The sequence below is a fragment of the Zosterops lateralis genome (genome assembly GCF_965231275.1).
Source record: "Zosterops lateralis genome assembly, chromosome: 17".
NCBI lineage: Eukaryota > Metazoa > Chordata > Aves > Passeriformes > Zosteropidae > Zosterops > Zosterops lateralis.
This window is the reverse complement of record NC_139777.1, coordinates 12,133,773-12,200,705: the sequence shown is the minus strand read 5'-3', so window position 1 is coordinate 12,200,705 and position 66,933 is coordinate 12,133,773. Positions and strand designations below refer to the sequence as shown.

The 66,933-nt window shown below is 46.4% G+C and overlaps 8 protein-coding genes and 1 long non-coding RNA gene across 13 annotated transcripts in view; 5 read left to right on the top strand and 4 right to left on the bottom strand.

Moving 5' to 3' along the window:
* Positions 1-3,320, bottom strand: part of LOC310916457 — a 9,911-nt gene extending 6,591 nt beyond the window's left edge. Inside the window, exon 1 of the long non-coding RNA XR_014591301.1 lies at positions 2,967-3,320. This is a non-coding gene — a long non-coding RNA (uncharacterized lncRNA). The remainder of the gene's footprint in view (positions 1-2,966) is intronic.
* Positions 3,321-3,533: 213 nt separating this feature from the next.
* Positions 3,534-5,101, top strand: COX6A1 (cytochrome c oxidase subunit 6A1). The gene is made up of 3 exons (XM_083874175.1): positions 3,534-3,674; positions 3,934-4,073; positions 4,831-5,101. Exons 1-3 carry the CDS (start codon positions 3,569-3,571, stop codon positions 4,909-4,911), a joined length of 327 nt encoding a protein of 108 aa, XP_083730301.1. The 5' UTR covers positions 3,534-3,568; the 3' UTR covers positions 4,912-5,101.
* Positions 5,102-5,413: 312 nt separating this feature from the next.
* TRIAP1 (TP53 regulated inhibitor of apoptosis 1) lies at positions 5,414-8,233 on the bottom strand. Its single transcript, XM_083873803.1, has 2 exons — positions 8,030-8,233; positions 5,414-7,444 (listed from the first exon to the last, which is right to left on the bottom strand). The coding sequence occupies exons 1-2, from the start codon at positions 8,174-8,176 to the stop codon at positions 7,361-7,363; spliced, it is 231 nt and encodes a 76-aa protein (XP_083729929.1). The 5' UTR covers positions 8,177-8,233; the 3' UTR covers positions 5,414-7,360.
* On the top strand, positions 8,191-10,176 carry GATC (glutamyl-tRNA amidotransferase subunit C). Of its 3 annotated transcripts, none has more exons than XM_083873802.1 (4): positions 8,191-8,410; positions 8,700-8,895; positions 9,239-9,342; positions 9,716-10,176. In XM_083873802.1, the coding sequence occupies exons 1-3, from the start codon at positions 8,291-8,293 to the stop codon at positions 9,316-9,318; spliced, it is 396 nt and encodes a 131-aa protein (XP_083729928.1). In that variant the 5' UTR covers positions 8,191-8,290; the 3' UTR covers positions 9,319-9,342; positions 9,716-10,176. The 3 variants fall into 3 exon arrangements, with proteins under 3 accessions (XP_083729928.1, XP_083729927.1, XP_083729926.1); XM_083873801.1 differs by having other exon boundaries at positions 8,267-8,410; positions 8,703-8,866; XM_083873800.1 differs by having other exon boundaries at positions 8,276-8,410; positions 8,700-8,866.
* Positions 10,177-13,821: 3,645 nt separating this feature from the next.
* LOC310916228 (dynein light chain 1, cytoplasmic) lies at positions 13,822-16,058 on the top strand. Of its 2 annotated transcripts, none has more exons than XM_083873607.1 (3): positions 13,822-13,895; positions 14,462-14,599; positions 15,678-16,058. In XM_083873607.1, the coding sequence occupies exons 2-3, from the start codon at positions 14,468-14,470 to the stop codon at positions 15,813-15,815; spliced, it is 270 nt and encodes an 89-aa protein (XP_083729733.1). In that variant the 5' UTR covers positions 13,822-13,895; positions 14,462-14,467; the 3' UTR covers positions 15,816-16,058. The 2 variants fall into 2 exon arrangements, with proteins under 2 accessions (XP_083729733.1, XP_083729734.1); XM_083873608.1 differs by having other exon boundaries at positions 13,868-13,953; positions 14,463-14,599.
* A 118-nt stretch (positions 16,059-16,176) lies between these two features.
* On the bottom strand, positions 16,177-21,106 carry COQ5 (coenzyme Q5, methyltransferase; the record flags this gene model as incomplete). Its single annotated transcript, XM_083874303.1, has 7 exons — positions 16,177-16,778; positions 16,886-16,997; positions 17,218-17,306; positions 18,913-19,019; positions 19,724-19,948; positions 20,430-20,579; positions 20,950-21,106. The coding sequence occupies 7 exons, from the start codon at positions 21,104-21,106 to the stop codon at positions 16,677-16,679; spliced, it is 942 nt and encodes a 313-aa protein (XP_083730429.1). The 3' UTR covers positions 16,177-16,676.
* Positions 21,107-23,075: 1,969 nt separating this feature from the next.
* LOC310916346 (dynein light chain 1, cytoplasmic-like) lies at positions 23,076-26,312 on the top strand. The gene is made up of 3 exons (XM_083873823.1): positions 23,076-23,210; positions 23,787-23,924; positions 25,704-26,312. The coding sequence occupies exons 2-3, from the start codon at positions 23,793-23,795 to the stop codon at positions 25,839-25,841; spliced, it is 270 nt and encodes an 89-aa protein (XP_083729949.1). The 5' UTR covers positions 23,076-23,210; positions 23,787-23,792; the 3' UTR covers positions 25,842-26,312.
* Positions 26,313-29,995: 3,683 nt separating this feature from the next.
* Positions 29,996-50,467, top strand: RNF10 (ring finger protein 10). 2 transcript variants are annotated; one of them, XM_083874286.1, is made up of 18 exons: positions 29,996-30,255; positions 33,779-33,838; positions 35,849-36,051; positions 38,545-38,744; positions 39,733-39,823; positions 40,839-41,023; positions 41,101-41,237; positions 42,732-42,892; positions 43,228-43,356; positions 43,512-43,770; positions 44,001-44,134; positions 44,666-44,783; positions 45,108-45,209; positions 45,706-45,840; positions 46,659-46,756; positions 46,979-47,039; positions 47,190-47,348; positions 48,213-50,467. In XM_083874286.1, the coding sequence occupies exons 1-18, from the start codon at positions 30,096-30,098 to the stop codon at positions 48,287-48,289; spliced, it is 2,469 nt and encodes an 822-aa protein (XP_083730412.1). In that variant the 5' UTR covers positions 29,996-30,095; the 3' UTR covers positions 48,290-50,467. The 2 variants fall into 2 exon arrangements, with proteins under 2 accessions (XP_083730412.1, XP_083730413.1); XM_083874287.1 differs by lacking the exon at positions 33,779-33,838 and having other exon boundaries at positions 29,998-30,255.
* Positions 50,468-50,579: 112 nt separating this feature from the next.
* On the bottom strand, positions 50,580-52,581 carry POP5 (POP5 homolog, ribonuclease P/MRP subunit). The gene is made up of 5 exons (XM_083874288.1): positions 52,242-52,581; positions 52,018-52,160; positions 51,795-51,944; positions 51,203-51,286; positions 50,580-51,060 (listed from the first exon to the last, which is right to left on the bottom strand). Exons 1-5 carry the CDS (start codon positions 52,394-52,396, stop codon positions 50,957-50,959), a joined length of 636 nt encoding a protein of 211 aa, XP_083730414.1. The 5' UTR covers positions 52,397-52,581; the 3' UTR covers positions 50,580-50,956.
* Positions 52,582-66,933: the final 14,352 nt, after the last annotated feature.

Below are 66,933 nucleotides of genomic sequence, written 5' to 3'. Positions count from 1 at the left end.
TTGCTATTCGAGAGGGATGAGCAGGGCCCTGAAAACGAGAAAAAAAAATGCACGGGGATGAGATTACAGCCTGCGATCCCAGAGAAGGCGTTTGTTGTTCGCAGATCTGCTGAGCGGAGAGGCAGCTCCGGTGAAGGCAGTTTGCCACCAGGCGGGCCGGGCCGGCATTGCTCCGCTCACCGCTGTGTCCTGCCCTCCCTCTGCCGCCCGCCGCTGCGGCTGCCAAAGGGAACAGAGAGGAGCCTGGAAGACTAGCCTTTGATTCGGAATCAGGGTGGAATGGATCTTCTCAAAACTCGCTAAATTTCGGGCCGTTACCTGAAAGGCAGAGCTTTCTGCTCCCACAGGCATTTCTGTGCACAGTCTGTGTAATCCCGAGCTTGTTTTTGCACTATAAACATCCCTTTTCACTGCGGTGCATCAACTCTCCTGAACTCCGGGTCCACCAGCTCGCTGCAATCGCTCAAATCGTGCTGGACAGAGCAGCGACACGAGCCAAAGTGTCACCTGCCACTGCTGCACGCCCAGCAGGACACGGGCACTGGGCAGCCAAGGGAGGGTACAGGAGTCGTGGCCTGACCTCCTCCTGGCCCACACCCTGAAACAGAGTCACCTTCTCTCAGTGACTGGCTAATGCCACTTTACAGACAGACATATATATGTATTTCCTTTTCCATCCCTTTTCAGGGCTAACTCTGTAGCATTTCTACACTCAGAAAGTTCCTGGGATGCTGGATCTTCTGTAAAAATGTACCTGGGAAAGTCCTCAAAATGCTGGATTTAGGTCTGCATTTTTTAAAGGTGATAAGCTATTTTCTAAATCAAGCTCCAGGCCCTCAGACAGGTCAGCTGGGGGAAAAGCCACCTGAAAGCCTTTCTGCAAGGACATTAGTGAGTACAAGAGGGTTTCCCATGCCATGGGTCAATCATTCAGACAGAGCTGCAGAGCCAGAGCTGACTGATCCCTCATTTTCCACACACCTTTGTAAAAACACTGCGATCATCATAGCTATAATAACCATCACATACTGTAGAGTTGAACACATTTCATACAACTACATCAAAACATTACTCACAATACTCTTAAAATATCTAGGTTTCTTTCCATACCTGCCTGTCTTCCCTCAGCTAAAATAAAATATTCTTATGGAATCTTTTGTGTCTCCCACAGCAGTCACTCCTAGTTTCCATGTGAAGATGTGAATCAGACCCACCAGACTCCTGACACACCTCATACAGAGATTCACCACAGCTTTGGGATGGTGAAGGCCAAGACAGACCCATTTAAAACCAGTGTGACTGTAATGAACTCAGACTGTAATGAACCTGCTGCCACACTCGGGTTCAGGACAGACCCAATCCCCATTTTCAGTCGCTCTCCACAAGCCCCTTGGAGCTACATGGGTGAGATAAGGAGCACTTGGGGCAGCTGTGCCGAGAGCTGCCACTGCTGCCTCCTCCAAAGAGTGTTTTCCAGACTCTCAGAGGAGTCAAGGTGTCAGGGAGAACTCGGGAGAAGCAAACCTTGGCTGCTCCCACCTCCTGCTGAACACTTGCATGGTGTGCATTGAGACTGCAGCAGCAGCAGCAGAGCTCACAAATCTGTTTTATTTTTGAGAGAATTTCTCCTCATCCTAGACAGATGTTTGCTTGTTTTACTGATACTTTGTTTTCTCTGGTTCATAAACATTAGTGTCTGTGGCTCACTTAAATTCCTTTTTGCTACAAACAAGAACAGTTTTGTTTATGTAGCTCCTGATACAAATTTGCTTTAGGATACAGAACTTAATCTGAGTTTCATCGCTGAAATATTGTACCAAACAATCCTCAGATCTTCTGTTTTCCCTCTAAAAAACACATGCAAACTCTTTTTAAATTAAAACTCTGATATGTTAGACACCTCATAAGCCTGAATCCAAAGGATGAAGGTTTGGAAAGGCAAAATCTACCTCCAAAGGGGATTTAGCAAAGCAGGTGTGTGCACATGGTGGTTTGAGGGCTGTTTTATACAAAATGCATCATGTTCATGATGCCAGAACACTTGTGCAGGTACACACTGCACCACCTGGGAATAACTTCTCTCAGTATGGGAGCAAAGCTGTCCCTAAAATTATTTACTAAATAAAATAATACAAAAGCAAAGTACTGAGAGAGGTAATTGTAATTTTAAAAAGTAAGAGAAGAACAAAGAAACCAAAGCACTTCTAACAGTTTACAGTGTCCAGATAAAGTGAATAACTGAGCAATATTTTTATGCCAAGGTGTTTCACAACAGCCTTCCAAGGTTGTGGCCACCTCACCATTCCTTTCTGCTACACAGTAAATTGGACACAAGCCCTGCTCCAAGTGGAAATGGGGAGAGGAATCCTGCCCCAGCACAAACACACCCTACAGCCATGACACACTGCGTGCCTTGGCCTTGGCAACAGAGGAGTGACCAATTCCATGGGACCAAGGTGTGCCCGTGGCCAACAAACCTCCTCCTTCAGCACCAGCCTTGTCTGGAGTAAAACATGATTCCTTCATGTCATTCCTCTCACACCAGCCCCTACCACAGACCTTCCCAAAGCTCAGTTTCTTTGCTTTTTTACTGTTACAAAATGTACTGTCCACCTACACAGCTTCTGCCAAAAGTCAAACAGCCAACCATCAGGCTCCAATAAAGAACCAAGAGAACCTTGATATTTGTTTTTTGGGTGGGTTTGTTGGGTGGTTTTTTTTGTTTGTTTGTTTGGTTTTTTTTTTTTTCTCCTTTTTCTAGGGATCTTTTGTTCATTCAAGGGACGTTATTATTTCAGTAGAATCATCCCAGGAATCCATGTAATTAAAAACACATTAGTGGTAACAGAACTGCACCATTTGAAGAGCCCTTTGATCCCCTCATGCCTGGGACGTGCCCAGCTCTGTCCCTGACCCCACAGCCCCAGGATTTTTCATTCTAATCTTAACTACTTATCACTCTCTACCTGGCAGGAGGCTGTAGGCAGGTGAGGATCGGCCTCTTCTCCCAGGCAATAGCAACAGGACAAGAGGAAAGGGCCTCCAGCTGCACCAGGGGAGCTTTAGGTTGGACATCGGGAGTAATTTCTCCACAGAAAGTCTGATCAAACATTGGAACGGGAGGATCAGACCCTGGAATTTCACCTGTTCAGGGGGGTGGCGGAATCACCGTCCCCGGAAGTGTTTAAGGAACGGCTGGGCAGGGCACGGAGTGCCATGGTCTGGCTGACAGACGGTAACGTTCCCTCAGAGCATGGGCGCGATGCTCTGCGAGGTCACCTCCAGCCTGCTCCAATCCGTGTCCCCGTCACTCTGTGGCTGTGTCAAGCTATTTCTCTGTCACCGCCCCCGGCCGAGCCCCCGCCCCGCCGGGCCCGCTCCGCCCTCAGCCCAAGATGGCGCCGGGCCGACCTCGGGCCGCTCCGCGCGTGACGTCACGGCCCCGCCCCTCCTGGCCAGGGCGCGTGCGCGCGAGGCCCGGCTCAAGGTCAGCGCGGCCGCTCCGCCGCCGGTTCCGCCCGGGCCCGGGTTCTGCTTCCGGTTCCGGCCCGCGCTGCGGACAGAGGACATGGCGGCGCTCGGACGGGTGTCCCGCCTGCTGCTCCGCGCCGCCGCCCCGCGCTCCCCTCAAGCGCGCGGCATCGCGGCGGCCGCGGCACACGAGGAAGGCGGAGGTAACGGGGCTCCGCGGGGCGAGGGCGGAGCCGGGGCGGGCGCGGCGCTGCCCTTGAGAGCCGGTGCCCTTCGCCGTGGGGACGGGGCATGGCAGGCGCTCGGTGCGAGCCCCCGCCGGGGCAGCGGGGCTGGAACAGTGAGCCCGGAGCCCTGTTACACCGGGGAGCGCGGGGTTCATTAGCGCCTCAGTAATGTCGGGTCATTAACGCTAATGAAAGTCCGCTCGTTCCAATTAATCGCTGTCCCGCCCCCGCCCAGCCCGCACGTGGAAGATCCTGACGTTCGTGGTGGCGCTGCCCGGCGTGGCCGTGTGCATGCTCAACTGCTACCTGAAGGCGCAGCACGAGCACGAGCGGCCCGAGTTCGTGCCCTACTCGCACCTCCGCATCAGGACCAAGGTACTTCTGCCCGGCCCTCCTCTCCTCCACGCCTTCCCCCGAGACGGCCACAGCGTCCTCTCCTCTCCTCTCTCCATTTTTATGTGAGATGGCTGTGATCAGCTCTGTTTCTGAGGCTGTAAGAGTTTGTCACAGCTCTGATGAAGTAACCGTGATATTCACAGCCCTTCCCACCCCACAGGGATCCTCCTGATGTCTTGCTGAAAAATGTTTCAGTCCTAGAGCTGCTGTACTTAAACTAATACAGATCTAAAAGGTAGCAGTGGAGATTCCAAATACTCAAAATTGAGGTCCTCATAATACAGCACAGTATTGTGCTGTTTAGAGACTGTAGCTCCCATCTAAGGGAGAGTTTTCCAGCTCCTGCATCCTGGGAGCCAGCTTGCTTAATTCACCAGCCTGTCCAGCTGTGTGATCATAGAATCATTTAGGTTGGAAGAGTCCTCTGAGATGGAGTCCAACCTTTGGCTCATCTCCACCCTCCCAACCAGATCATGGCACTAATACATCCAGTCTGTACCTAAACACCTCCAGCAGCCTGGGCAATTTATCCCATTGTTTAGCGACACTTTTTGTTCAGAAATTCCTCCTGATGTCCAGCCGGAACCTCCCCGGCACAGCTTGAGGCTGTTTCCTCCTGTTCTGTCACTAACTGCCTGGAAGAACTGATGTTTAAGTTGGTCTGTTCTTGGTTTCAGGTGCTTGTAGGGATTGTCCAGGAGCTGCCACTGGCTCATTTTCTTTTTTCTTCCAACAGCGTTTCCCGTGGGGTGATGGCAATAAAACTCTGTTCCACAACCCCCACGTTAACGCTCTCCCAGCTGGGTATGAAGATTAAAACCAAGGTCCTCACAGCAGCCAGAACTTTGGCTCTCCCCATCTTGAACCAGAATGTTGAGTGGGAACCATCATTTCTGGGGTCATGGTTTCAGAAACTCTGTGTTTCTCCTGCAATGAAGCCGAGTGGTTTTGTGGCCCCCATGTGTACCTGTGGTGGGGTCCTTTAAATAAACAACTCTGAACCTGAATTGGGGGTTTGACTTGTTTGCCTGAATCCTTAGAGTTTTTTTAGTTCAGTGTTTGCACAAAGCATTAAGGTTTCCCACAGGACAGAGTGCAGCAGCAAAGGGGTTTGACTGCCTGAATGGGAACACACGTTCCTGTGACTGAGAACACAAACAACAGGAATGCAAAGGCACAGGACACAAGTCAATGTCATATTCTTCATGTCTGGTTTAACTGATGACTCTGAACTCACAGCCAGAAGAACAGAAATGTAGATTAAAATTCAGTATATACTGAAGCACATTCTCCGTTACTAGCTTTTGCAATATTTATTAACAGTCATGAAGGTGATTTTCTCTTGGTCCCTTCTGGCAGAGGGAGTGGCAGCAAAGGTGTTGAGCTAAGCTCTGCCTTCACACTGTTCACCTTCAGCTCTCAAATTTTCAGGTACATCAGCCCATATCTTGCTCACCACTCTGCTCTCCATAAAGCTGCAGTCTGCACAAAGTCTCTCTCACAGGTTTTTCAGAAAAAACACAATTTTAGCTCTACTGCTTATATCTGTATAATGTATACTGTGTCATGCAGAAGCTGCTTGAAGTAGAAGGGATCAGTGAGCCAAGAGCCTGCGCCTCTGCCAGTACAAGCTTCATTTTCAAGTTTTTGCTCACTACAAGTCAACCATTTTCCAGTTCTTGCTGTAACTTCTATATTGTTTGCACAATGTAAAACAGAGCTCTATCTCAGCTAACATTTTGTCCCAAAAGGTAGAACACAGCAGCTGCTTTGGCATTGTGCTGTTGAAAGGAGTGATGGATGGCAAGAGAGAACCTCAAAGTGGGTACTGCAGGATGCCCTTCCCCATATTTCCATGTGATTTTTGTTTATCAGTAAAAGATGGCTGAGACAAGTTTTCCTGTATTGAAATTACAAGGCACTGATGGGCACAGCTGTTTTAAAGCTGACCAAGTCACAGCAGATTTAGCCCTACATGAAGATGACAGAAAAGCAAACTGGTTTTGTGTGTTACTCCTTAAAAAAGAAAAGCTACACAGTTGACTGTCTCCAGAACGATATTTCTAGATCCTTCCCTTAGACCTGTTTTTATTTACACCTGAGTGACACTTTGCCAACAGCCTGTTTTATCAATGCTGTATTTAACCCCTGTGCTGACACTGCAGGAGCTCTCTGCACCTGAGGACAAGAGTGTGGTTCACCTGGGGATGGGACTGCACAGAAAAACAGCCTCAGGCTGCAGCAGTTCCTGACCCCTTGCACAAGGCCCACAGGACTCATGTCTGGGGTCTGTGAGGGGCTCTGGTGTGGAGAGGCAGCTCTAATGTTTGAGAACTGCACCATTTCGGGTTTTTTTCTTTAAGTAAAACCTTTAAATCATTAGCAGCAATTAAAGGCAGAGAGTGAAGCTGTCTTTTTTCCTCACTGTAATTCTAGAACTATGAACTTATCTTTTGTCCCCAGGCCATAATATCTTTTAGTCTTTCACCTGTGTTGGTGTAAGGAGAGGGGCAAGCTTTGCCCCATCCCTGTGTGAGGATCAAACCATAGAAATGTGTAATGCCAAAGGAGAGAGAATTCAAGCTCAGGGATGTGTTGGTACCTCAGAAAAGGTTGAAGGTGAGCAGGGCATTTCCATCCCTCCTAGGGGTCACAATCACACTGAATTGCACAGTTACCTACTTGAACAAAATATAACCTGGTTATATTTATTTTAGCCAAGCTGTTGCAGGTCCACCAGTGCTTTTAAACCATCTCTGTAGCTGACACAAAACAGTGCTTAAGCCCTTCACCATTCAAGATGACATGAAACCAACTTCTTCCCCAAAATTCATCAGCATAGAGATGATAGAAAGTACATTACCCCCTTCATATGCTTTTTAAACAGTTCCAAGTGTTATATAAATAAGCAAAAGAAATCAGTCACAAAGAAACCATCTCAGCCCACTCCAACCAGCATTCCCCCTTTACAGAGTACATTCAGTGGGAAGTTAGTTCACATGGATTTTTAAGCTGTTACATGCTGAACCACCACCAACTTTCACTGGAAAGGAGGCAGCAGTTACCACATGATCCAGTCTTTTTTCTTTCTTTCTTTTTTTTTTTTCTTTTTTTGCTTTTAGCTGTTTGTTTTCACAAGCAGAGAACATTTGTCCCTTCCTAGAGAGCAGGTAACAAAGGCCTTGTCCAGGTGGCAGCTGTGGTGCACCTGGTGATGGTGCTTAGTCCAAAGGTTGCTATTAGTGACTCCACCCATACAGCCAACATCAAGAGGAGTTTTCAGTTTTTCCTTTACTTGGGCCCATGAACTCCAGGCCCTCAATGGGTATGTCCTTCTCCTTGATTGCTTTCTGAAAAGAAGAAGAAGAAAACCAAAGAATTAAACTCTGCACTTCATATGGCTACAAGATGTTACCTTTGGTACAAAACACACAATCACAGAATCAGGTTGTAAAACACGGCTGAGATCATCGAGTCAAACCCAACAGCACCACGGCCGTGCCCAGGCACTCCTTAAACACTGACACCACCTCCCTGGGCAGCCCATTCCAGCGTCTGATCACCCTTCCTGTGAACAAAATCCCTCCTAAAATCCCACCTAAACCTCCCTGCTGCAGCTCAAGTCTATAACCTCTTGTCCTGTCGCTTGCTGCCTGAATAGAAATCATCTTTAAAAAAAGTGATCTAGAAAAAGTAGCCTTAAAGGCTGATTTGAATAAAGCTCCGATGTTAGAGCTGCTGAAAGACGTACTGAAAACTCCCTGAACTGCAGCTCGTCCAACAGAAAGGTGCTGCAGCCTTAAGAAGTCACGTACAATAAAACCAGGAGACGCCTGTAAAATATTCCATGGCATGACCGACGGACGCCGGGCGAGATAAAGCCGGAGCTGCGTGTGGGTGAGCACCGGGAGGGTGAGCGCGGGGGAAGAACGAACCTGCACGCAGAGCTGGTAGCGCTTGAAGAGCTGCCCGCAGGGGTCGCCGGCGCTGTCGCCCTTGAGGAACTTCTCGGCGAACCAGCGGTTGAAGCACTGGTCGTACTCGCGCTTCAGCTCCGTGCACGCCTCGCCCACGCTGTTCATCGCGGCGGCCGCGCCGGGACGGAACGGGCCGGGCGCGCCGCACAGTGACGCGTATCCGGCGCGCGGGTGACGTCACAACGCGGAGCTGTGACGTCAGGCGGCGGGGAGCGCGAGATGCGCGCGCTGTCCCTCGTGCGGTGGCTCCGCGCCGGGCGGGCCCCCCCGCGGGGCCCCGGGAGCCGCGGGAACGCCGGGAACAGCGAGTACAGCGGGTACAGCGAGCACCGGCCCCAGGTACCGCCCCGCGCCCGCTCCGCCCGCGCCCAGCGGGACAGCGATGGGACCACCATAAAACACGAATTAATTTCCCAATAAAGTGACAGCGATCAGCGCGTCCCGACCAGCTTGGCTTGCATTTGATGATCTTAAAGGTCTTTTCCAGCCTTAACGATTTTAGGATTCTTTGTAAAACTCCGGGTTTGACGTGTGACAAGTTTGTAATTAAGAGAAAGTAGCGCTGTTAAAACTTGTTAATTTTTGAATTTTTTTTTTTTTTTTTGTCCGTATTGATGGTTTTGTACAGCAGAAAGTGTCGGTGGAAGTGCTGGACCACTTGGAGCACCTGGCGCTGGTGGATTTCCGGGACTCGGAGGGTGTGGAGCGGCTGCAGAAGGCGATCCAGTTCGCTGATCAGCTGCAGGAAGTGAACACCGATGGCGTGGAACCGATGGATTCAGTGCTGGAGGACAGGTGGTCAATCACAGCAGCCTCTTTTATCTGTTAGTGCATCAAACTCTTGGCTTCTGTGACATTTTTTCCTTGGGAATCATGATGCATGTGGCCCCTTTGCTCAAAATGACGAAATGTGGTTTTGTGTGGGACAAAGTTGTCATTGGTACGTGAAATTTTTATGTGTGAGCAAAGCAAAGGTGAACTTCAGTTCTTTAATCTGTCTTAATTGTCACGCTGCTCCCCAAATGCCTGCCAGTGGTGCTTCAAAACATTCCACTGCTTCTCTCAGTGTTTATTTAAGAGACTAAAACCAGATTTAGAAATAAGCCACCCTTCCTACTTCATATTCACAGAATAGCTCAGAGACCATCAATGATCTTTGTCCTTCAGGTGTCTGTATCTCAGAGAAGATGATGTTACAGAAGGCAACTGCACCAAAGAGCTGCTGGAAAATGCCAGAGAGAAACTAGAGGAGTATTTTGTAGCTCCACCAGGTATTGCCTTGTTTACAAAATCTCCTAATCTCGCCTGAATTAACCAGAAGAAAATAACCTGCCATAGCTGCACTGACTTTCAGAAATACTAGTCAATAATAGGGAGTACTGAAATAAATTACTGTAGCCATCTGTGCAAAACAGTGTGCAATTTATTGGTCCAGAAGCAGTACAGAGGCTGCTCTGACTCTGAAGTTACTGCACATGTTGAGGAAATTCCTCACAGGAAGTCAGACAGGACTTTCCTGACTCTCAGGATATTTAGGCAGCCTGTACATAGAGGAAACCGGAGAAACACTTCCATGCCAGGTTGTCCTGCCCACAAGGTAACTTCCAGCTGGTCTCACACAACTTGTTTTTTGTTTTCTCTCAGGTAACATCCCTCTACCAAAGCTGGAAGAACGAGAGACTTTTCTGCAGGGCTCTTAGTGACAGCCCAGAGCCCAAATGGCCTCACAGTATTTTATTTGGGAAAACAAAGCTTTGTGCAGTCACAGCTGAAACACCCTGGCATGTATTTTGGTCAAAAGAAGAGCACTTGCAAGACAGAAGAAAGAAGGTGTAAAAGCTTAGCAGTGCTGCTGAAATACTCAATGTCTCTGAGGCTGGACAGCAGCAGGGCAGGTCACCTTGGTGCTTTGATTTGGCAAAGGGAATTTGCTGTCTGGAGGTGAGAGCAAACCCTTGTCCCACTCTTAATTGTGCAATTACTTCATTATTTGTTTAAGCATCCATAATATACTCACAGAGATGCATAAAACATATATTTACTATGATACTTGAATTCTTTCAAGTGTATTGAAATAAAACCTGTGTTTAACACCACTAATCCAATCCTCTGCAAAGCTGGAACACTGTTATTATTTTAGTCTCAGACTTGTCAAGATTCAAGCCCTGCAAATGCTGAAGTTTTACAAATATACAAGTTCAGCCTGTAAGTTATTTATAATGTTTATATAAATCATAACAAGGAAAGACTTCAAAGTATCAATCAATCAATATGATTAATACCACAATCACAATATCAGGTAATTCCCACTTTGAGAAGTCCCCTCTTGATCTATCCATTTTGGCCTCCTCGTTTGGCCATCAGAGAGAATGGGGACAATATTATTTACACAGAAAAAGAAGGAATTTGAGAGGGAACTGCATGGCTGAAGGAGCCTTTAACTCAAAATAGCATAAAGTAACTATTTAAAGGCAACAACTAAACCAACAATTTGGACAAGATGATCCCACATTCCCAATGCAGCACAGGCTAAACTTAAAAATGCGAGTTCAGTGCTGCTCCCACACACTCCACTGAGGGAACAGACTGCCTGATGCTTGTTCCCTGCAACCCAAACTGCATTTAAAGTGGAAAACACACATCTCCCTAATGAAGGGGTTTGATACAACTTCACCACAAATCAGAGAATTACAGCCTTGGCTCAGACACCTGCAACCACCAAAAAGAAAAGCTCACAGAGGGCAGATGAGCTGCCTGTGGGGCAGGGCATGACAGTGCCTCAGTGGGTCTAACACTGAGCCCCAGGGGATGGTGCTGAGCCCCACGGGATGGTGCTGGGCCCCAGGGGATGGTGCTGACCCCCACGGGATGGTGCTGAGCCCCACGGGATGGTGCTGGGCCCCGGGGGATGGTGCTGGGCCCCGGGGGATGGTGCTGGGCCCCAGGGGATGGTGCTGAGTCCCAAGGGGATGGTGCTGAACCCCAAGGGATGGGGCTGAGCCCCAGGGGATAATGCTGGGCCCCAAGGGATAGTGCTGAGCCCCGGGGGATGGTGCTGGGCCCCAGGGGATGGTGCTGAGCCCCGGGGGATGGTGCTGAGCCCCACTGGGCCCTGGCTGCACTCTGACAGAGGGACAGACCCCTGGTGTGGTGGCTCACCTGCATTCACTGCAGGACTCAGGAAATGGATCCAGGTTCTCTGGAGACCATGGAGATAACCTCACTTAGACCTGCTGATGTTTTTTCACCACCACAAACCTGTAGATATAAAATTGGATTGGAATTGTATATAAATCCCGGGTTTGCAGGGAAATTTTCAATGTGGAGATTTCTTCACTTTTGTGGAAAGCAGAAGAAAATGGGAGTTGTTTTATTGCTAATAATGATTATTTTATGTTTTGGTATTAATTAGGAGCCCCAGGAAAAATCTCTATTAATACAGTAATGTGTTGTGCAACACAGTAAAAAAACACCCCATGAAAAGTGCTTACAGCCTAAGCTCCATCTGGGAGAAGAATCTCATGAGATGCCTTATCCATTACCCAGTTTTCTTCAGCCCCTCCTCTACCCCAGCTATTATCTCCTGTGTTTATTTGTTCTGCCTTTCCCCGCAGCTCTGTCTTGAGGGAAAATGTCTTTTTATATTCTTGATTAACAAGTAGGACTCCAATGTATCTCAGGCTTTAATGTTTCTCGTTAGTGACGTGTATCTCACCCACACTGACATTTCCTGCAGTCGTCATCACAATTGTTCCTTCAGCAAACCATTTCTTAATAAATGCAGAGAAATTTGCCTGCAGCTACCAAACACAGCCACCTCCTCAGAGATTCATGGCTGGTTTTGAAGTTCAGTTGGAATCATGAAGATTGTTAAATGGTTCCTTTCTGTCAGCACAAAACTGCCCAGAACTCAAAGAACAACTGCAAGTGCTGCAGATACTGAACACAGTTCTGGAAATTAATTACTTACTGTGGCCCCAAGACCACTCAAAACTTCTTCATGTTTCTAGCACACAAGCAAAGTTGTGAACTGTATCTCTAACTGGAATGCCGAAACCTGGAGTTATTCCTGAGATATTCTAGAGAGACAAAAGTATTACATTATGCAGTTTCAATATTTCTGGGGGCAGTATATTCTTTTGAGGTTGCCTTAGAGTTTGCAAAAGCAAAGAGTTGCTTGCTGTTACACTGCTTTTGCTCTGAGTGACACTGAGCAGGTAACTACACTGGATGAATAAGCAAAATATTTACGTTTCAAGTGAGGTGAATGACTCCTTTTGAGGTGGTTTGTTTTTTTTTTTTTTTTTTTTTAAATTTCTACAAGGAAATGGGAGTCCTACCAACCAGCATTTAAAAACTTCCTTTAAGTCATCCTGTGCTGTTTGCTGCAGACATGGTTCAGAGTCCTGTTATTAACAGATCACCAACTGTGGAAGACTCAACAGGAGTGTTCTATCTGCTGACAAGAGTGTAAGCAGAAAGTGCCCCAGGGAGAGTGAAACTAAGAAAACAGAGCACTGAGGATCTACCAAAACATCTTACTTCATTTAAACAAAAAAACCCCACAAAACAAAACCAACCCAACTTAACCAACCAAAATAACCTCCAAACCAAACACACACACACACACACAAAACAAAACAAAACAACAAACAAACAAACAAACAAACAAACAAAAAAAAAAAAAAAAAAAAAAAACAAAAAAAAAAAAAAAAAAAAAACAACCAAAAAAAGGCAAGAGTTGCAGAAATAGTGAGGTCTGCAAAAGACGGTGGAAAAGCCCAGTAAACATGGGTCAGAGATTTCTGTCAGAGGTCACTTGGTGTGACTTGAAAAGACACAACTGAAACCAGACAAGTGAAGAGGACAAGTGATCAAGTGCCATTCAAAGTTATGGAACTCCTTCCTTTGACATGGGTGGGCTTCACTCTCAGTAAAGGGCATGTTACTGAAACACCTGCCCCAGATAATATCCCAGTATTCTTCAGTAATATCACGTACTATTGAAAGGGCTATTGCCAACAAGAGCTTGTTCCAAAGAGATTATTGGTCAAACTCAGCATCTCTGTGGTCCAGGCTGGGGCAAGTAATAAAATGACTCATATCAACTATGGAAAGATATTTTACAGAAGCTGGTGGACACATTATGATGCCTTGGAGACTGAGCATATTTTAAGGAATAGCTTTTTACCCAAGATCACCTGATAAAGCCACACAGAATCACGGAATTAGATTGGAAAAGACCTCTGAGATCATCGAGTCCAGTCAGTGACCGAACACCACCGTGTCACCCAGACCACGGCACTCAGTGTCATGTCCAGTCTTTCCTTAAACACCTCCGGGGACGGTGACGCCACCACCTCCCTGGGCAGCCCCTTCCAGTCTCTAATCGCCCTTTCTGTGGAGAAATTGCTACTCATGCCCAACCTAAAGCTCCCCTGCAGAGGAGCAGCCGAGCAGTAGCACGGCAGTCGGGCCTGGAAGCTTTTCCCGCACAGCCCAAATGTTCGGCCATCCCCAGACACGGGCCCTGCGCTCCCGTTAACGCCCCGGAGCCCGCCGGTCGCCATGGCAACGGACGCGGCGCGGGGCATTCCGGGCCGCAACACAACGCTGCAGTAAAACCCGGCCGGACGCCGCGCCGCAGCCAATGGGCGCTCGGGGATCGGCAGCGCTGGCCAATGGGTGCTCGGGAGGCGGTGCCGGTGACCAATGAGGGTGTGGCCGGGGCGCAGGGGGCGGAGCAGAGGCGCTGTGAGGCGCGCACGGACCAGAGCGCAGCGCTGTCCGCTCTGCACCGCGCCAGTCCCGCAGCGCCCCAGCGGTGAGGGACGGGACGGGACGGGACGGGACGGGAGAGACTCGGCCATCCCGATACCCGGGAACCTCGCGTGTGCCGCCGGCTCCCCCGTGCCTGGGCTCCTTCCCGGCCGCCGCCTCCGGTGTTCCCGCATCCCCGGCGGCTGCCGGCGGCACCTGTAGCCGGGCGGGGCTCCGGGCCCTCGGCCGCACCTGCCGGGCTTTCCCCGCCGCCCTCGGCAGAGGGAAGGGCGGTGGGGCCGGGCGATGACGGAGCGGCCGCGCTCTCTGGCGGAGCTCCCGGGCGGCGTCGGGCCGGAGCGGGGCCGGGCAGGGCCGGGAGGGCGGCGGGGCCCGTGTGGTGCCGGTGGAGCGAAGAGCGGGGGCCCAGCGTGGGGCGGCGTTGGAGCCGCCGCTGCTCGGGCTGTGCCCGGTGTCCGGACCCGGCCGGGGCTGCCCGGGCTGTGCCCGGTGCCCGAGCCCGGGAGCGCGCCGGGAACGGCGATACCTGCGGGGCGGCTTTGGCAGCGGGTGGTTCCGGCAGCTGCTCCTGCAACTTGGAATTTCCTTCTTTTTTTCCCCCCCGAGCAGGCAATCATGAGTGATCGAAAGGCAGTGATCAAAAATGCGGACATGTCAGAAGAGATGCAGCAGGACTCGGTGGAATGTGCAACTCAAGCTTTGGAGAAATACAACATTGAGAAGGACATCGCTGCTCACATAAAGAAGGTACATGTTGCCTTGTAATGTGCTCATGAAAAATCAATTGGGGAGAATGCTGCTAGGCAAGTAGCTCTAGAGGAACGAGTTCTAGAGGCACTAGATTATCAAGTTAGACTTTTCTCTCTTTCTGTTCCTTTCCCCACCCTTTTATGTGGACCTTTCTAGGTCCTTCTGCTTTCTCTTGTAGTGCCTTGCACCTTTCCTGGCTCTGTCCCGTTGTCCATGTGAGGATAGGGTGGCACCTGACTGTCCCTGTGACTGATGAGCTGGTACAAGACACGGGCTCTGTGCAGCCTATTTAAAGAGTGGTGGTTTGCCATGTAATAAGTGGGTTTGGTTTTTTCCCTTTCCCACCACATGTAAGACAAGCTGTTCGTGCTAATGCTGAACAGATGGTTCATAGCTCACAGTTCGTCACATTTTCTTTCTTGACTCCTACTGGGAATCTGACTGAGCTGCAAGGAGCTGAAGGGTTTGGCTGAGCAGAACAGAAACTTCATGTCCTCACAAAAATCTCTTCAGCTGACAGCTATTAGGTGCTGCAGTATAAATCCACTGACTGCATGGGTTTGCTCACTGTAGAGCTGTACACAGGAGTTTATTTGTAGTAGGCTCCTGACAGCAGCGTGTCACATCATCATCTCATGACCAGGTGTCAGGGATGTGGCAGAGAATTTTCCATCAAGTGTCCTTTCAGCATCCTTATTGCAGAAAACACCTAATGAAGTAAAAATACTAGTTTCATTGGAGATTCAGAACAAGCAAATTCTTAGAAGTTACAGTTTGAGATCTTGGCATGACTTTAGGGGAGAAGTTACCTCCACAAACACACGTTTTAAACTTATTTCTACTCTGCTTGGAAGTTTGTTTTTTTTTTTTTGTGGTATGACTAAGAAGCAGATGAGTTATAAAGTGACAGATGATCCTTGTGCTTAAGAGCATATGCTGCTCTTTAATTGCCTTTTTCCAAAAGTGATACTTGTTAACAAGTGACAAATGATTGCCAAAAAAACCTCCCCAACTGTTAGACAATATTAGTATAATTACCATGAAAATGCTGACTTTCTAATTCTCTGTTCTGTAGGAATTTGACAAGAAATACAATCCCACGTGGCACTGCATTGTGGGAAGGAATTTTGGCAGCTACGTGACTCATGAGACCAAGCACTTCATCTACTTCTACCTCGGCCAAGTCGCTATTCTTCTTTTCAAGTCTGGTTAGAACCTTGGACTGTTACTGAAACTTGCACCTGGGTACAGGACTGCACAGATTCCCACCTTCAGCCTTCCTGGGGAAACACATCTTGATCTTCAGGTCTTTTGTTGTATTGTTAATGGTCAGGGATTTTGCTGTAGCGGCTGGTATTTTCATTGTGGCTATATAGACAAGCAAAAATGTCTTCCTTGTATTTATTTTCTTTCAAAAGATGGCTTCTTTGCTAATAAAACCGTTGGAACAAGTTTATCCCTTTGCCCTCTTGCATTACCCTCTTTATTGCCATGGGAATGAAGGATGAACATCCCCACCTCTATTCCCACACCCCAAATCCATCCTTTCTTATGAAACCTTCTTACAAGACTGATTTAAGTGGAAAAAAGTTGATGCAGAGCCCTTTTATTTCATAAGCCTTCCATCTGCCTTTGAAAGAAGTAAAGGAGTCATGGGAAAAAATCCTTAAACTCCACATGACAAAGATAATAACAGCTTCATTAAAGTCCATAGTTACTTCATAAATCCAAGTTACTTCTCACAAGTTAAGATCCTCCTGAAGGCTTAGTAAAAAGAAAGGCATCTTATTTGGAGACTAATCAGTCTGTTTCTGTATCCACACCCATGCCAACTTGTTCCACTTGTTAGCATTCCTCGGTTCTGGCCATATCCTTTACACTGCACTTGAAGGGAAATGCAAGTGTAAGAAACACCACTGGAGTCACTCCTCAGGTTTCTTGGTGTGGAGAGTAACTTGTGTTCTTCTGCAGTATCTGCTGCACAAGTTCTTAGGACTCCTCTTGATACCATTAAAATTCCACAGCTTTCACATCCCTCGTGAAAATTGTATTTTTGGTGTTTTGCCACACAGACTCAGAGTTTGAAACCTGAGTGAATAGCAACAATGCCAAAGTTTAAATTCTCATAATCCACTTTGAAAAAGCCTGCATCTTCTATCATTGCCTTCAGCTCCTCCTGAAAAATAAGTGCCATAATTATTAAAAACCTGAAGGCTTGTAGGCCAGCTGGCCACAGGATTATGCTGGAATTGTGTTTTGTGTGTTAGTGAAATCCTGCCTTACCTGAGGGGGGAACTGTCGGATGCTCTCCACAAGATACTGGTAAGACCTCCAGTCACCAGCAATAACCTCGCCCAGAACAGGGATAACCTGGAAACTGTAGAGATCATAGAGCCTGCAGAGAGAGACAGTAAATACAGATTAACAAACAAATTCAAACCCTCTCCAGCACGAGCTGGTCTCCGTGCCACTATGCTGTGCTGACTATAGTCAGTAGCTGACTAAAAAGGTGCACCAAGATACGGTCTCAAAGTGTCTCCACCTCTTACTCTGTCTGAATACAAACACAAGAGCTTTGTGACATGGCATAAATGAACACGTCACCATGTTCCTACCTGGAAAGAAGAGGGTTGCTGACACGACTAAATTCAAGGCAGAGAAATCTTCCTCCTGGTTTCAGCACACGATAGGCCTCTTGAAGTGCCTGAGACAAAGCGGATGTGATGAGTTTGCTTCTGTAGAACTTCACCTGCCTGTTATCATGCCATGTGATATTATCATGCAACTCTGATGAACTGAGGGGAATGAAGAGAATTCTGACTGGCAATCTGCAATATTTACTGTAGAGAAGCATCCCAAGACAAGTAAAAAAAACCCAAATGTGCCACAATCCCAAAGCACAAATACTCTTTCTGTTACATAAATAGATTTTTACAAGGCTTTGTGTCAAAACTGTGATGTCGGGTTTGCAATTTTCTTTCCCTACTCGCAGTTAATGAAAGTTTGTTGGCAGAGCTCTTGTAATTACAGACCAAACACAAAAGGGAGAAGGTGACTCAGCTACAAGAAACTGAAAATCAAAAATGAGCATGATAATTTTTTTTTTTGAATCAAAGAAAAGATTTTACTGTGAGGCACACCCAAAGGTTCAAAGAAGGAAGGATACTGGGTTTCGGATGAGCAATGTGTAAGAACAGGAAGGAAAGAGAAAGAAGAAGAAAATCTTTGGCTACTTTGAAAATTCCATCCTGCATCAAAATAGAATATCTAACAAGAATCTAGACAAAATCCTGTTTAAAACTGTATGTTCTTTCATACAAGAGCAGAGTTGTATTCCAGAACCTCTGAAGGTTGTACATCTGCCTGACTTCAACTGTCCTGTTCCTATGGGATAAAATATAAACACTGCACAGGAGCTCTGCAAGGGAGTTGGCAGCTTGGGTGTGTTTTGTATCAGGTCTCCAGGGAGCTCTGCTACCAGACTGCTCTATGCATGAAGGCAAAGATCCTGTGCTTTGGGAGGGTGCAGACAAAGCACCAGGAAAACCCATGCACATTAAGTTCAAAGGCATAGGGTTCCAAGGTGGTTTGGATCCAAATGCTTCACCTTCCACAGGAGATCTGCCAAGGTTGTAACACACTCCTCCAAAACAGACAACTAGAGCACCCAGACAGGTGTCACCCCCTCAACAGCCAGTCCTTATCAAAGGACTGAGATAATTTAGAACAAAGAGCACTACTTATCCTAATTTAAATCATACTTGTTCTTTATAGGGAGCCCTGCCACCAGCCAGTGTAAAGACAGAAGTGAGCTGAACAGGCTGGTGTGACAGCAGTGGGGCAGCAGCCTCCTCCCCACCCTGCTCTGGCAGTTCTGTTGGCTCAGGCAGGGAAATACACGGGGACAGAAGCACTGGACCCTCTGTTGGTGGGATACAGACCAGGTGCTGCAGGAGGATTGGAGATACGCAGACAGACTGCACTGTGCATGTGCATATCCAGCCATGCCATGGGTCAGGAGAAGGTGGGAATGACTGCAGCATCCAGCCCTTTGCCTTAGGAAGAGACAGTGTGGCTTGCCAAGCTGGAAGGATTGGGTGCAACTGGTATAAATCTATCTTTTTATGACAAAGGTGGGGCACTTAACTGCATTTTCCATTCAAACTAGCTGCATACTACATGTCACTTATTTTAAATGTTTCAGGAGTAGACTAGGACCTTCCTTTATCCAAAGGAGTTCCTACTTTGCTTCCTTTGTAGAACAAAAAAATCGTAAGGGCCCCATGTCAGGCTACACTATAGTAACTTACCAAATCAATACGAGTTACATTTCGGATTCCAAAGGCAATTGTGTAAACATCAAACTTATCATCATCAAAGGGCAACTCTTCAGCATTCCCAAGTACCCAGGACAAGCCTGTAGTGAAAGACAAGTCACAGAACTGAACTCAGACTGCTCTAGAAAGGCTAGAATTTACCCATACTAGAAGGAATTTATTATTTTTAAATTATTTCAAAACAAATGTTTCCATTTTGCAGTTTTGCTGGAGGAAATGCACCTTGGCCTATACTCACAAATCTTGCAAGACAGAATAGTTAATTTTGCACATCAACCAAAACGCTGTTCTGCACATACACAGTGTGTATGTGCCACAAAAAATTTACCCAAAACTTGCATCATGGTGGAAAGCACTGTTGGCTGCCATTTGCTTGTGGCAAAGTTATAAAAAGAGAATCTCTGCTCAAAGTATAGCTATAGGCAATTAACATGCAACAATGGCCAACACAACACATTTTGCTGGAAAGCTTCCACAAGTTGAGGAACATGGAAAGCCACACTCTATCCATCAGGACTATGGGATGCAGTTGCAGCTGTGTTGCTCCCAGGTCGCCAAAGGATCAAGACCATGTCTATCTGTGGAACATGGATGTCCAGATTACTGGCAAGCAGCCAAAATGCACAATCAGTGACTGTGCAACTCATGTTCCTTTTGCCCATGCACAACTCCCACTCTTGGTGAATGTACACAGGGAAACAGCAAAAAAACCTCTGCCTCTTACAATTTCTTGCTATCAGGAATGTCACTGCCACAATACAATACAATACAATGCATTATTTACCTTCAGAGTAGCCAAGATGCTGTGCTTTCTGCTTCCCAACTTTTAACATCTCTCTGTTGATGTCACAGACCACCACTTGGGAATCCCCTAGCGAGTTAAATTGGTCTTTCTGGTAACTGTCAAAAATTTCCTGCCATGACAAATTCTGATGGTGCTTGAGCTTCCTCTGGAGCTGGCGTTGGCGTACAGAGCGAACATAATTGATGAATCGAAAGGCAATGTCACCTGCAGTTGTTTTAAAGGAAAGATACACATTTTGGAATGTTTTCTGACTCCAGGAAATGTAAACATAAGGCTTTGAACATCCAACTGACTTAATTTTTTTTTTTTTTTTGTTATATATATTTATAAAAACATCCTCTCAGACACACTGTATGGACACAGAGCATGTGTGTACATGCATATAGACAAAAAGGGAACTTATGAAAATCAAAAATTCCGTGAAATCCTACAAATTCGCACAGTTTTCCATAATATATCATGGCAGGACTATAACACTTTCAGACCTTAAAGCAAGATATTACAAAACACGAAAAGATTAATTCTCAACCCTTCTCTTACAAAGTCAAGTAGATGATTCACTAGTTTAAAAGACAAGGAGCTAAGAGGGAGAAAAAAACCCCAGTAGGCAATGTAATTCTGAGCAGACTCAAACAGCTGAGAAACAGTGTGGCATTGTCATGTGGGACTGACCAAAAGTATTTACCTGTTCCCCCAGCAACATCAAGGAGGAGTGTTCCTGGGCAAGGGTTCATTTTATGCATGAGGATATCCTTCCACACCCGATGGATTCCTAGAGTCATTGAATCATTCATTACATCGTATTTCTTGGCCACGTTTTCAAAGACCTGATAAACTGCAAAGAAAGGACACGGGAATGAGATGCAATTTAATCAAAAATGCTTATGTCTAAGTAAAACGTGTGGAGACCCTGTGGAGGTCCGTCACTGTGTGGAGCTGAAAAATCACAGGAAAACTCATTAAAAAAAAAAAAAAAAAAAAAAAAAAAAAAAAAAAAAAAAAAACCCACCCCACGAATTCTACTGAGCTTGTTGCCCGACAAAGGTTTCTGGACAAACACAGGGTTCCCGAGCTGAGGGAAGTAACAGTGCTATTATTCACCGAGAGTTACTCCTGGTAACGCCTCAAACACGGGCCCAGCACTGTGGAGAACCATCACTCGGCTCCGGGCCCAGCCCGCCCTTTCCCGCCGCCGCCGCCCTCACTTTTCTCCCTCCTCTCCTCCTCCGTCACGCTCTGGAAGCCGAAATGCATCTCCGGCCTCGCGGCCAACCCGCGGTGTGCCCGCACGGCCCCGGCGGGCCGGGACAGCAGCGCCCGGCACCGGCTCCGCCACAGCCACAGCGACAGCCCCGCCGCCATCTTCGGGCTCGGCCCCGCCGGGCGGGGGCTCCACGGGGCGGGGCGGGGCTGTGCTCTGCGGGACCGGCCGGGAACGGGGCTGTGCTGGCCTCTGTTCTACCGGGACCGGCCGGGAACGGGCCTCGGCCGGGCTCTGCTCTACCGGGACCGGCCCGGGAGCCCCGTTCTCCGCAGTCCATGCGGACGCCGCTTCTGCCGGGCACGGTCCCCGAACAACCCCCGGGACCCCGAGGATAAACATCACGGGCAAAAGCAACCCCAAAACCCCAAACCTAACACAGCCCTCACGGTGAACTCGAGTCATTTTGCAAATAGTTCTCTTCAACTTTTCTTTATTTTAACCTTATTTAGTTTTTCTTTAGATTTCTAATTTTGAAGTTTTCTTCATTTAAAGTGGGGAACAGGAGGGAGGGTTTTTGAGTTCTGATGAATTGCAAGGAGGAGTAAAAGGTGCCTTGATTCTGGTCAGGAGCATTAGGACACTTTTTTTTTTTTTTTTTTCAAACCTGCCCTGCTTATCACATTATTTGAATCATCCAGAAGTTCTGCCAGCTTTGTAGATCCAAAGAAATTACTTAACCCGTTCTCAGAAGAGATGACATCATGCTGTTAACATCAGCCCAGGGACTGCATTCCCAGGGTATGAGCTGGGCGCCCTCACCCAGGACCTTCCTGCCATATTCGGACTTTTAGCACCATCATCACACCACATCATGATCTTCTCCTATTTTTCTCATAGAATACTTTTAAAACTCTATGTTCTTTGCAGCAGGACGCCCTCCAAAGCATCATGTTTTGTTTTGTTTGGTATTTTTCTCAGCCTCAGCTATAGTGACAGATGATCTTTGCCTCGCAGAGCAATGACAGGGAGAGTCTCTCACACTGCAGTCACGGACATTGCACAGACATTCAGAGTCACAGAACGGGTCAAGCTGAGACCACTGTGGGTCATATGGTCCAATGTTCCTGCTCCAGCAGGTCATCCCAGAGCACACGGCACAGGATTGTGTCCAAATGGTTCTGGAATATCTCCACTGAGGGAGACTCCACAACCTCTCTGGACAACCTGTATCAGTGCACGGTCACCTGCACAGTGAAGAAGTTTTTCTTCATGCTCAGGTGGAACTTCCTGTGCATATTTCTGCCTGTTTTCTGCCTCTTGTCCTATTTCTCAGCATCACTGAGAAGACCCTGATCCAACCTCTGACACTCGCCCTTTAGATATTTATACACATTATGAGGTCTCCTGTCAGCCGTCTTTTCTCGAGGCTGAATGGGCCCGGTTTCCACAGCCTTCCCTCATAGTAGAGATACTCCGGTCCTTTAACCATCCGTGCTGCCCTCCACTGGACCCGCTCCAGGGGTCCATGTCTCTCCTGTTCTGAGGAGCCCAGAACTGGGCACAGCACTCCAGATGTGCCTCAGGGGGGCTGAGCAGAGGGGCAGCACCACCTCCCTGACCTGCTGGCAGTGCTCTCACTAACGCTCCCCAGGATTCCATTAGCCTCCTTGGCCCCCAAGGCACACTGCTGGCTCAGGGACAGCTTGTTGTCCACGAGGGCCCCAAGTTCCATTTCCACAGAGCCGCTTTCCAGCTGGTCAGCCCCCAACCTGTACCGGTGTTCGGGGTTAATCCTTCCCCTTCTTCCTTCCTGCGTTCAAGCAGCTCAGCTGTGAATAAAAAAACAAAGCGACGGGGAAGCGCTGAGCACGGCCTGAGAGCCATCGGTGCTGGCCCGGCCGGCGCTGGGCCCGCGGGGCCCCAGGGCCGCCCCAAGGCCGTGCCCGCCGCGCATCACCGCGGCCGCCGGTCGCCATGGGAACGGCCGCAAGGCATGCCGGGCTGAAAGAAATTGCTGCGGCAAAACCCTGCAAGAGCGCCGGATAGGGACCAATGAGATCTCGGGGTGATGGTGGCGGTGACCAATGGCTGGCGGCCGGGGCTGAGGGGGCGGGGCTGGGGGCGCTCGGAGGCGCCGGCGGCGCGCGCGGGTCGGTTAAACAGCCGCGGCGGCGGAGCCGAGTGCGTGCCTCAGTCCGCGCCGTCCCGCACCTCACCGGCTCCGCGTCCGCACCGCGCTGACATCGCGGCGCCCGCTCGACGGTGAGGGCAAGGCGCTGCCGGCCTTGAGCATTGGGCAGGGACAGCTGCCGAGAGGGGCCGGGGCCGGCTCGGGAAGTCTGGGACTGGGCAGCTCCGGGGATTGGGCTCTTCCCCGGCCGCCGCCTCCGGTGTTCCCGCATTCCCGGCGGCTGCCGGCGGCACCTGTAGCCGGGCGGGGCTCCGGGCCCTCGGCCGTGCCTGCCGGGCTTTCCCCGCCGCCCTCGGCAGAGGGAAGGGCGGTGGGGCCGGGCGATGACGGAGCGGCCGCGCTCTCTGGCGGAGCTCCCGGGCGGCGTCGGGCCGGAGCGGGGCCGGGCAGGGCCGGGAGGGCGGCGGGGCCCGTGTGGTGCCGGTGGAGCGAAGAGCGGGGGCCCAGCGTGGGGCGGCGTTGGAGCCGCCGCTGCTCGGGCTGTGCCCGGTGTCCGGACCCGGCCGGGGCTGCCCGGGCTGTGCCCGGTGCCCGAGCCCGGGAGCGCGCCGGGAACGGCGATACCTGCGGGGCGGCTTTGGCAGCGGGTGGTTCCGGCAGCTGCTCCTGCAACTTGGAATTTCCTTCTTTTTTTTCCCCCCGAGCAGGCAATCATGAGTGATCGAAAGGCAGTGATCAAAAATGCGGACATGTCAGAAGAGATGCAGCAAGACGCTGTGGAATGTGCAACTCAAGCTTTGGAGAAATACAACATTGAGAAGGACATCGCTGCTCACATAAAGAAGGTACATGTTGCCTTGTAATGTGCTCGTGATATCTCTTTGCTCATGAAAAATCAATTGGGGAGAATGCTGCTAGGCAAGTAGTGCTAGAAAAACAAGTTCTAGAGACGCTAGATAATCAAGTTGGACTTTCTCTTTAGGCTGATGTCCATGTGTTCCTTTACCCACCCTTCACGTGGACCTTTCTAGATGTTGCTTTTTTTCTTGCAGTACTTTCTGCTTACGGCCTTTTTGTTGCCACTGTCCCGTTGTCCATGTGAGGATAGAGCGGCACCTGACTGTCCCTGTGACTGATGAGCTGGGACAAAACACAGGGGCTCTATTGAGCTCTCCGGTGGTTTTCCTCTGAGAAGAAGTTGTTCTTCTTGGTTTCAACTGTATTTAACTTAATGTTAAGGATCTCGTTACAATTCTTGCCAGCCGGATCAAAAATAGCAGGGTAAAAGTAATTTTCTGCAATTCTCCATAATCACACCTCTCCTTATGTAGTGATACAAGCACAAAAGAAAAACAAAAATCCTTGTGGCACTGATTATCTGTTGTTTGCAACATCTGTGTCGTTCCTTTATGTGGGATTAACAATACATGAGGAAGATCTAGTTCAGATTATATTTCCTGCCTCGTCATCTCAGGGGAGCGGAGAAATCAAAGTGCGTCAGTAGAGGTTAAAGTGATCTGAGTGGAAGAACTGCTGAATTGTTAATGCCGATGGGACTGAAACTGTCTAGAGTTAACTGCTTGGCATGAGGAGCTAAATTTGATAAAGGTTTAAGCCACAAGCTGTGAATTTTCACATAGATTTGTTAACTCTTACCTAACGCTGTGAAAAAAGGCCTCAAGAGCTAGTTCAAGCTGGAAAATAAGGGAGTTATGACCGTCAGCAGGAATCACAACGTGGGAGATAAAAAAAGACTGTCCAGAGCCACTGAAAAGATGCAATAAAGAACAAGAAGTCACCAGACCCTAATGTTATTATTGGTCTGAACTGTGAAGGGTGGGAACTGAGATTGGGAGGGTGTAATTGCCTGGGAATTTCTTTGTTCGGGGTCCTTCTGAAGGCACGCAGCTGGAGCTGTTCTGCCGCTGTACTACTCAAAGCCTGAGGCTTTGCTCTGCCTGCAATGGAGGTAACTTTAAAATATGGGATGCCTGGGGTGGAGAAGCCTCTCTAACATGAGAAGTAATTAATCTGTGCAGAACGATTGCTTCTGCTAAAGAAATACTAGTTTGCTATGACCAGAATACAGAAAGGCTTTTATTCTCCAGACGCAGAAAGTACCTATGAAAGTTGAAAAGAGAGTTTAATGCTTTTCAGATACCCTTTGTAGCAACTGCTGGGAATTTATAGAGGATTTGTTTGAAAATATGTAAAGCACAACTGCTTGGATTTATTGATCATTCTGTTGTTACGGAGCACGTGGCAGAGAATTTTCTTTTTTAGCAGCTGTGCTGCTGATAAACAATGAAGTCTAAATTACAGCTTTGTCTCTGTGGGTACAAAACTAATGGTGAATCTTTTATTTGAGAACTGTACATGCAATCATGTTATGAATTATGGGGGAATAGAAGACTACTTCAACAAGAGTAATGTTTTAAACTTACTGCTGCTCAGTTAGGAAGCGCTGTGGGGTTTTTGTGTGTCTGACTAAGCAGCAGGTAAACAATAAGATGTAAATAAAATAATCCTAGTACTTAAGAGCACCTGTTCTTCCTCTAATTGCCTTGCTCAGATAGTGAATACCTATTGGAAGAGTTCTTAATTTGTAGTGATCTGTTTTGCAGGAGTTTGACAAGAAATACAATCCCACTTGGCACTGTATTGTGGGAAGGAATTTTGGCAGCTACGTGACTCATGAGACCAAGCACTTCATCTACTTCTACCTCGGCCAAGTCGCTATTCTTCTGTTCAAGTCTGGTTAGAACCTTGGACTGTTACTGAAACTTGCATCCAGTTACAGGACTCTCTGACTAGTTACTGCAGCCTTCCTGAGGACACAGGCCTTGATTTTCAAGGCCAATGGCAGGGATTATGTTGTAACAGATGACATTACATCGTGGATATAAAAAGGAGAAGTACCAAAAAAAGTCTTCCTTGTATTTATTTTTTTTTCCAGAAGGCTCCTCATTTGCTACTAGAGCTGTTGGAGCAGTTTGCTTTTGCAAGTTTTATAGCCATCTACTGTATTTCCTGATTACTGCTAGTGCTATGCAAGTACTGACAGTGTTTAGCTCTTTATGTTCCGAACTTCTGTTATTCTTCTGATTTTACTTTTATACAATAATTTTTCCCTCTCTTGTTTGCTGGATGTGCTGTCCCAAAACCTGAGCTGTTTCTTTTTTCTGCTATCTCTGGAGAAGTGTGCTGGAGAATAAAAGCCAAGTTCTACCCCAGCCAGGTTGTTATTTCTGGCTGATTTGTGATGTTGTGGTGACAGTGGATGACTCTGGGTGCGCCACGGGAAGTGCTGCCCGAGGGGGGGCCCGTGGTGTTCCATCGAGCCTGGGCTCTGTCCACATCCAGCCACGGCTGCTGGTGACTCATGGCCGTTCCCGGGCAGGGTTCAGGATCCCAGGCAGGAGGGCAGCCACCCCTGCGGGCCCAGCAGCAAAGAGCAGCAGCTGCAGCACTCCCTGCCGGGGCTGGGCGGGGAGTGGGAGCCCCGGGGCGGGGAGAGCAGAGCCCGGTGTGGGCCCCAGGGCTGTGCTGGTGTCACTCCAGCCAGAGAACTCGTCCTTAACATGAGCCGGTGTTTGAGCTGCTGCTGGGGCTCTGCCCCTGCCTGGCACACCCGGCCAATGCTGCCCAGTGACTGTGCTGGCACTGAGGGCACACTGGCAATGACAACACTTGTGGGGCTGCTTTGTTGCAATAGGATATGGAATAAAGATGCTTGATCCCAGTCAGAAGCAGTAGAAATCAGAAGGCTTTAGTTACAACTCATTTAGCCTTTTTACAACATGCTGTGTTAAAGGCACATTATTGGTCCATAGGACTGACACCTCTCCCTTTGGCTGAGTAACAGAAATAGCAAACTAACACCCGTTGTTGTGGGAAACGAATTCTGTTTACACAAGGTTGTTTTGGGAAAAAGAAAACTTGAAAAGTTTTCCCTTGGGAAGAGCTCAGCAATTCTCAGGCTCAGAAAATATCTGGTCCACTCTGCTTGGCAAGTGGGCTTGGCAGGGGGGTTGCTCCTGCAACTAACCCCTCTTCACTGCTTTATACAGACATCCATGTGTGATCAGGCAGCTGTGGTAGTGGATATAGATATGCCCAAAGAAATGCAGCAGCAGCTTCTGCAGAGTCCATTTGGGCTGTGGAGAAATGGGAAGTTGAAAGAAATCAGTCACTATAAAGAGGATAAATGTTTGATTGTAATAGCCTTTTGTGGAACCAGACATCGAGGGGGAGCAACACTGTGGAAAAGTGAAATACTGTAGTAGTATCATGCAATACTTTGGAGTTTTCCTAGGGCCTGGTGTCACCTGTCAAAGAAATCTCTTCTGAAATCTGGAATACCTGAATGCTGAGATCAATACATAAGTCACCAAGGAGTGCTGTGGTTAGAAGGCCTGTGCTCTGTCAGGGACAAGGAGGAGCTGCAGTAGCCCTTGGCCCGGGTCGAAGGCCGTTTGTCTGTCCCGTGTCCTCCTCCTGGTGACGTGTTACAGGGAAGGAAAATATGTGGAGCCTTGAAGATAAACCCAGTCTTCTCTGTGTTTTTACAGTAACCACAGACTCTGCTGATAGCAGCTATTATGGTGAGAAAAAACTCAAATCTTCCCCGTGGGGGCTCGAAGCTCCTTGACCAACTGGACGTAATGGCCGGCCAGGCCAATAGAACGACGCAGGCTCTTACTCTTGTACGGCAAACAGTGCTTTCAGGAGCAGCGGGAGGCTTTTAGCCGAATGCCCTCCCTGTTCATTACAGCGTCCACAGCATTACAACTGTTTTAGGCAGAGTTAGGCCGCAGCCCCTGTTCCCGGAGTCCCCGGTTTACCGGGGCCGCGGGACCGGCGGCGTTCCTGTCGCCATGGAAACGGGAGCGGGACGCCGGGTGGCGACGCCCCGCCCACCATCCCGCGTCTGACCAATAAGCTCCTGGGGAGTTGCCGGCGGTGACCAATGGCTGGCGGTCGGCGCGCAGGGGGCGTGGCCGGGGCGCTCCGGGCAATGGCGGCGGGGCCGGACTGGGCCCCGGGCCGGGGATGGCGGAGCGCGGCCGGGCTCCGGGCCCGGGGATGGCGGAGCGGGGCCGGGCCCCGGGCCGGGGATGGCGGAGCGGGGCCGGGCCCCGGGCCGGGGATGGCGGAGCGGGGCCGGGCCCCGGGCCGGGGATGGCGGAGCGGGGCCGGGCCCCGGGCCGGGGATGGCGGAGCGGGGCCGGGCCCCGGGCCGGGGATGGCGGAGCGGGGCCGGGCCCCGGGCCGGGGATGGCGGAGCGGGGCCGGGCCCCGGGCCGGGGATGGCGGAGCGGGGCCGGGCCGGGGGAGCTGCGGGTCCTTTCTCAGCACCCGCCCTTCCCATCCCCGGCACTCCCGGCCAGCACCGCCCGGCCACGGCGGGGGCACCGAGCGGCGCGGGAGAGCGCGCTGGGAATGACGATACTTGTGGGCTGCGGGGCGGGCGGTTCTGGCAGGAGCTGCTCCTGCAACTTTGAATGTTTCTTTATTATTGGTGACCATGGGTGGTCTGGGTTGTGCTAAAGGACGCGGACCCGTCTGAAGCGATGCTCTGCCGGGTGCAGTCGGCCTCTGGAGGAATGCAGGGTTGAGTAACGAGGGCAAGTTTGCTACTGATATCTTCGTATTGAACACTATTTGAACTGTAGGGTTGTTTTTATTTGGGGAAAGATTCTTTGTATTTTTCTTTTCTTTCCACAGCCAGCTAATTTGCTAATAAAAATGTTGTGTTTTGCTTTTAAAAGTTTTGTGTCTCTACACTCTCTTCCTGATACTCCATGTGCTATTTCTTACTTATTTTCAAATGTGGAGGAACAACTTTGTTAGAAAGTTGAGGGTTTTTTTCCCCCTCAAATCCAGGATATCTAAACACTCTGGTAACTACACTCACAGTTTGGTCAGTAATTCTACAAATAATAGACCTAAATAGGGAAAAATCAGGTGTTGAAATAAGTTGAGGCTTTTCTTAAAATAATATTTACAGAGGATTTGTTTGAAATGTGTAAAACACAAATTCCTAGATTTGTTGATCCTACTGGTGTTATAAAGCATGTGCATACAAAACCCGTAATGAAGTTTTTACTTGAGGGGCTGTAGATTCAGATCATGATATGAATTACTGGCGTAAAGCTGTCCTGACATGCTCCACCCATATGATTTTTTAAGAGCCTGGGAATTGCTCTCCCAGAGAACTTGAACCTCCCATCCCTAAAATAATGGAAAAGGCATCAAGAGATGCATTCAAGAACGAATTTTGAAGGTTAAAAGAAATGGCTTTAGGATCCGAGTTGCCTTGTGGTTTTTTTTTCTCCTTTTGCTTTGAGGGGAAAGTTAAAAAAACACAACTTCAAGATAAGGTACTTAAAAAAACAAAACAAAAAACCCCCAAAAAAACCCCAAACAAACAAACAAACAAAAAAAATACCCTTTAACCCTTTTTTGGTTATTTACTTTGAAGGCGTGTCAATGATCTCACACCGGCTGACTGTGCACCTCTCGGGCTCTGCTGAGCGGGGCCGGGCCTGGGGCTCGGGGCCCGCAGCTCCCGGCACGCCCCGCGCGGCCCAGGACTACAAATCCCGTCATGCCCGCGGGCCCGCCCGGCCCGGCTGCATCCGGGTCCGGCCACTGCTGCGGGCGACTCGTCGCCATTACGGGGCAGCGGCGGCCGAGCCGGGGCCGGTGCGGCGCCGAGCAGCCGGTGGGTGGTGCCGACCCCTCGGGCGGCAGCAGCGCCGGGCCCCGCGGGGCTCCGTGAGCAGCTCTTCTCTCTCCCGCGCCCGGAGCCCCGCAGGCCCGGCCCGGCCTCCCGCGGCCTTCCCCGGTTCGAGCGGAGCAGCGAGAAGATGTCGCCATGAAGGAGGCCGAGTCCGCGCTGCGCCGCCCCCGCCGGTCGCCCCCGCGGGCCATGAGCCTGGGCCCCCGCCGGCTCCGCCAGCGCCCGTCGTGCCCCCCCGCCCAGGGCCGCCGCTCGCCCGGGGCGCCCGTTGATGCTGCAGAGCCCGCCCGGCGCCGCCCCCGCAGCCCCCGCCATGGACAAGAGCAGCCCCTGCGGCTCCGGTGCGCCCGGACCCTCGGCCGGCAGCAAAGGGCAGCAGCCGCGCTCCGCCTCGGCCGGGCCCGCCGCGGGGGAGTCTAAGCCCAAAGGCGGTAAGAGCTGGGGGGGCTCCGCACGGGGGGTACAGGGAGCTGGGGCTGGGGGACACACGGCCCTGGCACCCCCTGGGTTTGTGGTGAAGCCGAGCTTCGCCTCGTCGGGTTGTTTGTGTCTTAGCTGGGTTCAATAGGCGGCGTTTCAGGTCACTGCCTGTTTTGGGTTTCTTTTTCCATCCTCTTCCGGCTTGGTCGCTGTTTGGTGGGCTGGGATTCCTGCTCTCCTCTTCCTTTAAGGATTAATGCTTCATCTCCATTAGTAGTGGAATAATCAGCTTGAGAGCTAAAGCCCTGGTGCTATAGTAAGAACATACATTCACCAGTGTCTGTAAACAGAGCCCTTAATTTATCTTGTACCGAGGGGGTCTGGTGTCAGCATTCCCCTTTGGGCACAGCCCCCATGTTTGGGTGACCTGCTCTGGGGGAGCTCAGAGTTTGCTGGCTGCTGTTTGCTCATCGGGCATTCCACCCAAAGTGTCACACCTGGATTTGCAAACAGCTGGTTCTGCTGACAGAGCAGTTTGTCAGAGGCTGGTGTGGTTCCTGTCATTTTAAGGTAAGACTAAGCCCACTTAGCTCTCTGAACTTGTTTAGGAAGAGAGTGTTTCTGGCAACCTTTTTTTTTTTTTTTTTTTTTTTCCCCTTCCCTAAAACCTAGAAATGGGGCAGTAGCAATTAAAATTGGTAATCTTAGTCCTTGAAGTATATGAGAGGGTGTCAACAGGTTGCTACACCACCGTTGCTGTACTAATTTCCTTCCTCCTCAGTGGTTTGTTTCAGCTGTATCACTTGAGGCCTCAGAGAAAGCAGCAGTGCACTCCAGAGAGGAGTTAACAAAATAAATATCTTGGAGTTGTTTCTTGACTCCTCTTTGGACCTTCTAAGCATGATCATGTCCTGGATAACCAGGTATTACCTGCTCTTCACCTGTATTAATTGACCTTCCACAGGATTGACAGAAGTGGGACATGGGAGGTGATTCACCCACAGCTCTCCAGGTTGTGGTGTAACTGTGGAATTACAGAGAAATTTTAACTTCGAATTCAAACACTTGAAAGTCTTTTAAAGAACTTTTTCTGTCCCTGTCTTGCTAAGAGACACCTCCTCACTCCAGTTTCTTTTGTAGTGGTGTGTGATGCTCTGTGGAGGATTATTCACAGAATACAGGCATCCTTCAGGAAGGGGTTAAGATGATTTGTGCTGTGGCTGGTATCCCTTCATGTAGAATACACAGTATCTGGACTGAGGAAGGACAAAAAAGGCCTGTTATTCAGCCCAGAATAAAAATTAAGTGATTTTTGTGGAATGACACCTTTCACAGGCTTGAAATAATGGCACTGGTAGCACAGGAGCAGTGGGGAGAGAAATCCTGAAGGCTGTACTCTTCTACTCCAAAACTTTTAATTAAATAAATGCCAAAGCTTTTTAAGACCTCTTTTTAAAAATGAAACAGAGAAAAATTTTGTCATGGCATAATTCCACTTCAGTGATAGTTGTTCCTGACCTACAGTGGAGGGTAGAGGGAGGAGTCGCTTCCTTTACAGGGCATCAAAGAGACCTGGACAAATTAGAATCTCTTTTCATAGGAGTAGATGTTTATTTAGGAACATCTTACCTGGAGGGTACTGAAAACTAAAATGAAAATATTCCCTTGGTGAAATTAGGGCAAGCAACTACACAGGGTGCAGCTGAGTAAAACTGTGGCTGTGTTTTCGTTGCTGTTGTGTGTGGGACACTGATATGTCACCATATGGAATCTTTTTCTTGAGTTCCTTGTCACTGTCCCTGTAGCCGATGTGGTTGGTGCAGCCCTTTAAGGATGGGTATAGGATGTGTTCTAGAAATCTTACATCTTCTGAAATGGAAGGTAATTTTATGGAGCACAGACCTTGCTCAGATGGTCACTGGGTTAAACTCAGTCAAGCACTTGCCATTTGATGCTTTCCAAAGTTACCTGCTCTAACTGTCCAGCTGAGGAAATGAAGAACTGGATATTCCTGAATTTTTATGATAGCTTCTCTTTCACTGGAATTTGGCTAAATAGGGTACTGTGTTCCCTTGTGTTTGTGGAAGTTTGATTCCTCCTATCTTTGAAATTTGGCTTCAGAGATGAAATTGAAAGTTTCCAACAGAAAAGTTTCTTTATGGTGTATTAGTGTGCCAACAGGAATCACATCCAGTCAGAGTGGAATGAAGCAACTGAGGCAGCACAGGCTTGTTGGGGGTGTCTGCAGTCCTCAGGAGCTGATGGACAGTTTTAGTTGTCACAAATGTTCCTGGGCCTTATCGCAGCCCATGAGAGCTGGGAGAGCTGGGTCACCTCCTGCTCACTGGGATGTTTGCCTTGGCAGCAGCAGCAGTGGCCTCTGTGTGTTTTCATGAAACCACCCTGTGGCTTTAGTGTGATCCAGACCCCTTATGCAATGCTGCTGACTGCTGCTGGCTTCAGCACAGCTCAGCAGGAAAGGGGGGAAAGGAGGTGGAAGGAAACAGCAGTTCTCATCCCAGTAGCAAACCAGTATTGCAGCTCCTGTGCTGGTGTTGTCACCTACAGCTGCTTCTGATGCTGTGGACTTCATCTCCTCTCTCTGGATCTTTGGAGATACAGGTCCTCTAGCAGCAGGAGAAACCACAAATCTCAGGGTTGGCTGCAAAATGCCAGAACAGTTTTGTTGCTACTGTTTTTAAATTATACAGACAGTGGTTTTTCTAAGTCTCTTGGAGTGTGAATGGGTAGATAAATCCACATAATCTGTGTGTATATATAGGGTAGATGCCATGAAAACAGCAAAAGGACTAACTGAGGACCTGAGTGAAGAGTAAGTACCTCACCAGCAGCCTGGCTGTTGCTAACTCCTAATTTGCCAAGAAAAGACGCAAAAACGAAATGACCAAATCCAAACTTACCCTTCTTAAAACTGGGATCTCACAAGAGAGGATGGCAGTGAGAATCTTCCACTTTCCTCCATGCCTGAGTGCAGCCTGTCCTGCCCTGCTCTTTGTGGGAGTGGTGGCATGGGTGACAGAAAGGAGAGAGCTCCCTGATGTGTGGAATGCTGGAAAGGTTGGAGGGAACAGCATTGCTTAGATTCAGGGTGGGGGAAAGCTGCTCCAGTTTACATTCTCCCAGCTCCTGTTTGTCTGCTGACCAATTCCATTACTGCTCTGATGGGCCAGGCTTCTACTGAGGTCACTTATTCTCATGGTGGTGGGGGTGAAACTACTGATCTGTGAAATCAGGCTTGAAGCATTATTAGACTGTTGTAGGGTCCTTTTAAAAAGGAGTTCTTTCCTGTAAAATGTGAGAGTCACTGAAGTGACTCCCAAAGGCTCTAGGAAGTGCCTTAAAAGGACTTACAGTATGACAGGAATGTGTGTAAACCATCTGACTGACGAAGTTGATGGTGAGTAACTCGATTGAAACTTTAAGTGGTAGGAAATTCCTCTGTCAGCTCCAGGACTGAGCTGTTCCTTGTTCTGGGGCCTTGTAAACACCACTTTAGACTGATTTTTTTTTTAGTTGTTTCTTTTCCCTATTTGAAGATGGCAGAGAATCTGCAAAGTGGTACAGACAGAACAGGTGTGTGCCCCTCTAGTGCATTTGCTGAAGTTACAGATTCGAGGGGGTAGTTGAGCTATAAACTGACAGTTCTGCTCCTGAGTAACTGAAGGACTAGTCCAGACCTCTTCAAAACAAGGTAATTTTTTACCAGAGACTCTGAGGTGTTGGTTAATCCTTCTTCCCTACAAACATTCTCGAAAAAGGTCTGTTTAATCATTCAGCCAGACCTGGTCACACCCTCAGTACTTGGCAGCCTCTGGTGTGTTTTTTCCTGATAACACTCAAGCCATGTCTTTTTAGCCTGATGTGCATTAAAGCACTGCCAGCTATGCAGGCATGTGTTTGAGTTACACAGCTGTGGTTCTGACAGAGTTGGTTTAGTTCTGAATTAAAGGATCAGCCTTTTGAATAGCAGAGTAGATTACCAGTTCTGATGATGGAGTTTCTCTGCGATATGGGCCTGTCACATCATGTGAAAGTAATGATGTCCTGTTTTAGCTGTAGCTGCAGCCCAAGTAGTCTTGACAAGTGCAAGAAACAGCACAGAACCTGGTCGAGCCACTTTTATTACTTAATTTATCCTTAAGAAGTTGGATCCTCAGTAATACACAATAACACAGAGACCATCCTGTTCTCAGCTCACCTTTTCTGGGGGACACAGGTGAAAGAAAAAACTTAAAATAACAACAACAGAAGATACTTTATGTGAATGGTGCCATTCCAGCTGTTTTAAATGCTTGGGTAGATGGGAAGTGGTGCTAGGAAAGGGGAAAACTGGAAACACTGGCAATGAAACTGCCCATATGAGAAACATGATCCTGAACCACAGTGATTTGTTTGCCTGCCACGTAAGATTTATATTAAGGGGTGGGGAGGAAGGCTACAAAGTGGGAAGAGAGAAACTAATAGGCTTTTATAAAATGCAACTAGATACTGTGTGAGGTCTTGCTGTTTGTGTAATGTTTACTGAGTATCCAGAGTGACTTTGGGGCTGGCTGGTGTGGGTACATGTCTTGTGGGGCCCGAGGAGTTTTGTTTCTGAGCTTATCACCATACCTCTGCTACAAATAAAACTTGGGGCAGGTGGTGGAAGTGCCAGGTTAAACACTCAGTCCACAGCCTGTTGTGTCCTTGGGCACCTCTGATCTTGTGTTAAGTCTACTGGAAATATCTTCATAGTATTAACTCTCTTCTAGCAGTTTGATTTAGCAGCTGTTGAGGCACAGGAAACCCCTCTCAAGTGCTGGGCTGATTTTTCTGCACTTTATTCCTGCAGTATTTTGCTTTGTGCTTCACCACTGTGTCCTGTGTTAGGGTCTGTGTTGTGCTAAGTAGGTTTTGGCAAACAGTTCTTGTTTCATAGGTTGATGGACTTAGAACTTAGATCTTAGGTATGTGCCCTGCAAGGCCACAAAGTATTTGGTTTGTGCTTCAAGATCAATTAGCATTTGTTGGCCTGGTGACATAAAAGTATTTTTAAGCAGAATTAGATCTGCTGGGATCTTTTAAACATAGAGTGCAGAAGTGAGTGAAAACAGGCAATGGAAGCCTTCAAGAAGAACACAGGCAGCAGTGTATTTATAAAGTGTAATTTATAATATAAAATAATAAATATGATAGGATAAATTGTGTGTTTTAGGCAAATCAAATGAAAAAAAGAACTAGTTGTTGTTAGTTCTTGTAATGGGACATGAAGATGTGGTATGTGATATTAATATTTATAACTTAATGTACCAGGCAACACATACACATCTGGTGGTGGCACTTCCAAATCTGGAAAAAAGAAATTTGACTCTTTATGAAAGATAGAGCACAGGAAATACATTCTTTCAAACTCTTTGACCAGCTCTTTGGGCAGTAATAGGAATGAAGTGGTTTGGGTTGCTGGAGGGATTTAATATCCTGTTGAACACTGCCCTTTTGTTAGTGGCTGAGGTGAGCTCATCTCTGAAGTGAATTATCTGAGGTGCAGTACATGGGGCCAGCTCTGAGACTGCTGATCTGATTCCTCTTTTTTTTTCCTTTCAGATGGGAAGAATGCGAGCGGATCCAAACAGCGTTATAATCGTAAAAGAGAAACTTCCTATTCAAAAAATGAGAACTTTTCCAGTCAGTCCCGTCGCTCCAGTTCACAGAAAAGCAAAGCTTTTAACAAGATGCCCCCTCAGAGGGGAGGCAGCGGCGGGAGTGGCAAATCTTTTAGCTCTTCTAATGGTGGAAGACGAGATGAGGTGAGAGGTGCAATGCCATGACTCCAAGGCCTCCTTTCTTGGGATGAGACGATCACTCTGACCTGCCCAGACAGCTCTGCTGTGTTCAGTTCCTATGTTGGGAAGGGAGAGAGGAATAAGAGGTGCTGACATTGTTGAGATGCCAGAGGGAGAGTGAGCAGAGCAGTTTGGCAGCTGCAGAAGAGGAGTGCTCTTTGCTCTGCTCCAAGAAAAAATGCCATCCGAGGAATGGGTGCCAGGAAGGCCCTGTACACATCTCATGACATGAGTCCTTTGTGAAAATACAGAGTGACACAATTTCACTGCCCTGGTCCTGCTGGCCATGCTATTTTTAGTGCAGCCTAGGTGCCATTGGCTGCCTTGCCCATCTGGGCACAGCTGGTTCATGTTCAGCTGCTGTTTACCAAGATCCCCAGGTCTTGTCCTGATGGGCAGCTTTTCCCAGCTGTTCTTTCCCAGGCCTGGAGCATTCCGAGGGGTTGTTGAGACCCAGGTGTAGGGCCTGGCACTTGGTGTTGTTGAACCTCATGCCATTGGCCTTGGCCCATCAGTCCAGTCTGTCCAGATCCCTCTGCAGAGCCTTCCTATCCTCCAGCAGATCTGCATTCCCACCCAACTTGGTGTCATCTGTGAACTTGCATAGGGTGTCCTCAATCCCCTGGTCCAGATCATTGATAAAGACATTAAACAGGACTGGCCCAAGTATACTGAGCACTGGGGAGCCCCACTAGTGGGAGCCCAGCTGGGTGTCACCCCATGGCCCTCCACTCCCTGGGCCCAGCCATCCAGACAGGCTTTTGACTTGGTGTGATGTGCTTATCCCAGCCATGGGCAGCCAGTTTCCTCAGGAGAATGCTGTGAGAAACTGTGCCACAAGTCTTTCTGAGGTCCAGGGAGAAAACATGCGCAGCTTTTCCCTCATGCACCGTGTCACCTTGTCATAGGAGGAGATCAGGTTGGTCAGACAGAACCTGCCTTTCATAAATCCACGTTGGCTGGGCCTGATTGTCCTGTCTGTATGATGGCTTGAAGGATGATCTCCTCTATAACCTTGCCCATCATGGAGGTCAGATTGACAGGCCTGTAATTCCCCAGAACCTCCTTCCAGCTCTGCTTGTAGGTGTTTGTCACTTTTGCTAACTTCAGTCAGCTGGGCCCTCCCAGTTTGCCAGGAGTGCTGGTAAATGATGATCACTGCTGTTGGCTCCCTAAGTGACTGTGGGTGGATCCCATCCAGCCCCATGGACCTGGGGCTGTGTGAGTGGCACAGCAGGTCACTGTTTCTCTGGAGTGTGGGGCTGAATTCTGCTCCTTGTCCCAGTCTTCCCTCTCAGGGGGCTGGGTACCTTGAGGGCAACTGGTCTTACTATTAAATGCTGAGGGAAAGAAAGCAATAAGAACCTCAGCCTTTTCCTCACCCTTTGCCACTGCATTTCCTTCTGCATCCCATAAAACATGGTGATTTTCTTTAGCTCTCTTTTTGTAGCTTATTTATGGAAATATCTTTTTGTCTTTTACAGCAGTGGCCAGATTAAGTTCTAGTCAGGCTTTGGCCCTTCACTTCTTTCCCTGCATAACCTGATGGCGTCCTTGTAGTCCTGCTGGGTTCCCATCCCTTCTTCCTCAGGTCATAAATTCCCTTTTTTCCTGAGTTCCATTTAAAACTCTCTCTTGAGCCAGGCTGGTCTTCCCCTCGTATTTGGCTCATTTTTTGGCACAAGGGGACAGCATGTTCCTGTGCCTTTAAGTTTTCTTGAAAAATGTCCAGTTTCTTGGACTACTCTGCCCTCCAGCACTGCCTCACAAGGGACTCTGCCAACCAATCTTCTAAACAGGCCAAAGTTTCCCCTCTGAAGATTGTTGTTGAACTCCAACCACTTCAGGGGCACAAACTTAGAGGTGACAGTGGTATTGTGAAAGTAATTGCATTGGCCATGCTGATACCAAGGTAAAAGCAGACTGGGGCTTTTGTGCTGATGTGCATCTAAATGCTGTAGAATGTTTGTGGGCTTGAACTGATACTCTGGTTTTTCTGTGTCGATGGATGAGCAGCACTTTCACCTGGATCACTGGCTGAAAATTCACCTGCTGCCTCTGTTAAATTCTGTTTCATTGCTTTATTATATGAAAACTAACCAAAACAAGTACAGCCTGTGCAAATAGTAATCAGGCTTGTGTTACTATCTAGAAAGAGTATTGTCAGGATTTGAACAACTTCTTGGCTATGTTTTGCCAGCTTTTACTTGTCTTTGTGGTTGTTTTAACTCTCTCCTCCTTTTGCTCAGTGTGGGGTAAGACCACTGAGTTCTGACTTTCAGGTTCTCTTGCATTTCTAAAGCTGCACTACTTGATTTGCAGAACAGGGATGGGAGAAGGTGAGTGAGTAGATGATGCATGTTCTGTGTGCTATCACTGATGGAGCCTGGATGTGCACTGTACTGATGCCTTTGCTGTAAACTCCAGCAGTTTCTAACAAATGCTGTTCTCTCTTAGGTAGCAGAGGCTCAACGGGCAGAGTTCAGCCCTGCCCAGTTCTCTGGTCCCAAGAAGATTAATCTGAACCACTTACTGAACTTCACCTTTGAACCCCGTGGCCAAGCAGGACATTTTGATGGGAATGGACATGGCAACTGGGGAAAAAGGAACAAGTGGGGACATAAACCATTCAACAAGGAGCTCTTTCTGCAGGCCAAGTGAGTGGGAGATCCACGGGGCTCTTGGGCTTCTGCAGAGACATGGAGCTGTAAGGGGTGACCACCAGGGAGTTGCATTTGGCCTTGGCTAACTGTATTAGTCTTTTTCTGTAGTGTTCCTAGTGGTAATGACTATATTTTAAAGGGATGTTGTCTTCACTTGTTTGCAAAGTATCTGATGGAGTGAGTCCTTTAGATACAAACAAAAATCTGCTGAGACTTTCAAGCATGGCTTTGGGACATGACGCTCTTATTTGGGAAAATCTGTATAGTTCCTTATAGAAGATGGTTGATTTTTTCCAGAAGTTGGTTTGTTGAGATGGAAGGGATAGTAGTTCCTAGATGAAAACTAATCTGAATTTTTTAAGTCCCAAAGGCAATTACTTTAATGGGTCTTAGTTCTTAAAATGCTGTTTATTTTGTGGGCTTCAAAGTATGTAGCATAACCCAAATGATCAATACAGAAACCTAGCAGCAGAATTCCTTTTTGACTGGAAATTGCCCCAGAACTTGAAGTGTGTTCAGGATGTCCTGTTTCTGATAATATTAAGGATAAAAATTATTTTCAGCATTGATGCTTCTGATTTCTCCATAATGTTTTGTGGCTTATTGTAGTGAAGTCTATTTGCAGGAACCCCAGTAACTGTAGTTTTTGTGACAATATTTTTATTTTTCCCCTTGTGGATTCCCTGTTTTTTAATAGATCCCCATTGCAGCTGACTATTTCTTACATGTTTCTGGAAAACCAGCCTGCCTGGCTCATTCTGTATTTACTCTGTGATGCTGTGTCTAACTGAAATTAGACACACCTGTATTCTGAAAATCTGGTTGTGAACTGAACTCGTGATTTCGTGTTGATAGAAGTTACTGACTGCATCCAGCAGTTTTCTGCTGGACAAAGAAGAAGCTCAGAGAATCCTGTAGGATAGTTCTCAAAAAGTTTTTAGAAACAACTGAGTGGATCATCTGTCTCTTTGCCTTTCCCCAGCTGCCAGTTTGTTGTCTCTGAAGAACAGGACTACACAGTCCACTTTGCTGATCCAGATACCTTGGTCAACTGGGACTTTGTGGAGCAAGTGGTCAGTTGTGATGGGCTAGATTTTTTTTTTTCCTTCTTAAGAACCTCAACCTGTCTTTAACTACCTCTTTCCCTCTGTGATGTTACATAAAACTCAGCTGTTTTTGAGTTGAGGCCTTTTCTGTCACTCCCACAATACTGGGAAAGATCTGTCATGGAATATATTATGAAATACTTTCATGACAGGAAAAGAGAAGTGCTAAAATCTATTAGGAAAATTAGCAGCTTCTTCTTGCTTTCGCAGATGGGAGCTCATCAAAAATAGTATCTGACATTCTGTAGACAGAGTCCTTGTGATCGAGATATTAACAGAAAACTTGGGCATGAGTCCATGGAAGAGGACTAGAGTGTAGAATTTTGAAGAATTATTCTGTGCATAGGTGGCCTATCTTGCCTAGCAACAAAATGGAAAATCTCTTGAGAATTGTGGTCAGAAGTTTTGGGTTGCCTCAAGCAGAGATTTATATCTGCCAAGACAGTCTGGTGCATGGTGTAGGTGGAGAGGAGGTAGGCTTACTGTTACCTGTCACTACAAGAGAGCTGAAAAAATCTAGGTGCTTGCTTGGCAGTTCTGTCTCTGCCACACAGAGATGTTACCAAAGTATCTGGCTAGACCTAATGTGTTCATGGAAGTGGGTAAGTTCAGTCTCACACAGGGCTGCACAGGTCTGCCTGTGGGAGAGGCCACAGAGATCACTTGCCATCTTCTCACTGTCTGAATTCTCATTATGAAGATGCTGCTGACTCTTAGAGATGATGAATATGTGAGGGGAAACGTGAGAAGACTCACTTTTTAATGTCATTAAGTAGAAATAAGATATAAGATGGATTGCTTAGAAGGTTATTCCATGTGCAGTCTGAAGGTGTTAGTTCACAGTGCACTAATTTCTTGGTAAATAGTGCCTAAAGAGCTGGAAGATAATAAGTTAGAGTAGCTCTTACAGTTGGCTTATTCTGAATCCCAGGAGCTGATTTGAGTCTAAAGCTTGTGCTGTTGTTGTCCTATGCCATTCCAGAGGATCTGCAGCCACGAGGTGCCCTCATGCCCCATCTGTCTGTACCCACCGACCGCCGCCAAGATCACCCGCTGTGGGCACATCTTCTGCTGGGCATGTATCCTTCACTATCTCTCCCTGAGTGAGAAGACCTGGAGTAAGTGTCCCATTTGTTATGGCTCTGTTCATAAGAAGGATCTCAAGAGGTGAGGCAATATTTATTAAATCCTGCAGCTTTTTGGAATGTTATTTTTACACTGCTAACCTCCTCCGTATGTTGCAGTGTTGTTGCTATGGAAACACGTCAATATGCAATTGGTGATACCATTACCATGCAACTTATGAGAAGAGAGAAAGGTGTTCTGGTAGCACTGCCCAAATCCCAGTGGATGAATGTGGTCCAGCCTGTTTACATCAGAGGTGAGTGTATCTGAATCCTGGTGGTTGGAGTCCTGTTCCTGAATGTGACCAGGATTTGTGTAGACAGAATTGACCCTGGCAATGCCATGCTGTCATCTTAGAACACCAGACTGCAAAACGGGCTTAGCAGCAGAAAAGCTTAATGACCACATATTAACAGTAAACTTTCTACTCACACTTTTTCTGTAAAGGCTTAATTTTTGTGCTATGTCCCTTCAAGTGACTGAACTGCAGACTCCTGCCTTTGCAGTCACTGCTTATCATTTGATGTGCCCTTTGTATCCTGCAGTCATTGATGTGACTCTTACTGCTTTTATTGGCTCTTCAGTGTCCTTAACTTTTTTCCTCCTGACTCATTATACAGTTTCACAAAAATAACTGTCTCTGTGTCTAAACTATTTCAAGGCTGTAATCTTCAACAAGGTTTTCATCATCTTCACTTACCAACTGAAGTCAGTGAATGCTATGGGGAAATAATCAAAATTATTGCAAACCTATTCCAAACATCTGTTGCCTGACATCTTCAGTTTTCTCCAGTCAAGAGTGTGACTAACTCATCATCATCTTATCTGTTAGTATCGCAAAAATTTTGTGACTAAAGAAATAATTTTACTGAACATTGCTGCTTTGTGGGCTGTCTTGGCTCACTTCATTTTGCAGTCACATTTAGGAAAGACTGCATGCATTTAAACTCTCTGGAAAAAGTCAAGTCTTCTAACGTGTGATGGATATCCAGCAATGCAGGCTGTGGTCTTTCATGTTTCTCAGTATTGGAAACCAGGATGTTTTAAGTCCTTTCATAAAACAAGTAAAAGAACAAATACAGGATTTGAGAACACTCTGAAGCCAGGATATTCACCATTAACTTGGTGTCTGTAGACAAGGCTGGACCCTTGGGGAGCAGTGAATACAGGGACTGTGTTAATACGGGATGCTGTGGTTGCTGTACAGTAACAGCAACGGTCACCTTTGGCTAACCTGCAATTCTTTAGCTTACTATTTGTGCTGTACTTCTTGTAAAAACCTCATAATAATATTTGGTATGGATTTTTAATACATACAACCATGAACTGGTTTGAGCCAAGCCAAGGGTGGGTGGCTTTGCAGAAATTTCCAGCAGCAGTATTTTTGAGGAAAGAGGAAGAGGCTGCAGACTGCATTGTTTCAGGAAGCTTTGACACCCTCAAGGCTTCTCAAAGGTGATGCTCCTACAGTGTAGAAGTTTGGGCTTGATTTTTACTGATGTGTAGCAACTCAGTGGTGAAGTGGCAGATGAGCTGCTGTGTGGGGGAGATAAGTGTCAGAACAGCTACATGACACCAGCTTGTGATACAATGGTAATTTGTGGAGTCTGTATCAAACTTTTGCTGAGTGTTGTCTGCCCTGGGGGATTAACTCACAAAAGTGAGCAGTAACAAAACTTCAGAAGAAGCAGCAGTCCAAACTGGTGGCTCTATGTGCAGATACTAATGATTTGGTGCTCTTTTTGTGCAGATGACCAACACAGTCAGTATTCAAAGCTGCTTCTGGCATCCAGAGAGCAGGTCTTGCAGCTTGTGATCCTGGAGGAGAAAGCAGCATTACTGAAACAGTATGAGGAAGAAAAACATACCCCAGAAGCCTGTTTCATTGAGGCAGCTATCCAGGAGCTGAAGGTAACAAGTTCTTGGGAGGCTTTTAGTAGCTTTATTTTTGTGAGTGTGTTGAGTGCTGAGCATTCTTGTTCTGCTGCACAGATGGTTGTGTGTGATTATTCTGGTCTCTAGCAAGTTGCTGGTGTTTGCTGCTGGAGTAGTATTATACACCTTGGAGGAGACTGTAGCCTTGGGGCCCCAGGTATCTGATGTGGTGTTCAGGATAACACAGCAGAATGGTTTTTATGGGATGTTATTCAGTAAAGGAATGCAAGGGCAAGGCTAAAAATAACTATGGGGATGGTCTCTTGGCTTAAATGGCAAATTGAAACTTGATCCCTTTGGATGATCTGCAGGAGCGAGAAACAGCACTCTCTGCTGACCAGGATAAAAACAATGGCATTGCTGGCATCAGTGCAGCTGTGGAAGAATTGGTCCTAGAAAGCTCCAAAGCTGTAGAACCTGCTGTTTCCCAAGAGAAAAAGGTGGGTGACAAATCTGCTCTGGCAGATCCTGTTAACACTTAATTCTGCCACTTCATGCTGCAGTGTGCGGGGAACTTGTGCCAAAGATTTTTGCAGAGATGATAATGTTTGAAGTAGGTGGTGTGGTATTAACTCTGTCCTCTCTGCTGTGGTAGTGTGATGTGGAATATCTCTCTGCATTCGATGAGGAGCTTGTGGAGCCTTCCTCTGACCTGGCAAGTTCCTTTTCGCCTCCTGTGGAAGTAGAAGAGGCAGTGCTGGATGAGGAGGAAGTACCTGAGGTGGACACTGTAGGAGAGCCTGTTATGAACACTGTAGAGGAACCAAATCCAGCTGAAACAAGCTGCCAAGAATCTAAAGATACAGTTAGCGGTGGACATCTTGGCAACTCTCCTTTTTACTATTTCTATCAAGGTCAGTGCAATGAAATCCTGGAATTACAAGGGGCAGAGATGCCTTCTTTGGGACTCTCCTTGAGAAATGTGTTTGTCAATTCATTAGATGCAGCTAACCCCTGTGAAATAAAAGCCCCACAGGAACTCAGAAAGGGCCTTTAATTTTATTAGTGGAGATTGTCCTGGGGTGGGAAGAAGGGTACTGGAAATGACCAGGCAGAGAAGGAGTGCTGATGTCTTGCTTTTCAGCGGAGGATGGGCAGTGCATGTACCTTCACCCTGTGAACGTTCGGTGCCTCGTGCGTGAATACGGCAGCTTGGAGAAGAGTCCAGAGAAGATAACTGCAGCTGTAGTGGAGATAACTGGCTACTCCATGACAGAGGTAGTTATTTTATCTTCTTATTCATTAAGGGCCTTGTGTAGCAGGTTGGTCATTGTAGAGGAGACTTGATTCTCTTCAGTAGTAAGAAATCATAAGTATGAATGGGTAGGGATGCTAATCTGTGAAGGGCATTTGTGAAAGGTGCTGAGTCTTACGTTGCTTTTGATAAGTAGGCCACACTAGAGTGTTGTTTTTTTCCCCAGAAGGTCCAGTATAGACATAATTGCATTAGAAGTCTGGTATTGCGGAATTTTAGTCCAGTGATGTGAGTGAGAAGGGAGGAAGAACATGAAAATCAGTAAGCAAGCTGAAGTAACTACGTCCAAGTCTGATTATGGTGTAGCTGATGGAGATCTTGGAACACTTGATTCTGACTCAGGGCATTTGTCACGCGTTTGTAGTTTTTAAAGTAACTGTTATCAGTGGTGCTATTTTTTTTCCATTTGATTTGATGAATGTTGTGCATTCTATTTCCATTCATCACCATGGCTGCCTCTAGTCCTTGTGGTGACATATGACTCTCTTTATCAGGATATAAGACAGCGTCATCGCTACCTCTGTCACTTGCCCCTCACCTGTGAGTTCAGCATTTGTGAACTGGCTCTGAAGCCTCCTGTCATCTCCAAGGAGACTTTAGAGTTGTTCTCAGGTTTGTATTACCTTTCCAGTGGGTTCTGCCATGAAGGGGAAGTTGTTCTTATCTCTTTAATGGTAGAAAAAAGAACATCCATTAGAGCTTTACTCCTCTTGCACCAACAGTCTGATGACTGTTAGACAGAACAGCCCCAGCTTGCTTTTTCATAGACAAAAATTACAAAAAGAATAAAAAATCCCAACTGCTTGGAAGAGCATATGTTGTTTGTAAACTTGTTTTGTTACTAATGTGTTACAAGGTTTTCCTCAGAGCTGGAGGAAGCCTTGCCAGAGTGTTGGTGTGGGTTGTTTGATACCCAGTGTTGTGCATTGCTCTCAGATGACCTTGAGAAGAGGAAACGTCTGCGGCAGAAGAAAGCTCGCGATGAGCGACGGCGCGAACGCAGGATCGAGATGGAGGAAAACAAGAAACAGGGCAAATGTAAGTTGTGATGGCACATAACTGGTGGATTTTCAGTCATACTTGGTTGCTGAGCTGATTTCTTGAGCTATAGGATGAACTCTGAGGCCTATAGTTTGTAGTGTGTGCTTAGAACAAGATTACAAAGTATTAGGAACAATGTCTGTATAATGAAAAACAGAAGCTGTTTTAGTCAGGATGTTCAGTGATGTTATGCAATCGCTGCATGCTTGTGCATTTCGGGAGAGATGGAGGGCATTCAAGGGCACAGCTATCTCCATGGTGTACATAGCTCTCTAACTGTTTTTATAGTAACCACGATGTAAAATGGAAAGTGAAGAAGGCAAAAAAAAAAAAAGGCCTAGAAACTGCTTCCATCCAGCAGCAGGGCTTGTACTGGTCTCCAAATAGAGGGTGGAAAGAAATGAGTTGGCACCTCCTAGACTCCTGAAATGACTTGCATATTGACAGTCCTCCCCCACACTGTGCAGTGCTTTAATTTAAAATCTTTTTCTAGATCCAGAGGTTCATATTGCTCTAGAGAATCTGCAGCAGTTCCCTGCTTTTACCTCTTGCTCCGGAGAAACTGCCAGCACTGATCATCAGGGCTTCTGTCAGTCTCCTCTTGGCAGAAGCCCTGTGTCTCGGACAGGTGAGCATCTGGAAAAACACATCACATTTAGCTCTTGGTCGTTCTTTTGGGGTCTAGTGCTCAGGTCATTGTGCTAAACCTCCTCAATACTGATCAAAGAGAGATCTTTTCAGAGAAGCTCTGGCTGCCCTGTCCCTCAAAAGTGTTCAAGACAAAGTTGGAGGGGGCTTGAGCAACCTGGTGTAGTGAAGGGGGTGCCTGCCCATGGCAGGGATTGGATTGAGATGTATTTCAAGTCCTTTTCAACCCAAACCATTCTGTGACTCTGTGATTCTTTCCTAGACTGTCTATGAGATAATACACAAAAGGCAGACATGGTTAAGAAACGTTCTGTTCCTTTGTCTGCTTTTTACTGCCTCTACCTCAATAACATGAGCATTGCACTGTAGTTACCCCATCTTTTATATGAAGCAGAAGAAACAGTTGCCCCAAAAAGGGAAAGAAAATTGTGCTTGCCAGGGAAACACTGCTGGCATTTTTCCTATCTATCATCTCCATCTTCTCCAACACGTTTTTCTAAGATAAACCGAACAAAAAACCCCACACCCCCCCAGCTTCCCAAAATAAATAAACAAAACCCCTCAAATGAACAAAAAAACCCCAAAAGAAAACCACACACAAACTTAAACTTTCCTTAAATAAAAAGATTGAGGAGGTTTGAGAAATCTACTGTGTGGCTGATGGATAGAACCAATGAGATCAAAATGATTAATTACATAGGATAATAAAACTTTATTTCTGTTACATCCTGATAAGCAGCATAATGGCTGTCTTGGCCAAGTGTAACTGGCTTTAATTCTCATTTCCTTTCTCTGTAGAGTCTATTCCAACTCCAATGTCACCTGCTGCCAGCCAGGTCAGCCCATTGCTCTGTGGAAGCTTGGAAGAAGAGTCTCCCTTCCCTTCCTTTGCCCAGGTAAACCATGTAGCAGAGTGAATCTTGTCAGAATTACCTGTGTCTTAGTTTTGGAGATTAGGTTGAGACTACAATTACTTCTCCTACAAAAACCATGTGGGATAAATCTTTGGGAGACATCATAAGGCTTGAAGGGTTTCTAGATTTTCTTGCCGCTTAAGGGGGTCTGCAGGATTGTTCAAGTATGTGGAATTTAATCATATCCTACAACTTTTTTGATAGATGTTGAGAGTTGGAAAGGCAAAACCAGAAACGTGGCCTAAACCTGCTCCAAAGACAAGAGGTAAGAAAATTTGGTATTAGTACTTCATGTTCTTTACCATGACTCTAAACCTGAGAAATCTTGTAACTTCAAAAGAAGGATCTGGAGTGTGGAGGGGCATTTGTGTGGTTAAAGTTTATACAGCCTTCTGCACATCCTTCCCTCTTTCAGATGAGAACACTCTGGCACTCCCAGTGCCTGCAGATAGTGATGGAGAAAGTGACAGCTCTGACCGGATACCTGTGCCCAGCTTCCAGAATTCCTTCAGCCAGGCTATTGAGGCAGCCCTCCTGAAACTGGACAAACCGTCCACAGCTGATCATTTATCAGGTAAAAAGCAGGGGCAAAGGCAGAAAAACTTTATGAAGTGAAAAAATTGAATATTTTCCCTTCTCCTCTGGGAGAAGTGAAAGCAGCAGTTTTGGGGACCAAAAATTGGCCAGAGAACAGTTCTGAGAATTGTCAGGTTGTGGTTTCTGAACAGCTTGACTAGAGCTTCTGTCAGCTTAAAGCAGCCTCTTAGTGGGAGCTGAGATCTCCAACTAGCAAAGATTCCTGTTAGGACAAAGATGGCTTTTGACAATCGTGTTGGCCACATCTCTGCTGGAACCTAAATTAAGCTTTATCTTAAGGAAGTTCAGGTTATACATTTCTAAACTAAAAATACCTGAGCTGCTGAACTGCCACTTCAGTTTGACCAAAATAACTGCTAGCTGATATTTCGACTTAGGGAATGTGAAACAAATTGAGGTGAACTTAAACCTGGTGCTGGCTGGTGAAATTTTTAATGCTCAGTTCTGATGTTTAGATTTGACTTCTGTTTGGAAACCGCACTGGATGATGGAGAGAGTTGGATGGGAGGGCCTGGGAATTTCAGTGGAGTGCCTGCTCCAGTTGTGGTTTTTTTTGGACGTGTATGAAAATGATACTTGTTGGAAAGGCAAACTGCAGTCCTAGGATCTGCTGTTAGAAGTTTACAATCATTTAGCCATGTTTATAATTGTTTCAGGTGTGATGGATTCTCCCTTAGTTCATGTGCAGTAATTTTTTTGTTAAACTACCTGGTGTTCAGTGAATTGATAGGAAGTGTTGTGGATCTGTAGAAGCCACTTAAGCCAGGGAAGACCATTTATCTTTGTGTGTGATGTTCCTGTTCCATGACAAGAATGACAGTATCATTTTAATTCTTCACAGAGGAAAAGGGAGGCAAGAAAAGAAAGAAACAGAAGCAGAAGCTATTGTTCAGCACCTCTGTTGTTCACACAAAGTGATTCTGCTATTCAAGAGAAGTTTCCTCTCCTGGTTTTCTTTTAATTTTGCTTTGTTTTGCTGCTATAGTTTAAGTATTTAAATTTGAACAGCCTAAACTTGTGTTTCCAGGACTTCTAGGGGCTACAGGAGGAAACCATGACAGAGTATGTTGAAGTAACATGTTTTGATTCCAACTGCTTAATGAATTTGTACTGAAACAGACTTTTGGAAGTAACAACCCAGAGGCAAATCTGCCAAGGCTTCTAGTTGCTGACTCAGTCCTTTGGGTGTGATAAGCAGTGTGAAAGTCCTTACAGCTGTGTGGCACTGCCAAAGTACTGCAATATTACCCAAGAGAAAAGGCAGAGAGCTTTTATTTTCCTGTAATTATTCATGGGCAGAAGTCCATCTGACTGACAGTAGTGCTGTTGCAGTAAAGCTGTCAAACTGCTCTCTTGAAACTGGTTTTCGCTGCACTGGAAACAGGCAAAAGAGCTTACTGGCTTTAGATTGTTAGCTGCTATATCTGTTCTTTTTCTAAAGAGCAAGAATTCCTCCTGTTCTCCTGGCTTGGAAAGATACAAAGCTGAGGTGAGTGTAAAGCAGAACTTGGCTACTTGGTTTTAAAGTGGCTTGATAATTTGTGTATTTCAAAATGGCACTAGTGGTAGAAGGAACCTCCTGACTTCTCTCAGTTGTTCAGGTCTGTTTTAATGTGGGTGAGTGAGGCTGCTGATTTTTGTTTGGTTTTTTTTGCCAACCATGGGCTACACATTCTTTTTAATCTGATCATCTAGAATAAACACTCCCCTCTAGGGCTCCTGGTAACCATCTGAATGGTGGTTTGACACCGGCTGCTCTTGAGTTGGAAGAACAATTGATAGCTGAAATCTGTAGATAACTTTTATACCCCATCAAGAAACTGGGGTTCTCTTGTACTGGGAGAAGAGCCTGTATCTGCTTGGTTCTGGGATTGGAGTTCATCTGTGATACAGACATGTCTCTTCTGGACCCGTCCCTGCTCTTTCTTTGGGTGGTCACATTCTGCACTGCTTGTGGTTTGATTTGAGCTCATGAGTTAAGTGGTGTGGATTTTGTTGAATAAAATGAATTTTAGGTGTAATGTACCAGTCAAGGCCAACAGTTGCAATAAATCATACGCACACGCACTTACAGTCCTGCACCCTTCCTCAGCTGTGGCTGGACTGTCATGGCAGTGTGGAGCCCTAGAACACTGCACAGATTCAAATTTTACCTTCCTGCTGGCAGAATTAATTGCAGGGTGCTGGTACAGAGTTCCACTGAACGTAGGGAGGGAGACTGACAGTGGATTCTGTTGTCTCCAGCCCCAGTGGCACAGGCTTCAGTGTGCTCTGTCCCTGTGACACTGATCTGAGCAAGGAAGTGTCTCTGAGGCACTTGGAGTCAGGTATTCCAACAGCACTGGCAGTCAGTGGCTGTCCCTGTTTAAAAAGCTGATGGCAGGACATGGGTGCTTGATTTCAGAGCAACAGGCTCCACGTGTGTGCCTCATGGGAAGCTGGTACCAAAGAGTTCATCACATGTGGCTGTAAACCAGAAAGAACAGGAGAGGGGGAGGTAAAGAATACTCCAACTGCTACAGGAGGATAGAGGAAACACCTGCAAAACATTCTTTGAAAGCGGCTTGACTTCACGCTTGGTCACAACTAACCCCACTCAATGGAAAGACAGTACAGCTTGTCAGGGGACTGCAAAGAAACTAAAGATGCCTGAAAGTGGTAAAACTCTTGTCAATAGTTTAAATGCATATGGGAAAACAATTGGTGAGGGCAGAGAAAGCAACTAAGAGAGATTCAGATATGCAGTGAACTGTGTTTACAGCAAGTCATTTTAAGCTATGGAACAGGAGTAACTACTTAAGTGTCTAACAAGTATCTGTTGTGTTCTATTATCTCTGCACATTTATAGTCAACTTTTCTTTGCATTGGGAAGAGAGAATAGCTGGAGCTGGTGTAACTCACCTCCACATGTCACAGGCACTAGGATAAGGGAAGTGATGTGGGCAAGGCAGGCTGTCCCTGCTGCAGGGGCAGTCCCCACAGGGGCAGCATCTTCAATTGTATCTTGTTTTCCTATGGATTCGAGATAATACCAGCAATGCTACTTTCCTGTAACTGATTGGTGTAAACTTAATAAATATCTAAGCAGTACTTGTACCTATGAGTTTTATACTGGGGGGATGGAGTTGAGCCCTGCCATACATTCCATGTACTCTCTGCTCCTGTGTACACAACTGGTGCTTTTCTCACTCAGAGCAGTGGAGATAGCCCTATGGCTAACAGTGCACTTAAAGATAAGGTAAAAAGCAGATGTTAATGCTTTTTGTGTGCTGAAGGAGAATAACCATATTCCTTGTCTGTGCCAACTGCTTAAAGCTCCATTCTACCTCAGCATGAAGAACACATTGTTGAGCTGCTACACTCCTCAGGAGTGGTTTTGACTCCTGGAGTGAAACAGGCAAGTAGCCTACTTAAGTGAAACTGTGATTTATTTTTTTTAAATTTAAAGAACATTTGGAATGGGGAATGAAGTCTAAATATGAACAAATGCTTTTCCTGTCCCCTTGCACTGCTTAACACTGAAGATAATCAGTCACATCTTCATTAAACAAGTACAGAATGGAGGTGAATAGTAACAAATGCCATTCAGTCTGTCTCTGTGCCATCATCCTCCTCCTCATCTCCACTTTGAGACTGCTCTTCTGTAAGGGAACAGCTCAACAAGGACTTCTGTATACATTGTTTTTCCTCTGCAATAAAGAGAGAAACAGAGCGTTATTACTTGATCACTCACACTGGACCATCCTCTACTTCTAGAGACAGAAACAGTATATCCTACAAAAACCCCAGGAATTGAGGCTACATTTTAGGCAAGTGGCTGGAGAGACTCACCTTCATTTGTACAGCTTTGCAACAACCTCAGCAGCTGTGTTCTGTTATACTGAATCAGAAATTTCTGACAAGTTCTTATGGTACCTGTGGAAGTCACAAGAACAGAATGTAACAATCTACACAACTAAGTGTTTCAGAGCTGCTCCTGTATTTCCAAAGAGCATTGCATCAAGTAACAAATGCCCCAGGAAACAAGGTTGTTAATGCAAATGCTACAAAGGGGCTGTAGACTTCATTTCTGCGCTGCTCAAGTTAAGTGGTGGAGTAATAATTTCTAACATGCAGTGCCTGTTAGTTCCCCCGGGGGTAATTTTCACAATACAGAAGATGCTATACCTTGAAAATATATTTTAAAATAATGTAACATTGTATTTGCTGCTCCGTTTTTGTGATAAATGTAATGAAGCCTCAAGCAAAATTAACGAGGGTTTCAAAAAAGAACTGCTGGTGCCTGTTTCTTATTTAGATCTGCTGAAAGCATTTGCTGTTAGTAACGCATGAGGAGTGTCTGTCGCACCCAGAGCAGCACCACGGGGTCGTGGCTGGTCTGATTAAAGCTCCATCCTCCCCCCAGGCCCGAGGGGCTCCTGACCTCCGACGTGCAGGGTGTTGAGGGAGCAGGGGTAGCGCTGGGCGCGGCTCTCCAGGTGCCGCACGAAGGGCAGCGCGGAGCACAGCAGCCGGTACGAGTCCTTGCGGCACCGCAGCAGCACCGTCCCGGTGTAGGCGTTCAGGTACTTCACTGCGGGGGACAGAGGCGCGGTGAGCGGACCCGCAGGGACCCCGCGCCCCGGGGCCGCCCGTCCCGCCCGCACCTGTGAAGGAGATGGAGCAGCAGGCCAGGCCGTAGTCCCCGTGCACCCGCGCGATGGCGTCCCTGACGGCGAGGCCCAGCGCGCGGTCCTCGATGCATTGCCGGCACCGCGGGTCCTCCGAGACCACCTCGCAGAGCACGTACCTGCGGGACAGTGCGGCGTGAGCGGCGGGAGCGGAGCGGGACTGGCCTGGACACCGCAGCGGCACCTCCCGCCCGCCTCACCTGTTCTTGAACCGCACCATGGCGGCGGCGGCGGCGCGCGGCACGGACGGACGGCGCGCCCGGCCAATGGGCGAGGCGCCTCCGCCGTTGTAGCCAATGGGCGGCGCGCAGGGGCGGGGACAAGGGGAGGAAAGCGCGGCCCCGCCTCCCTCCATGGGCCGCACTTGCGCAGTGATAACGCGGGCTGCCAGCGGGTCACGGAGTCGGCACCGCTCGGGTTGGAAAAAGACCCGGGGTCATTGTGCCCGTCCTGTGACCCCTCACCACCGTGTCAGCCAGACCACGGCCGGGGTTTCCTTAAACTCCTCCAGGGACGGTGACTCCATCACCCTGGGTAGTCCATTCCAATGTCTGATCACCCTTTATGTGAAGAAATTCCTCCTCACGACCAACCTAAACTTCCCTTGGCGCAGCTTATCGCTGTGTCCTCTTGTTCCATCGCTCGTTGCCTGGGAGAAAAGCCCGATCCCCACCTGACTCCAGTTCCCTTTCAGGTAATTGTAGAGAGCGATAAGGTCCCTCCTGAGCCTCCTCCAGGCTAAACACCCCAAACCCCCTCAGCCGCTCTCCACAAGGACATTCGCTCCGGACCCTTTCCCAGCTCCGCTGCCCTCTCTGGACCCACTGCACCGTTAGCGGAGGATGCCCTGGCACTTTCTGGCCGGGGTATATTACACCTCAATACCCTTCCTGAACTGGGGGGCCCAGAACTAGACACAGCACTCGAGGCGCGGCCTGAGTAGTGCGGAGTCCCGGCGGGCAGTGCCCCGCGGTGCCCGCACGGTCCCCGCACACGCCGGTCCCGTGTCCCCGTCACCGCCTGCTCCTCCCAGTCCCTCAGGACGGCCGCGCGCCCCCGCCTGCTCCCGCCCTCCGCCAGGGGGCGCGAGCGGCGCGTGGCCGGCCTGAGGGGGCGGCGGGGGCTGGGGCTGGGGCTGAGGCTGGGGCTGAGGCTGGGGCTGAGGGGGCGGCGGGGGCTGAGGCTGGGACTGGGGCTGGGGCTGAGGGGGCGGCTGGGGCTGGGGCTGGGGCTGAGGCTGGGGCTGAGGGGGCGGCGGGGGCTGGGGCTGGGGCTGGGGCTGGGGGGGCGGCTGAGGCTGAGGCTGAGGGGGCGCGGTCTCGGCCGGGGGTCGGCGCTGCGCCTTTAGCTCCTTTCTCTGCCTTCCACCGACCCACCCTGGCCAAGCCCGCCTTGTCTTGTGCCTGGAAAGTCTAAATGAGGGAGACGGGACGTCTCCGTGTGATGGGAGCCGCCGGAGGTCCCGAGGAGGCAGGCGGGTACCTGCCCCTCCGAGGCTTCAGCAGAGTGTCCAGAGCCTCCCCGGTGCTCCTGGGAGGGCTCTGTCTTTGCTGTCTCAGAAAACTGTTCCAGTGTTTGTACCTCCTCAGGCTCCAGGTATCGGGGGTTTGGGGATATGTGCGAATTAATTACAACAGCTAAGGGAATTGTAGAACAGAGGTACTTCTTATAATAATTTCTGTGTCCCAAACTGTGATGTGTGATGAGGTCGAGGAAGCAGAGAGGGCTCTTTGAAAATATGTGGTAAGAATATAAACTGAGGAGAGGGGAATGGGGGGAATAAAGGAAAAGATATGAGGTAGGTATCTGAATGTGAGATGGGAGAAAGTTCCACCGAGGTTCTTGGAGCCAAGTCACACAGGAGTGCTGAGACACTGTAGATTAAGTGAGAACTCATTGCTAATTCAGAATGGAAACATCTTTAATGACCTTCATTCTATACACAGAAAACAATGTGGAAATCCTGTCCTGGGTGATAAACTTCTGCCCTCTGAAACAGATGCCTGTTCTCTCCCTTTGGCTATTAATGCCTCTCCTTCACCTGTGAGCACGTTTTTGAGTCGTGTTTTCTTCTAAGAACTGCACAATATGAGTTGCCTGGGGAGAAAAAAGCATGAAGCCCAGTATGGACTTCTAAGAGACCTTTTCTCCTGGGCCACAATCAAAGGGACTGGGGGCAGTTTTGAAGCTAATGCAGACAGAAGCATTTTCTCAATGAGAGGAGTGCATTGCATTGATCTTTGCCATATTGCTCTATGTTTTAGTATCCAAATGGGGACCTAGCTGTCATCTGTTCCACTCGTCAATACAATGAGCTCCTAGGTGATAACCTAGTCACACATTTTTGAACTATATTAAAGTCCGTGAAGATTCCCATTGATTTTTTTGTGGAGTGGGATTTCAGCTCAGGTTTACAGTGTGTCTGCCAGGTCTGTTTCCCTGCTGCCCCGTGTTTGTGGTGGCATCCCCCATCCTGCCTTCTGACAGGGCTCGGGTTGCCCTGTGCTGCTCAGGTTGCTTTTATCCATCCCCTCCTTTATTTCCTCCTTGCAGAGGCACGCTGGGCTCTGACAAGCAGGACATGTGAGTGCACTCTGCCCTGTAATCCAATAGGACGTGTGCACTGTGCATGCTACAGGCTGGGCCCTGTGTACAGCACAGGCCTCTGCTTTCGGTCCAGAAGGCTGATGAGGAGAGACACGGTGCAGAGAGCAGTGTTGTGAGACAGCCCTGTGCTGCTTCATTTCATGCAGGGTATTGCCTCAGTTCCCTGTTGTTGGTTTGGAGGATGCACAGGGCAGACCTGAGTCACCTCAGCTCCCTGCACTGTCTGTGTTAGTACAAGGTGTGTGAGCCCAGTCAGGCATCCTGGTGTGCTGAGCTGACAGCACAGGACTGAAAGGTTACAACATCTTCACATTTGTTTTCCCACCTCCTCGCCCTCATTCTCTGTACAGCCAACTCTGTGTATCAATTCCAGTGTCAGGGATTCAGGAAACTATTGCAGGTGATGATGAGTTATGCACTCAAGGTGGGAGAGAACTAAGAAAAGATCTGAGAGAGAAAAAAAGAAACAAAATGCTATTTAAATGGAAGAATGGGTCAAGAGACCTGCCAAGAGAGGATGGATGTCTCCCCCACAGACTGGGGGAGACAATGTGGCCTTGGGAAATCTTATCAAATAGAGGTTATGGAGGACAGAGCATGCAAGGACAGGGGGAAATAAAATGCACTGTCTATTCACATTAGAGATAATTTGTAAAGCAGTTTAAGAACCTTCGATAGAAGATTCTCCATCAGTGTAAATGTTCATCAGTGATTGTCCAATAAAGTGGTGGTGCTAGGGAGGTGCAGGAGGAATACTGAGGTCTTGTTTTCCCAACTGCTGTTTGTTATTTGTGGTAGTGGCCCTGCAGAGGGGCTAGTCCAATTAGTCTGGGTTGGTTTTATTACCACTTTAGTTCATTATTTGACATTTTACTACAAGCTTGAAGGTATAGACCCTCACTTTGGATTTACATGCCATCTGTATCTTCAGGTTGCAGATCAGATTGCATTTGTTTTGTATGGGAATAATTGTGCTAATGATCTGCAATAGACAATGATGAATGCATGTTTTCTTGTGTGCAGTCAGCTCCTAGAGTTTGTATGTATTTGCTAATTTGTAATTGCTAGTAATTAAAAATGCTTCAATGTATTGAATACATTTACTATTAATTTTAATTACTAAAATTAAAATTAATAGTAAATGTATTCAATAACACACACACACATTTTAGTAAATCCTTGCACTCTTTTTAGGTAGAATGCTTCCATTTTGTAGATGAGGAAACTAAGGTACAGGGGGAGTAAAGAGGTTCTTCATGGTAAATAGCTGTCAGTCTGGAGATAGAGAGCAAGGACATAAAGTGAGTAGAAAGAAGTGGCCTATCAGCACATATTGTGTTGGAGTATAGGTCTGGTGTGTTGCTTGTGCATGAAGTAGTCAAGTAATTACATTCTGGAATAAAATTAGGATGCATTGGTACTCCATCCTTGTGATACCACAATTATATCTTCCCTGTGTAGCCAAAATAATGATTTCTGCTTCTCCCTGGAAGCACAGAACTGAATTTGCCGTCAGGTGTGGTAGCAGAGTTGGGGGAGACAACTACATTTTGTTCCACTGTATGCACATTGCATCCCCAGATAACCTCAGAGCTGAAAATACAGAACAATCTGGCTAAAATTAAAACTGCTTCTTAAATTCTGTCTGATGTTGCCTGAAGCTTTTTGTTCAGTTTATCTTCACAAGGTCACTGAGACAGAAGAGTGCATTCTCTGGGCATGCTGGCCTGGAGCTTTTCATGCAGATGTTTTCATTTAACATTTGGGACATTCTCCTTCTCCTTTTGGTCTCTTCTTTGTACTGTCCCTCAATTTCTGTCTCTCTACTCCTCCCTTTTGAGTTCAGGTTCCCTCAGATCAATACACATAAGACTAAAAGCTATCCCTTCTTTTCTCACCCTAACATGTAATCATTAATCATAAGCTTTCTGTACACCCAGGCTGTCATGGGTCAGCGACTGCTGGTCTGTCAGAGCTGCCACTTGAGCTGCCCTGTGTGCTGCCTGCAGCCCTGCCCTCGTCTTTGCTGTCATCCTGCCGCATGGAGTAATTGTCTTGCAAAACCACGGGTTTGAAGCAAATTCTATTGCTGTGCTGCCAGTGTGATCTTGGACTACTTGCCTAAGTTCAAAATAGTAAATTCACATTTCTTTGATTTTTTTTTTTTTTTTTTTTTTTTTTTTTTTTTTTTTTTTTTTTTTTTTTTTTTTTTTTTTTAACTAGTCAAGAACAGGATGTACTCTGAGAGACATCCCATGTGTTTATAAGGTGAGCTTCCATTAAGATATCGGAAATTGGAAGCCACATTGGAAGATTGAAGCCAAATATTAAGATCTGATAAAGGGCATTAAGGGTCTGTGAGTTCAGCTGTCCAGCATGAACACAGAATCAGGAATCTCCCTGTGCAGCAAAAACCACTGTGAGAGAAGAGCAGTGTAAAAAGGTGATGTGCCAAGTGAGAAGCTGGACCTTTAATTCTGGGTTTCATTTTCTCCAGCTCTGCAATGGGGATAATTCCAAATACCTTATTCATAGATATGTGTTAAAAATTAGTAAGCTATCCACTTGAATGCTACTGTTTATCAGATATGGTAAAACTGCTGCTCTGTACGAGAAATGTGTAGGCAGCACACTTCATTTGCAGCTAGCTGCTGCAAGAAGCTAACAGCTGCTTCCAAACTGGTTAATTAAATTAAAGCAAGAGCTAGAATATTAGTTCAGATAGTTCAGGATTCTTTTCTCTTTCCTTTCTGTATTAGGGAACACAGACTCAACTGTAAACCACATAACTTACTATATAATCTGCTGTGTAAAACCCCCATATTTAATACCTCCTTAACGGGGATGTTCAGATGGATTAATTATTCTTTGTTCTGGTCTCTGAGGATAATTACTATTAATTATGTGTAATTGAAAAATTGCTCCTTCACAAAGAATCCAGTGGCATTAGCAGGATTTTAACTTATTGCTGCCTATAGGGAGTCTTACAACATTCCATAATGTTATGGCAAAGACTGCCATAAACTTACGAACGGTCTCTGTGAGTCTTACTCACTTCCCAGCCCACACCTGAGACCAGGATTTTCAGGCATCTCAGAGCTGTTTTGTTCTGTGCTGAATGCACTGAAACAGGAGGTGCCATTTGAAGGGCTGGTTGTTATTGAGGATGCTGTAAGACTTTTCCTCAGTAATCTGTGACTTTTCCCAGAAATCTGTGGAATAACCAACAAAGGGAAAATATTAGAAAACAACAAACAATCACAACAAAGCAAGAGATTGCCTGTCTGGGAAGGAAGCTTATAAAAAAAGACAAAAACCCACCCATGACTCTTTAGTAACCAGTACGTCTTTTGTGTATAAGCACAGACAGCAGAGGTGTCTGACAAAATGAAGACTGTGTTGATATATTTTAATTTAGCTGAAAAAGAAAAGAAAAAATAGAATTTTTACAAGAGCAGAGCACTTCCAATTATATAAAATTAGTGGATAGGTTTGCCTGCAACCTGAAGTTCTTAACAGCCCCCTGATTTCTGTTGTCAAAATATGTAGGTACATAACTTCCTTTAATTGCAGTAGGAGCAATAGGGCACATTCCTATGTGTAAAAATCCAACCTTTAAGCTCTCCAGGCCTGAGTTTCACATTGGCAAAATGAGGATAATGACCTTTATCTACTTCAAGGAGTACTACAAATAAATTATTGAGTTATTGTGTACTTAGATAATATAATAAATGAGATAACAGAAACTCATATGGCATAAACAGCCTACCCTGAATAACCTTGTTCATTGAGTTGGTGTAGGGGCCAGTCTGAAACAAAAATGGTGTCTTGCAGATCTTTGCTCTCTGCTTCTCCTTTCCCCTGAATTCCCATGAGCAGATTAAGCCAAGGCCTTATTTTACAGTAAGATGTATCTGCTTATGTTGCTGCATATTGAATAATCCTTCCTTTACGTGGCTTTATGTTTAACTCCAGCAGCCTAGGAGCAGCGTAGGATCAGAGTCTTCTGCAGAGCTCTGCTCTCCCTGATGAGGCAGGCAATGAAAAACCTTTTCCAGTGCATCCATCACTCCGTGCTGAGGCAAAAGGACAGACATCCTGGAGCAACCTTATATAACGTGTGCCTGCTGCCTGGCTCTGGCTGGGCAGCAGCAGCATGTGAGAGGAGAAGGGGGGCTGTGCTGGAGCTGCTCCGTGAGGCACAGCCAGGGCAGCCCTCGGCAGTGCAGGGTCTGGCTTGTCCTGGTGTCAGCTCGGAGCAGGAGTGTGTCAGTCACTGCCTGGCTGGGGCACGCGGGGTCTCAGCTCTTTGCCTCACCCGCTCTGACAGAGACCTCCCCACCCGTCTGCTCTTGCCTAGATCCAGTTTTAGCTGCAGCGTCTCACAGCCCAGCACGGCAAGTGAAAGCCCCTCAAAAGCAGAGTAGGGTGAAGTGTGTGCTGTGATCTGGGTGGGGAGAATCAAGAGTGACTTTGTTTCTGCTGCTGCGCTGACTGGGGGTGCTCACAAAGACCAGTAAATGCAAACAGATTTCCAGAGGCAATTGCTGTTACAGATCAGAGAAGACAAAATGTACTGGGAGCATCTGGCCTATTTTGGGAAGCTTGCTAGGGCTTTTTATTTTTATTTTGTTCATTTTTTTTTTAAAGATGTGCTTGCACCCGAGTCAGAGTGTCAATATTTCCCACTTTTTTAGCCCTGTGCACCGTGAAGGCCAAAGCAAACAAACAAACAAAAAATCTTGCTGGATTTTTGAAGCTGTGGCCACCAGTTGTCTTGAGGGCACAGGGGTTGGAGCTACACTTGAGATGCCTTCTGCCTGCTGCTGGTTGGTTCCAAGCTAAAGCTCCTGGTGATGCACATAAGAACCTTTTTGCAGTGCTTGATAGCATCTGCCACAGTGAGATGACTGGGGGGAACTGACCCAGGGCACATCCCTCAGGCCTCCTCAGTAAAATTCCACAGTGTTCATGCTGGAACTCAAGGAGTTGTTTCTATGTGACCTTCTGTGTTCCTGTTTCATACCTGTGATGTTTAAAAGATCATGTTTATCCCCCTGTAACATTAGTGACTTAATTAGAGCTGAATTTGGTCCTACTGTCTCTGAACATGAGCAGCTTCCATCAAATCATCTAAAGGATCAGATCTGGTTTCTTCTCTCTCTCAGTATTGGTGGCATCTGGTTTCATTTTCCATCTTTCCTAAGGGAGCTCACTTTTCCCCACATTTCAGCATATGCTCGTTGAATATCAGCACCCTGGGCTGCCCCGTGTCCGTGCCAAGCCAAGTACCCTCTTCCAGCCAGCAAGGCACAGGATGGTGTAGAGATAGAATAGAATGTGGGACACATCAGGAATTGTTGTGGACTGTGTGTAGCTTAAAACCAGAACCTGCTTACAGGTCAAGAAACTAAGCTGGAACCAGTTAAGTGTGGGGTTTTTTTTCCTCTGTGTAGGTTGTGTTGAGGTAGCAAGATTTGGGTCCTGTAGAAGGCAGTGGTTTTGCAGTATGGCTTCTCTGTCAATACCAAAAGAGGCACTGAAGGGACACCATTTTCAGGGTAAGTGCTGAGGAGGGACCCTGCTGATGCAATAGCAGCACACTGGCAGCATTGCAATTTAATGTCCAGCACTGTCTGCAGGACATCCTCGTTTATTTCTGAAGATGTTGGCATGGGAAATTTTCTAGATGTGACAGTTTGCCTCCAGAAGAGGGACTGGTTCTTTTAACTCCTTCTATCTCTTCTGTTCCCTGTCGTCACCCCAACCACTTGGCCAAACCAAAATTTTTCTTAGCTTTGTTTGTGGCACACAGAGGGACAGCTATTCAATCAATAAATAATAAGTTCTTGTTTTATAAGATGTAGGATTTTTAAAAAGCATAAAATGATGATTTTGAGTAATTATTAGATTCCTCTTAAATATATGTTCAACTTCAGCTCTCAACATTTTTATTATTATATATATATATTATATATTATATTATATATGTACATTATATATATTTTATATATATATATATTATATATATATATATCGCTACATTGATGAATCTATTGTTTGAAAAAGAATATACAGTCTCTGTTGTTTCGCTATTATTATAATGTTACCCAGAATTGTAAGATCAGCACCTGTGAGTCAGATCACAGACAGTAACAAAATAATTTTAGAATTATTTTATTTAATTAATTTACTTAAATTATACATACTAAGCTCTTTTATTTTTGGGACTTGCAGGGTACAGGTCTTTCTCTGTAAGTGTGGGGGCAAGCAACTTCATTAGTCTTTTAATAGTCTCTTAGTATCAGAGACGGATGGTGTCATCTTATATTGAAGCTCGTTTTTAAATAAAATTGCAGCAATTTATAACATGGATACAGAGCTCCTGCTCCATTAATGTTCCCTCCTACTCCACCCCATATTCTCCAACAGAAAGCCAGCACGGTGACAAAGGCAGGAAATTGAAGGACAGGTACTAAATCCCGAGTTCAGTTCTTTAGTGCCTTTTACACATTATAGCTTTATCGAGGAGGTGATGTTTTGAGGACAGGATATAAGTACCTTTAGATTAAGTAATGGACTTAAGAACTTCCTATGCAAGCAGAGTGTCTTTGTGCTGTCAGAGCCGAGGAGCCGTGTTCCTGATGCAGTCTGCAGCTCTCTGTATCATTATTCATAAGCTCCCATGCCCAACAGCAATCAAACTCCTCAGGCTGTGCCGGCTCGGGGATTATCACACTCGCAGGGCGGGTAAAGTCACTTTGCCTCGAGTCTTCTGCCTTTGAAAAGTGCCCAAGGCTAATCACTGTGAAATGTGACGCCTGTCATGTCTTCTTGTTCAAGTATGTGCAGCAGGCCTGTCATTCACTAAAAGCCTTAACATCTGTTATTACATGGTAATCCTCATGCATCAGGCTTCCAAATAAGAAACTGGTGGAGTCCAACAAGGTATGGCTCAGCCTTGGTTAGCATAATTCCCAGAATGCAAGGCAACTTGCTCTCCCTTCTGAAATCATTAATAAGCAATAAGAATATTATATAAGCTGGCATCTTTTTTTAAACCATGATAATTTCAAATGCTATTATAATTAGGATGAAGATGAGAGTTTGAGCTGGGGGTGGGAACAGAGAAAGGATTAAGCTGATCTCCACCATGACGTTAGAAGGTGGCTTTGTCTGCTGTATCCTAGTTTGGACAATAATGGATACACTTTAGAGACATGAAGAGGCAAATAGACAATTTATTTAAAAGTATTAATCCCTTTCATCCTGAAATGTTATCTCTTACCATAAATAGGATCACAGCTCTCCAGTCCACTTATATTCTGACTAATTGACCCTGTAGAAAAGCCTGAAGAGCAATATGTGTTTGTGTTGTACCCTGGTGACTATCCACTATCCAGAGTGGATCTCATGAAGTGTACAAAAATATTCTGTGGCTGAGAATATCTTTGCTTAAGCCAGAGTGGTTACTTGGTGATTGGGACTGCAGAGCTCTCACATCACAAGATGTGGCATCTTGGGTGGCAGGTCCCAAGCCTGATCAGATGTGATATTTTAATAAAAAAAGTTTAGTGTCTTAATCGAGGAGGTGGGACTTGCTGGAGGAGGAAAACCAGGTGCAAATATGGTTCATAGATGTAACTAATAGGGCCTCTTCCTTTGGAATAGGGAAGATTTAAATAGGCACTTGTCAAAATCATTTCCCTCTAATGCTGCAGCAGCCCTTGGATCTGAGCATGTTCCTGATGTTCCCCCTCACTCACATGCACGAACACGGGGAGGCAGGCGGGAGGAGGCAGCTGCACTGACACACTATGGGGTTTGCAGGAACACGATGGCAATTTAGAAGAGCGATTAAAAGATTGCAAACATTTATTAATAGCTTTGCTGCTGCAGCAGCTCTGTTAGAGAAGCCTTACTTCCTCTGGGATGCTCTTACCTCCTGTCTGTTCCCTTCCAGAGCTTTAGAAATGGTAAAGTCAGGTTTGGGCTGGGTTTCAGTTTAAAGCCATCATCCTGCAGACCAGATTAACCCACTACCCAGGTGAGAGGACATGGGACTCGAGTGTGGGAAAGAAACAACAGAAGGCATGCAGAGCAAAAAGAAAGATTTTTATTTTTGCCAACTATTTCTTGGTCTTTCTTTTCTTCCCTGTACTGCTTTGTCTTCTTCAAATTGTTCCTCTTTACCCATTCTTTCTATTCTCCCTTGGGACAGAGTGACTTTTTGTTCAGTGCATTGGCACTAGATTCAGATGGAGGTCTACAGTGCCCTTTTGATACTGTGTAACAAAATCAATGAGAGATGGGCGTAAAAGCAGGACTGGAGAGCATCTGCTGAAAATTCTGCAGAGCGATCTCATTTCCTAACCCTAGCATAATCAGTTCCTTTGTGAATCTCATGACTCTGTTGATGTCTCTTCAGAGTTTTAACACTGAGGACAAGGGGGAGGTGAACATTCAATTTAAAAAAAAAAAAAAAAAAAAAAAAAAAAAAAAAAAAAAAAAAAAAAAAAAAAGCAAAGGACAATTGGCAAAAAAGCAAGAAATCACCTTAACCTTTTTGGCTGATCCTGCTGAACAGCAGTAAGCGCTGTAAATTAGATGGGCAATTCTGATGTTTAAGTGCAGTGTCTGAGACATTTTTATCCCACAGAGCAGATGATGCTGACTGACTGATACAAGTTTGCAATAGGAGGATATTTATCCTACACATATGGTGACCTCCTCCATATTCCTATCCACCATGAAATAATCAGTTTCTTTTGCTTTTTATTTTTCTTAAACTGCATCCTAAGAGAAACCTAAATGTCCAAACAGACTAAAAGGAATATATTTTTCTGTTAAACAACAATGACAGCAAATACAGTTGCTGTGTCCTGGTCATTATCTGAAGTCCTGCTGTAGCTGAGTTGGATGACAGTGCAATTCAGCTGTGGTGTGTTCTGTACAGTATGGCCAAGCAACTGGATGTGCATTGGGCATCAGCACCCTTCTACCTGTGCTTAAGTTTTTAATTCCATCAGGAACATTTTTCTTCTGTTCATACACACGATTTAATCATTCCACCTTGCAATTTAAGAAAAATCTTGTTGCATAATTACTACATCTCTGCTCAATGCAGTAGAATAGGCAGAGGAGAAAACAAAGTGGATTCAGTGGATCAGAAAGGAGAAAAAATACAATGGAGAAAGAATGCAGGAATGAAATTATAGTTGAATTATGGGTCCTGCATTACTCTGAATCTGATGTGGATTGAGTTGGGATTTTTTAACTGCTTTTCCTGTTCCTTGAAGTTTTCAGTTTAAATATTTCCTAGGTCAGTTTTCAAGTGTAGTGTTTAATTTGGAACTTGATGAGCATGAATTTTTGTCTATTGCAAGGGAGTGTTTCTTATGAAAAACTCCTGGTTATCTCTGTTCACCTTATACACCTAACTGCACAAACTGAGGGATAGCAGAAAACATCCTCCCATGGGATGTTTAAGGAAAGTCTGTATAAATTTCTGGAGATTTTGGCAGACACCCTCTAGGACTTAAAAAGGTTTGCCTTTCTAGGAAATATATGTAATACTTTGAATAATCACAGTCTAAAAGACAGAGAACCCACCAATGTATTTGAACTAATTGCTTGTTTACCTTTTGTCTTTAGGAGCTGGAATTCACTTGTTCAGAGCAGCCAAAGAATGACATTGATGAGGATGAAACAGACCTGAAGGTTAGAGAGGTACCTGCCTCAGGTAAGAAAGAATATAGATTGGATCCTGCAAGCACCAGTTCAACCAAAGGAACTACATTTCTTGTTTCAGTAGCAGCTATGTCACTCAGCTGCCCTATCAAAATTCTCATCCCTCTCCAGCAGTAGCTATTTCATTCCTGTTGGTTGCAGTACCTTTAATTTCCAAGGTGGCTCTGTGTGACAAGAGGATGGCTCACAGTCCTGGGGCAATTAGGACATGTGTTGATGGAATTGTTTTGTTGGGATTTTTTTCATGTCCTACAGGATATTTTGGGATGTGTTGGCCTTTGCAAATATTTAAAGCAAGAAACTGTATTTCATTAGCATTTCCCTCCTCCATCAGGATCTTGGCCCCTATTAAGGCTCTTGCCTCCCATATTCATAATTTTCTTTTTATTAACTGTTTTTTTGTTCATTAATAAAACTATATATCGTGCTTCTTAAGTATCAGAATTACCATTCACTTAGGCATAAAACTGTCACTCTAGCCTTTGCCATTGGCATTCCCAGGTATTGTTAGGACAGATGCTCCCTCTGGGTACACTGGTCATATCTCTGGAAGTAACTAGAGTTGTACTTTGCAAATGAGCAAAGAATTTGCTCTCTTATGTATTGAGATGCATTCTGTATCTTGTACTGGCTGCCATCTCTGCATCCAAGTGGCAAGTGACAGGACTACAGCTATGGATGAAATACTTTACTCTGAGATTCAAATATAGCAAAGGACCAAAGCATTAAGTTTCTGAAAAGTAGTGAGGTGAGGCTCTTGTGTTATTGCTCCCTGATATGGGAATATTGGAAGAGAAAACAGGTATCATTCTCTGCCTCCTTCTTAGGAGACAGGGAAAAGGTAATAATGAGGGAAGGGAAGACAGGTTAGAGGTAGTAGCAGAAAGAAGAATTGTTCTTTTATGAGAGCCAGGTACCAGTAAGTAACATTTAAGTGCTAAGAAGATGGTAAAAGACAGGACTGGGATCTTTTCAAGGTTTAGATTCTTCCATAGGGTAAATCACTTCTGTTTAGGAAAAAAAATCACCAAAGACAAAATATTCCCTGACATTAATAAAAATTATGAAGCTGCACATGATGAACCTATAAATTCCAGAATAGGTCTGTTTTTAAGCTCTATCAGAACAAAGTCATTAACTTTTAACAGAATGTACCTTGTTGGTTTGATGATGAATTATAAACTGGAGGGAGAATGAAGAGGCCGCTCATGTAAAGCTGCATCATCCTCTGCCTTTGTTGAGACAACATTGTATCACCTCAGCTGGTAGCAAAAGGTCTGCCAAGCTCTGTCATTGTTTGCATCACAGCACGAGCTGAAAGCACACTCACCTTCTGCCACCACACAGTGCAGGGCTGGGGACCACTGGCAGGGGCCACAGGGCTGGGGAATATTCTTCTTGTCAGCACCAAATGGAGAGAACTGAAATACATTGCTCTGTTTATTCTGTTTGTGTGGATTTTCATCACCCTCACTTATTTTCAGTTCAAATAACAGCTATTTGTGAATTTTATTTTTCAAGATTCTGCTTGCAAAGGTTTGACTTTAACTGAACTGTTCAATTATGTTGATTGCATGTGCTGCTGTCCAGAGCTTGCTTTCTCACAGAATGCTTGAGTGAGCAACAGGATACAGCCATTAAACTCAGTTTATGGAAAACATACCAGAATCATTTTGATCACATTGTCTGTCTTGAACTCTCCATGTGAAAGAAATGTAGCAGATTTCCTCACGTTCTGTCTCCAAATCTTGCTTTCTGTTTTTGTTTGTTTGATTGATTTTTGTGGGGTTTTTGTTTGTTTGTTTGTTTGTTTGGGTGTTTTGGTTTTTTTTCTGGGGTTTTTTTTTGGTTGTTGTTTTTTGGGTATTTTTTTGGTTTGGTGTGGTTTGGTTTGGTTGGTTTTTTTAAGAATGGTAATACTGGCTTTGAGACTCTGCTTGTGTTCTTCTTTAGCATTGACTTTGTATTTTCCTCCCTTCCTGATATTCTTTTCCTTCCTTTTAACCCAGTATTTGTTTAAATTATTTCCCCCACTGTTAATTATTCATGCCCAACCCCTTCAATCTCTGGTAATTAGTGTAATTTTCTTAGCTAGGACTTGTTCTTTACTTACTTACATAGGTGTTTATCCTAAAATTCATGAAACATCTATCTTTTTTGTCTTAGGTTTGAGAAAGGACATGTTTCAGGAGAACTCCATCTGTCTCTGAATAAAATCAACATGAACAAACAAATAATAATTAGAATTTCTTTACTCTGGGCACCTGGTGTCCTATGTAAGGTCCAGAAATCCCATCAATCACACTCTGTTTTCCTGCAACAGAACTAAAAGAGATACAACTGTCTATGAGTTGGGTTAATTTCTCTCACCATGGAATAAGCAAATCTGACTTTTCTTGTTAAAATTCTCATGCTGTTTTATCATAGGAAATACTGAGATGTCCCTAATTGCACACCTCACCTAGAGGTGAGGGTTTCTCAGCTCACTGGCTTGTTGCTGAGCCCGATTGCTGAACAATGTCACCAAATCTTGGT

What these genes read in the sequence shown, in the direction of transcription:
- POP5 (XM_083874288.1), bottom strand. Translation starts at nt 52,396, where the DNA reads ATGGAGGGAGGCGGGGCCGCGCTTTCCTCCCCTTGTCCCCGCCCCTGC. An exon ending in ATGGTGCGGTTCAAGAACAG is followed by an intron (nt 52,161 to 52,241) that starts GTGAGGCGGGCG and finishes ACTGTCCCGCAG; the next exon opens with GTACGTGCTCTGCGAGGTGG. An exon ending in GCAAAGCTGTACAAATGAAG is followed by an intron (nt 51,061 to 51,202) that starts GTGAGTCTCTCC and finishes TCTTTATTGCAG; the next exon opens with AGGAAAAACAATGTATACAG.
- COX6A1 (XM_083874175.1), top strand. Translation starts at nt 3,569, where the DNA reads ATGGCGGCGCTCGGACGGGTGTCCCGCCTGCTGCTCCGCGCCGCCGCC. An exon ending in GGCACACGAGGAAGGCGGAG is followed by an intron (nt 3,675 to 3,933) that starts GTAACGGGGCTC and finishes GCCCCCGCCCAG; the next exon opens with CCCGCACGTGGAAGATCCTG. An exon ending in ACCTCCGCATCAGGACCAAG is followed by an intron (nt 4,074 to 4,830) that starts GTACTTCTGCCC and finishes TTCTTCCAACAG; the next exon opens with CGTTTCCCGTGGGGTGATGG.
- LOC310916228 (XM_083873607.1), top strand. Translation starts at nt 14,468, where the DNA reads ATGAGTGATCGAAAGGCAGTGATCAAAAATGCGGACATGTCAGAAGAG. An exon ending in TCGCTGCTCACATAAAGAAG is followed by an intron (nt 14,600 to 15,677) that starts GTACATGTTGCC and finishes TCTGTTCTGTAG; the next exon opens with GAATTTGACAAGAAATACAA.
- RNF10 (XM_083874286.1), top strand. Translation starts at nt 30,096, where the DNA reads ATGCTGCAGAGCCCGCCCGGCGCCGCCCCCGCAGCCCCCGCCATGGAC. An exon ending in AAGTGGTACAGACAGAACAG is followed by an intron (nt 33,839 to 35,848) that starts GTGTGTGCCCCT and finishes TTTTCCTTTCAG; the next exon opens with ATGGGAAGAATGCGAGCGGA. An exon ending in CACAGCTGATCATTTATCAG is followed by an intron (nt 47,349 to 48,212) that starts GTAAAAAGCAGG and finishes AATTCTTCACAG; the next exon opens with AGGAAAAGGGAGGCAAGAAA.
- LOC310916346 (XM_083873823.1), top strand. Translation starts at nt 23,793, where the DNA reads ATGAGTGATCGAAAGGCAGTGATCAAAAATGCGGACATGTCAGAAGAG. An exon ending in TCGCTGCTCACATAAAGAAG is followed by an intron (nt 23,925 to 25,703) that starts GTACATGTTGCC and finishes TCTGTTTTGCAG; the next exon opens with GAGTTTGACAAGAAATACAA.
- GATC (XM_083873800.1), top strand. Translation starts at nt 8,291, where the DNA reads ATGCGCGCGCTGTCCCTCGTGCGGTGGCTCCGCGCCGGGCGGGCCCCC. An exon ending in GATTCAGTGCTGGAGGACAG is followed by an intron (nt 8,867 to 9,238) that starts GTGGTCAATCAC and finishes TTTGTCCTTCAG; the next exon opens with GTGTCTGTATCTCAGAGAAG. An exon ending in GTATTTTGTAGCTCCACCAG is followed by an intron (nt 9,343 to 9,715) that starts GTATTGCCTTGT and finishes GTTTTCTCTCAG; the next exon opens with GTAACATCCCTCTACCAAAG.
- TRIAP1 (XM_083873803.1), bottom strand. Translation starts at nt 8,176, where the DNA reads ATGAACAGCGTGGGCGAGGCGTGCACGGAGCTGAAGCGCGAGTACGAC. An exon ending in GCTACCAGCTCTGCGTGCAG is followed by an intron (nt 7,445 to 8,029) that starts GTTCGTTCTTCC and finishes TCTTCTTTTCAG; the next exon opens with AAAGCAATCAAGGAGAAGGA.